The following is a 72089-nucleotide window of genomic DNA, read 5'->3' as shown; positions in this document are numbered from 1 at the left end:
ATATCAATTGGTGGGTAAAAGAAGATGGTATATATCGTAGCTATAACAACTTGTATTGGGACAGAAAAGCTAATTGGACGACTAACTAAAATGATCTTGATACAATAATTTGTTTGGTGGTATACATGAATTGCTTAAACACTTGAATTTGGGCTTGATTATGATTATGATCCTAAATGTACTAGTAGCATTGGTCATGATGATCAATTGCATTATACAATAATATTTATATATCTATTGTGTTGTTTGTCCATGTGTGTGTTTTATTTGAATGATGCAATTTACCCTTTTATGTTTGGAATTTTTTTGCCTATTATTTAGTTAAACTCGATTGCTCTAGGGATTGAGAAATTTATAGGTGTTTAAATTCTATTTTATATTTCATTTTCCCCCATCAAAGATCAAAATGTCTTAACTGAGATGAACTTTGAAGGCTTGTGATTACACATTTTTATTCCTTACCATCGTTAGTCTGCTAGAATTTCATCATATGTGGATTTTTTTAGCACACTTTTTCTGACAGGGGATAAACAAGATTCAATCTGGTAAAAATAAAAAAGAAAGAAATTGCCTAACCTAAACATTTATGACTATTCTTATAACATCTGATATGTTTATCATATGGAAACCAAATACTAATTTATACAGATTAAAACCAATAATAAGTCAATCTTGAAAATTGGAGTTTTTATTTTTCCACTTCAAAATATCAAGTTAAATGATTTGCTATTGATGTGATTATGGCAAATTTCAAGTAAAAAATGAAATGAAAAGAAATGGTGTATCATACATGAGGATTGATGGTCAATTACTAAGTAAAAAAAAAAAAAAACTGCAAATGGGAACACTGTCAATACACAAAATAGAATATGGATTTGGTTTGTTGAATAGAAATTATTAAAATTGAATGAAGAAAAAAATTGCTTTTGGGAATTTAATTTGGTTATTTAACCAGTATTTGATTCACTAAAATAATCAACTTAATTCCATGGGTAGATAACCTTATCCCTAATTAAAATCCTATTCCCTTCTGTGAATTCAAAAAGGGATGAACATTAAGAATCCTAAAACGATTGCAAATGTTGAATGATTATTCCTAGACTAGAGAATTCCAAGGTTCAAATTCTAAGTCATATTCATATATAAAACTTTCATTGGATATACAAATCTAAAATGATCCCGAGTGTAATCGATTCTCAAAAAAGCATGAAGAACAAAAATTGTAAACATGAAGATTAAATAAAACAACTCAAGGATCCAAAAAGTTCATAGAATTTCGCTCAACTCTAACAAATGGGGATTCGGTTATACATAAAAATAACAGAAGAAAATAAAGTAAAAGAAACAAAAAAAAATCCATATATAGATGTGATAATATAAGTTTCTACCTTTATTGTCTTATCGTATTCTCATAGCTCGAAGAGTAGAAACGAGAGCTCCACGATATGTCTCTTGGAAAGTGATCTCAGAAAATCATAAAAACAATTAAAGGACGCAATAATGCTCAACGTTGAATCGAGTGTACAATGCTCAAGATATGAAAATTGCAACGTCACGTTGGAGCTTGACACTCCATTTTGAGCATCCAACACTTGTTGGAAATGGCTTTTCGGCAATTTTTATTTTTTATATTGATGAATAGAAACAATCAAAGAAAATGACATGAAATCTAAATCAACTTTTTGCAAAATGAAATTTGGAAGACTCTCTCATTTAATAAACTTCTAACTAAATTTTACTCTCTATCCGACTAACCCATGAGCAATAACATTGTTTTTTCTAGGAATACTTTTGCAAAACAATTGTCAAAGTGTTTGCAACCTTCTTCACATAGTAATGAACCCAATGTTCTTTCTCAACAACTTCACCACTCAACATTATTTCCATGGTTCGTACAATTTTACAAAATTTGATTCAGGTGAGAAGGAGACGATTACCTTCATACTCCAAGGACATAACACCCTTTTTGCGGAGATCACGTATCAAAGAGGATATCGAGGGTCTCCCCATAACCTTTTTTCAAAAAAAAATATAAAAACAAAAAATAATTTTCAACATAGAGAGTAGAAATTAAAAATTACATTATTTAAGTTTCATTTGAAATAAATTTGAAATAGAGGAAGAATTACATAAATGTCAATAAATTGGGTATTACATGTGTTGAAGTTCAAGCATGAAGTGAGTCGCAAATTGATTAAAGTGGACATGTTGAGTAATATATAAATGAGAAAGACTCATCTACCTAATGCTTTAAGGTTTTAGCGTATGTTATAATGTCAAGTTCACTTATATAATTTACTCACTACCCATTGTACGGAGTGCTCCCCGGTGTAAAATCCTCTAACAGTGATATTAGAGCCAATGGTTCAACCAAGTGATTGGTGACCGACTCAGACGCCTATTGGCCAATAAAATTGGTAATGGATGGATCAAAGAATGGGATCCTAAATAATGGAATTAGTAAGAAATCTAAGAGTTAAATCAACCTAAGTATTGAAAGTCCAAATAATGGAATTGACAAGAGATCAAAAAATGAGATTATCTCTTGTACTGAAAGTCTCCCTAGAGGTGTGGAGGAAGTGTGTCCTTGATGTGCAATGATAGTGCAAGTAAGACGATCATTGAATACTCGACGACCATGTGAAAGAGATTCACACTTGAGGGAAGTGTTGGAGGTCAAGTGTGAAGTGAGTCCTACATTGGTTAGAGTTAGGCATATTGAATAGCTAGTATATAAGTGAGAAAGACCTGCCTACGTACCAACCTAATGCCTTAAGATTTTAGATTATGTGGTTTACTCATTATGTATTGTGCATAGTGTTTCCCGGTGTAAAACTCCCCCAACAACTCATACTTATACCAATGTCCAGTCAAACTAGATATTCCTTGTCAAAGTTAGGGCGAATTTGAACATTATCCACTCGTACAACTTGTCATCCATACTTGAGACAAATTGATGGGAAGAATGTATTTAAAAGTGGGGGCACCAATGCTAAGTCAAACCAAATATTCCCTATCAAAGTTGAGGTGGGTTCATATATTATCCACGGGTACAAGTTTACCTGTCATCCCTACTTGAGAGAGATTGATGGGATGAATGTATAGTAATGAATGTTTATAAGAAATAATAGATTTATAGAGAATGAGTTTCTATACAAATTTATCTATGTAAAATTAGCATCTTTGTCTATCTTATGCTTTGAAACTTCTTATATAATAACTTAGAGAAGATGATTATTGCAACACTTTAAGTCTAGCTCACAATTTTTTTTGGTTTGTCTTCATTATCTTTCCTTGTGATGGTAGGCGATCGTTTGGCTCATTTAATGCGAGCATTAAATATATTTCACCAAATGGTACTTTTTATCTAATCAAAGAGACTACTTATCAACTTTTCATACCAAACAGAGCTTGCAAAAGCAATGTCAACACAAAGCAACTTATTTATTTTTCTCCATGATTCTAGGGATTTGGTTCTAATGGAAAGCATGGTTCTTTTCTTTAACAGATTTGTAAGTTCCAAGATTGTATTTTGATTTAATCTATTAAGAAATGAAGCATTCGAAGCAAACTTTTTTTGTTAATCTCAATAAATAATAAATATTTAATGTATATGAGACAAACTGTATGCTTCGTCTGACTAACAATGTCTTACAAATGATTTGCTTCTTACACTTCATTTGATAAGTTTTTCAAAGATATGTTCAAAGATGTTTTTGTAAACATTTCTTCTTTATAAATTTTTTTTTTTGTTAGCATTAAAACTTTGAGTTTAGGAGATCATCTTTTAACTTAATAATATATCCCTTTCTCATGGTGACAAAACATGTTTTTGTATTTTTGAAATGTTCATTTTTCTTTGTTCTTGAAAAGCATTTTAATTTAGTAAGATGAAGGAATTTCTGAAATCTTTCCATTTTTTTAGAAGATTTGTCATCTTTCAAAAATGAATTTTTCTTAAAATTTCTAGCCTTTTCAACCTTGAAAGAAAGTAAGGCTTTTTCAGTATTTTTTAAGACATTTTTCTCAAAAATCGTATAAGTGATTTAAAGAAGTTTTTATCAAATTGATGTAAGGCACTTATCAAGGACATTGAATAGCAACTTGATGTTTCATGAGTATAATCTTTTTAAAGACGTGTTTCATCTCACATTAACTTAGATCTATCATCATTCAAAAAAACGTATGACATAAACTAAGCCATTATATCATATGCAGTAAGCATACATATTCTATGAGACCTAGTCTTCACATTTAGAGCTAAATCAAAGCATATAAATTCTATGTGAAATGAGCTTCATATTTCAAAGCTAAAACAGAGAATATAAGATAGATATAGCATGACATGCTTGTTTTTCATCTCTTTCTTGTTAAGCATATCAAAGTGAATCAGAGCATAATATATTGAATTATATCAGAGCATATTAAAATATATCATAGCATATATATTGGATCATTATAACATAGCATGCTTCTTTTATCTCTTTATTAAACATACAAATATGTTGAGATGTATCATAGCAATGTTACAAATTAGAGCATGTATTTCTACTCTAGTTGTCATAGCATATATGATCAAATTATAATAAATATATTCTAGATGCTTTATACAATGTATAGGAGACTCCCCCTAAAAACATGCATGATCTAATGAATATAGCTTGTATAATATAGAGAAAATGTAAATTATTCAAAGAATGTTGTTTAGAACAAAATAGAATCAATTAGAGCAAAACAATTGTTTGAAACTACAAAAAATAAAACTTCAAAAATAAATCAAAGCAAAAGTTTTATTTTCAAATCGTTGTTTTTGCTCAGGTCAAGGTTGAGGCGAGACAATAACTTGTCGAACTTCCTTTCAATATGCAGTGCAAAGCTCATTAGAGGCCAACAATCACCTTGTCCCAGTCCTCTTCAATTGTGAGTGGAGGGAGAGGTGGAGTGGATGGTGGTGAAGAAGCTGATGAAGCAAAGGGTTCTGAGAGGTTTGATAGCCTAAACATTTTTTTGTACAGAAAGATTATATTCCCAAGCAAAAATATATGAAAAAAGACATTATAACAGGATAATATTTGTATATGCGTTCTCTAACAGAAAGAGTATTGAGTGGCGTAGGCTCAACCCTGGAAGGAAGAGGATAAATAGTGAAACATCGACCCAAGGTAGGAGATAATTGTTCAGGCTTGTCACCAGTGTAACACCCCCATTTTTTGTAAAATATAAAATAAATATTTTATTAATAATTTTGGTATTTTTGTTAATAAGGGTCGTTAAATATTTATTTAATTATTTAATATATTTTACGATATTATTAAAGGATATTATAATATTTTTGTTAAATAAAGAAGAGATTTTTAGGGTAACCATGATTAATATGTTTAACTAGAGTGTTAAAGGGATTGGCTCCCAATCCTACGTGTTTTCCCCTAATGCTTTTATTTTGCCCCCTATTAGTCTTACTCATAATTAATGGCATGCATTGTAGGTTCAATCTTCATTGCGACCATCTTTGTAATCTTTCCTATCTTTACCAAAACAAAAAAAAATGGCATGCATTGTCTGAATGTATGATTAATTTTATGTTTTAGATGATAATCATATGATTTGAGGTCCCATAGAGTTTCCATGGAAATCCTAATTAAGGGAACTTATTATGATGATAGTGAAGGAATACTTGTTGTATTCGTAAATTAAGGGATATTGAATGTTAATTGCATGATATAGAATTCTTTTACTATAAACTCTTTTACCTTCAATCCTAAACTCTTTTATCGATTAAGACAATATTGATTAAATTAAATATGAGTATGAGATATCTGAAGAGACTTATCAACATTACTCTTATAATCACTTGTTATTTAGTCCATTTCATAAGAACTTGTTACTCTAAGAATAATGTCCTGACCACCTCTAACTTTCTTATTTATATACTACCACAACTTCTTGAAGGTGATGACGATGGTTGTAGAAAGCAGTCTCTGTTGCATCTCCAAAGCCTTTACTTTTATTTACTCCTAGACCGATAGACAGGTTTTTGTGCACTTCTTGATTAGGGTTCATTACCATAGTTCTTGTAATAAGAGTAATGAAACAATGATGAAAGGTACATGTTTCAATATCTCATCATTATCTCCTATATGCATCCATGTCTCTAATCTCCTATATCTATCCATATTTTCATAGCCAACAGATATGAAATTTGTGTCTCATCTCCATCTCCATCTTCATCCCATTTAAAAATAAATTAAATTATTATTAAAAAAATGTAAATTAAAATAAATATTCATCATATAGTAGTAATTAAAAAAATATATTAATTAAATTTCATTTGAAATAAATTTAAAATATAGTAAAAAATTATATAAATTTAAAAAAATTCAAACAAAAAACTAAGTTTTTAGAAGTTTATAGCAGGATATGATTATCAGGCGGGCGAGTATGTATTTACACACTTTGTCTCTGTCCTTGATTCACAAAATCAGATATTATACTTACTTGATCAAATTAAATATTGTCTTTGATCAAATAAAATATTGTCCGTCAAAGTTTGGGTAAGTTTGAACATTATTTGTGGATACAGACAAATTTATTTAAAAGTGGGACCATTATTGTCCGTCAAGAAGAATTAAAGAATTACCATAACATCATTCTTAAATCTTTAAGGGTAGAAAAAAGGAACATATCACTCAAATACAGATTATCAACTTTATTTTGCTAATTCTTCATTGTACTGAATAATGTATTCACCACCTCTAACCTTTCTTATTTCAGTACTGTTAGCATGGCATCTTGAAGGTGATGAAGATGGTTGTAGAAAGTTAGTCTCGACTACATTTCTACCACTTTTACTTTTATTTATAGCTTTCCAACTCAGACAATTTTTGTGCACGATTTCACTAGGGTTCAGCTCTTATTTTTCTTAAAGTGTCTTTTTGGTCTCAAATGAGAAATTGAGAATGGATGATGGCTCGAAAGTAGGGATGAAAACGGTATTGTGGGGGTAAGTACGTGTTTCTATATATGGTCGTTATCAATTATACTCAACTTGTGAGTCCCGTCTCCATTAGGTATCATAATATCATGTATACTCGTATCTGTCTAAAAATAGAATAAAAATTACATAAATATTAAGTTAAGTCAAAAAAATAAATTAAGTTTTTAAAAATTTATAATAAATATGGGTATGAGATATTTTTCCATTAACAAATTGGATATTAACTCCAACAAACTAAATATTGTCCGACAAATTTATATGTTATCTACGGTATAGATTTATTTGTCATTCATATTAAAGAAAGACTGCAATGACCCTACCATTTTTATTAATCATTTGTTAAAATGATACCACATGTATTTTCTTAAACTTTTCAAGAGAAAATTACCTTGTGTTGTAAATAAGTATGTATTTTCACTCATTTTTCAAATTGTTATAATGTTCTTATAGTTAAATTTAATAACTAAGGATTGTTAAAAAAACATGGATTAAAAGAACTAACATAACATAATTTTAAATTTTAAGAGTAAAAAATAGAAATAAGAAATTAAAAAATACTTTATAAAATTATTTATAAAATAATTACAAATGTAAAATGTTATTTTTTTTTATCTATAAGATTCTTGTAATTAAACCCTAAACATGGATTAAAAGAACTAACATAACATAATTTTAAATTTTAAGAGTAAAAAATAGAAATAAGAAATTAAAAAATACTTTATAAATTTATTTATAAAATAATTACAAATGTAAAATGTTATTTTTTTTTATGTATAAGATTCTTGTAATTAAACTAATATTGGTGACAATAAATAGGAGTAAGAGATTGAAAAAATTTATCAATATTACTTTTATAATCACTTCTTATATCTTTCATAGGAATTTTTGCTCCGATATTTTTTCAATGGATGACCAACTTTTTTCCACTGCTTCGTTACAACAAATAATGTATCCATCACTTCTGACCTTTCTTATTTCAATGCTATCATGACTTTTTGAAGGTGATGATAATGATTGTATAAAACTAGTCTAAATTACATCTCTAATCAAATATTGTCCGTCAAAATCTAGACAAGTTTAAACATTATTCACAAAACAAATTTACTTGTCATTCATATTCAAGAAAGGCTAATAGGATGGAATAATTTAGAAGTGGTGACAATTGCCCTATTATTTTTATTAATCATTTGTTGGAATAATATCACATGTATTTTCTCAAAATTTTCAAGTGAAAATTAACTTGTGTTGTAACTAAATCTGTATTTTCACTCATTTTTCAAGTTATTATAAATAAAGTTGCTATAATTAAATTTAATAACAATGCATTGTAAAAAAAACATGGGTTAAAAGAACTACCATAACATCATTCTTAAATGTTAAAGACAGAAAAGAAAAATAAGATATTAAGAAGTACTTTATAAAATTTATAATGTAATTATAAATGAAAAATGTTATTTTTTTTTTGTGCGGACAAATCTTGAGATTAAGCTAATATGTTGATGATAATAAATATGAGTGTGAAAGATATGAAGAGGCTTATCAACATTCCTCTTATAATCACTTCTTTTGTCCATTTCATAAGAAATTGTTAGTCAAATATCTTCTCTAAGAATGACTTTTTTGCACTACTTCTTAGTTGCAGTTAATAATGGATGCATCACCTCTAATCTTTCTTATTTTAGTAATACCATGGCTTCTTGAAAGTCATGACGATGGTTGCACAAAGCTAGTCTCGACTATATCTTAACTACTTTTACTTTTTTTTTACGGTTTAAAAACTTGTAGATAGTTTATGTGCATTGCTTGACTGAGGTTCATCACCACTGCTCTAGTTTCTATTATACTAATTTTTTGTTCCAATTTTCACTATTTTGAACCATTACTCTTGCAATGCAAAGTTTTTGCACACACCTAACAATGACAGTAATAAAATAATGAAAATGTTCTTTCTCCTGTGTTTAAATAGAATCATGATTGTTTCTTTGGTGTTTAGACGATGTAACAAAATTAGTAGTTGATAATGGAAGGTGGCTCAGGAGTCAAGATGACAACAGAGGCGGGACAAGTACATGTTTCAATATTCTCATCTTTATCCCTTATACCTATCCATGTCTCCACACTTGGAGAATGAAATTTGTTTTTCATCCGTTCTTATCAGATATTAGGTATACTCATAACTATCTAAAAATTAAATAAATTATTTTAAAAAAAATATAAATTAAAACAAAATATTTAACATATAGTAACAATTAAAAATTTACATTAATTAAGTTTCATTTAAAATAAATTTGAAATAGGCACACTCTATTATATATCATCCTCAATTCAACAAATTGGGTATTACCGCTTGATCAAATCAAATATTGTCCGCCAAAATTCATACAAGTTTAAATATTATTCACAATACAGATTTTCGTGTCATTCATACTCAAGAAAGGTTGATAGGATGGATTCATTTAGAAGTGTGGCAATTTTCCTACTACTTTTATTAATCATTTGTTGAAATAATATCACATATATATTCTCAAATTTTTCAAGAGGAAATTAACTTGTGTCGTAAATAAATATGTATTTTTACTCATTTTTCAAGTTGCTATAATTCAATTTAACAACACTGAATTATCAAAAAAGAACATGGGTTAAAAATTACCATAACATCATTCTTAAATCTTAAGGACAAAAAAGAAAAATAAGACATTAAGAAGTACTATATAAAATTATTTATAAAGTAATTATAAATGTAAAATGATACTTGTTTGTGTGGACAAATCTTGGGATTAAACTAATATTGATGATAATAAATATGAGTGTCAAAGATGTGAAGAGACTTATTAACATTACTCTTATAATCACTTCTTTTGTCCATTTCATAGGAGCTTGTTGCTCAAATATCTTCTCTATGGATGACCAACTTTCTTGCACTACTTCTTCATTGCACTCGATAATGTATGCATCACCTCTAACCTTTCTTATTTCAGTGCTATCATGACTTCTTGAATGTGATGATGATGGTTGTACAAAGATAGTCTCAACTACATCTAAACAACTTTTACTTTTATTTATAGCTTCTAGACTTTTAGATAATTTATGTGCATTGTTTGAGGTTCATAACCACCACTCTTATTTTTGTTGTGTCAAATTTTTTGTTCCATTTTCACTATTTTGAACCACTTCTCTTTTGTAATGCAAAGTTTCTACCCATCCATCAAACAACCTTAATGAAAAGATGATGAAAGGTAGCATTCTTTCTCCTGATATTTAGACATGTAATAAAATGAGGAGTTGAAAATGGAAGGTGGATAAGCATAGGGATGACAACGGGACAAGAAAGTTTGCATCTCAATATCCTTGTCCCCATTTGCTATACTTATCCATGTCTTAATGGGTATGAAATTTGTATCTTATCCTTGTCCCCGGATATGAGGTATACTCGTATCCATCCAAAAACTAATTAATTTTTTTTCAAAAAAATATAAATAATAACAAAATATTTGAAATAAATTTAAAATAGAGTAAAAATTATATAAATGTTAAATAAATTCTAAAAAAATATATAGAAAATTATAGTTGGCATGGGGATTAGACAAGTATGTATATATATACCCCATCCTCAATTCCTCATCCTCTATTCAACAAATTGAGTATTATTGTACTTATACTCGTGCTCAATCAAACTAGATATTTCTCGTCAAAGTTTAGACGGGTTCGAATACTATTTAGTGTTCACTATTTTTATGAATCATTTGTAAAAATAATACCATATGTATTTCCTCAAATTTTTCAAGAGAAAATTTCTTATGTTATAAATAAATTTGTATTTTCACTCATCTTTCAAGTTGTTATAACTAGTGTTGGTCTAATTCAATTTAATAACTAAGGATCATCTAAAAATCATGAGTTAAAAAATTACCATAACATCATTCTTAAATTAAGGGTAGAAAAGAGAAATAAGAAATTAAGGAATATTTTATAAAATTATTTATAAAATAATTATAAATGTAAAATGTTACTTTTTTTTGTGTGGACAGTTTTTGTGATTAAGTTAATATTGATCACAATAAATATTGGTGTAAGAGATGTGAAAAGACTTATTAACATTACTCTTATAAACACTTTCTTTGTCTATTTCAAAGGAGTTTGTCCCTCAAATATTTTCTCTAGGAATGATCGACTTTCTTTCACTACTTTCTTGCTACACTAAATAATGTATTCACCACCTCCAATCTTTCCTATTTTAGTGTTATCATGGCTTGTGATGATAATGGTTGTAGAAAGCTGGTCTCGTTGTATCTCCACCACTTTTACTTTTATTTATAGTTCCTAGATGCATAGACAATTTTTGTGCAATGTTGAGCGAGGTTCATCACCATCGCTCTTATTTCTTTTGTAGCATTTTTTTGTCCCATTTTTTATTTTGAACGCAGTTGTTTTGCAATGTACTCTATATTGTATATTTTGAGATATTTTAAAAGGTTAATTAATTTATAAAATTATTTTGAATTTAAATTTAAATTGAAAATAATCATTTTATTAATTACTAGCATTAAAATCTAATTAATATCAATTTTAATAAGATATAATAATCTGATCATTATAATTTTAATTAATTTTAATGATCAAATATTTTAAAACTAATTGGTTTTAATTATCAGTGGACCTCCTATAAATATTGAGATTAATAGGAGTCAGATGCAATGAGCACTATTCTCTTTCTTTCTTTTTTGGGTTATAAATTTGTTAATACTGCTTTCTTAGTTTAGTACTAGGAAGATCTTGTTGTATCCTAGAAAATTTCCATGGAAGTTTATGGACATTGTTTCTCCGATGTTTAGATTTTACGCATTGTAATAAAATGAGTAGTGGGTGATTAATAACTAATGTATTTAATTAGAAGTGGGTGCAACTCCCCCACTATTTTTTTAATCATTTATAAAAATAATATCATATGTATTTTCACTCATTTTTTAAGAGGAAATTACCTTTGTTATAAATAAAGTTGTTCTCATCCAATTTTAATAACTTCATATTATTTGAAGAAAAAAAAGATTAAAAAACAAAATGACTATAACATCATTCTTAAATCTTAAGGATGGAAATAAGGAATAGGAAATTAAGAAGTATTTTATAAAATTATTTATAAATGTGAAATGATATTATTTTGGTGGATAGTTCCTATGATTACTCTAATCTTGGTGACCATAAACATGAGTTAAAGAGTCGTGAAAAGACTTATTAATGGAAACCTTTGGAGTAATCGGATTGATATGGCTTCTACTTCAAATTTCTTCCTAGGTCTTTTACTTCTTGACACTCCTCAAGCTTCTTCAAGATCTCTAATGGAGGTAGAGACCTCTGGTATCATCTTAGAAGGTGAAGAACTCTCTTCAAGTAATGTCACTCCAAGGTAGAAGATAAATCATTTCAACTCTCGCCACACTCTTAGGAAGATGATAAGAGAATTGGAAGCAAATTAAATAGAGAATTTAGACTTTTGAGAGAGAGAAATCAAAGTATAAAACTCGGTCAAATCTCAATTATTACCCAAAAGTGGGTTTTACAAGTGAAACAACCTATATATAGTGGTGGAGAACCTTGTAGTGCAAGCTAGAAAAGGTAGAGACAAGGTAGGGACACTTAGATCTAGTCAATCATAGAGTGTCAAGTGTCACCTTGTCCCTTTAGCAAGCCAAGAGACAATGTGTTGGAGAAGCTAGACAAGTAACTCGGCCATGGAGGAGTATGGGCAACCAAGGCTTGTTTTCCTTCATCTAATCCAATCCAAAATCTTGGAATTGGTTTACTTAGATTCACCAAATGATGGTTAGACCTAGCTAAATCAATTCCTTGGATTAAATGGAGAAAAACAAATCTTATATGTAAAATTTGGTCTAGGGCCACTAAAGGCCCAACTGCTAGCTTCACCTACACATTTTCTATTTGTTATCCCACTACTAAAACTAAAAATAAGAAAATCTATGACCCTTAATACAAGGTCAAATAAAGTAAAAGTCTCCAAGTAACATACCCTAAAATCCTAAGGATATGACCTACAAAGAAAGATAAAGGTGTCTTATAAATACAAAGGTAAAAATAATGTTATACAAGTATCTACTATATACAAGGTACTATACAATGTATATACAATAGAGACTATGAGATTAAAAAGAGAAATCATGCTCAATGCTCATATAGAGCATGGGTCTAAGAAGCACCTCCTTTGTAGAAACTTTCTCTAACCTCCTAACAATAAACCTAGTTAAAGGTCTAATGATCTTCAAGTGTGAACTCTCTGTGGATAGTCCTCCATCACTTATCAACATTATCCTTTTGTCCATTTCATAGGAGCTTGCCTCTCAAATATCTTATCTACATATAACCAACTTTCTTTAACTATTTACTCACACTGAATAATGTACTCACCACCTCTGAACTTTCTTATTTCAGTGCTAACATGACTTCTTAAAGGTGATGACGATGGTTGTAGAAAGGTTGTCCCAGCTTCATCTCCACTTTTACTTTTCTTTAAAGCTCCCAGACTTGTAGACAATTTTTGTGCACATTGACTGAAGTTCATGACCATCGCTCTTGTATCTCTTGTAGCACCTTTTTTGTCCCATTTTCACTATTTTGAACCATTACTCTTTTGCACTTCAAGCTTCTTAAACACCCGACAAAAGAAAGCAATGAAATGATGACGGAAGGTATCATTGTTTCTCTAATATTTAGACAGAAAAATAGTTGTTTCTTTGACATTTAATAAAATGAGGAGTTGAGAGTAGATGGAGGCTTGAGAGTAGGGATGGTAATGGGGCGGGGCATGTACAATTTTTAATATCCCCGTCCTGGTTCTGATACCTTATACCCATTCTTTTCCCCATATCCAACATATATGAAATTCGCATCTCATCCTCATTCCTATCACGTACTTGCAAAAAAATTAATTAAATCTTTTTTCAAAAAAATATTAAAAAATTCAACATAGAATATCAATTAAAAAATTGTATTAATTAAAATTTATTTTAAATAAATTTAAAAATAGAGTAAGAATAACATAAATGATAAGTAAGTTCTAAAAAACATAAATTAAGTTTTTAAAAATTTAAAGTGAGAATGAATATGGGATGGATATGTATATATCCATCATCGTCCCCGATTCAATTAATTGAGTATTACATGTACTTATGTCAATCAAACCGAATATTACTTGTCAACCTTGAGATGGGTTTGGACATTATTCACAAGTACAAATTTATTTGTCATCCCTAATTGTCAATTTTGCAGATCCAAAAATCATATTAATTTGATTCAAGAGTGATAATATATATATATATATATATATATATATATGAGGAAGGATTCGTTTATTCCACCATACTTACTTCATCAAATAACTCATGTTTTACATCAAATTTTAATTATTCAATCGTTAATTTAAATGTTTTTAATGTATAGATAAGTCTGCAAATTTTAAAAAAAATGAAAATTGTTTGATACTTTATTGAATGGTTGGATTGCTAATATTTGATATATACATTAAGAACTTTAAATTTGATCCTTAAAATTAGATTAACATATAAAATACTTCTATGATTATATGTCAATTTGAATTAATGAAACAAAATATCAAATAATTTTAAAAAATTTTAAAACTTTACCAACTTGATCTATACATTAAAAACTTTAAATCAAATGGTTCAATTGATAAAATTTGATGTACAATATATGTTATTGAATAAAATAAGTCTAAGTGGACTTATTCCTAAAATAAGCAAATATCTCCCGTCTTATATATATATATATATATATATATATATATATATATATATATATATATATATATATATATATATATATATATATATATCAACCTTTTAATACTTATTTTATTTTTTCTACAAATATTTAATTTTATAGTAATGAAAAGTAAGAATATTCCATAATTTAAATAACTACTTATATATTTTATTCAAAATATTTAATTTTATTGTGAAGTGGGAGCAATTGTCCCACTATTTTTATTAATCATTTGTAAAATTAATATTATATGTATTTTCACAAATCTTTCAAGAGGAAATTACATTGTTTTATAAATAAATCCTTATTTCCACTAATTTTTCAAGTTGTTATAGATAAAGTTGTTTTAATTCAATTTAATAACTAAAGATTGTCTCAAAAAAAAAGTTAAAAAAAACTACCATGCCATCATTATTAAATCTAAGGATAGAAAAGATAAATGAGAAATTAAGAAATATTTTATTATATATATATATATATATTAATGTAATTTTTTTTTTACAAATACTTAATTTTACTGTGAAGTATTATGTATTATTAGTTTCTTCAAATAAAACAAAAAAAAACATAATCAACATGACTAATATAATACATCAGATTTCATAAGCTCATAAAATTAAAATAAAGGAAAATACAAAAATTGAACAAAAACTAAGCTTCTAAAATATTTAAATCTATATGTTAAGAAATAATTGTTTCCATAAATTCAATTACCAATCCAATTATAATTGATTTGATTCATATTTAAAATATTAAAAAAAATAAAATAAAATGCTCAAACTAATCTGAACTAATTTAATTGATTTAATTTAAATTGTCAAGTTCCTGAGAAATCTTTTCCAGAGCACACTACTCAAAACTGGCAAATTTGCAAAAATAATAATGTCAAATATGCGCTCTCCCAATCAGTTATCTTACAGGCTATACTTGTAATAGGAAAACAAGATACTTCCATCTACCTAAAAGATTCAAAATTGGAAAATTTAGGAAAGATAATGTACAGCTAATCAACAATATCAGCTCTTGAATCTGATGCTTCTGCTGATAGCTGCATTAATTCCAGAGGATTCCCCACCATAAGGAGCAGTGGGCCTCTTGATACTCTGAACCTGCCCCTTCCGATTCTTAACAGCTTTTTGATGCTTGAGCTGCACATTGTGATAGCGAGAAAAAGACAAATGTCAGACAAGAAACACACCAGTTAACCAATAAAATTTGAGGAGTTTGTAACCTTAAAGAATAAATGCTTCCAGTCAAACAAAGTACCTTGTAATTCTTTCTGGGATTCTTTTTTGCCTTATTGCGATTTCGAGTTAGTCCCCTGTTCTTCTCCATCTACAGTATATTGGTAACAAAGTCAAAACTTGCAATTTTGTAAGAAATGAACAATTCAATTAATAAACATAGTAGATTGAGTAAGAACCTGAGAAGAAATTAGGCGCTTTCCTTCTACAGTCTCTGGCAATGAGGAGACTGATGTATTCCTGTAAAAGCAAAACAATCTTTATTACAAAATTGAAGACGGTGGCAGCAATAAAATTGAAATAGCTAAGGAAAATTACAACATAATATATCCTGAAACAGTTACAGAAGAGCCAAAAGGGTAAAAAACTTCACCTCGAGTAAGTCTCAGCTTTTGCTGCAAGTTTTGCAGCTCGCAGTTGTTCCACTTGTTTGTAAAATTCATTTTCTGAGTCCCCACTTCCAGCACCATCTTCATTGGTAACCTCATTAGGTCCAAGATCACCCATTTGATCATCATTACCATTATTATCACCATCATCATCATCATCATCCTCGGTCGTAATTCCAGCACCAGCCAACACCCGAAGCTCATGTTTCCTTCTTCTTTCACCAATATCATCTCTCTTTGGTAAATCATCGTCACCAGAAACCACCTTAATCCAAAATAGGGACCAGTTAGATGTTTCAAAAGCAGATGATGTAAAAAGTGAAAAAAATTTAATCCTACAAACAATGGAAATATTTCCTTTTTACATCATGAATAGCACAAACTGCAGATACTGTACAACCTTCAACACAAACAATGAACTAAATTTGGCAGTAGGATAGGTTATAGTTCAGTGATCAATCTAATTTATTATGATATTCTAATTAATAGTTATTAGCTAAAATAACACAAAATAGTCACGATGTAAATATACGTAATATCTCTGAATATGAAAGAAGACTTTTGGGCTTGCTGTAGTATTATTAATTATGAATATAGCAAACAGATTAATTCAAAACAGAACTTTTTGATCTTGTTCAGATTGTAGATATAACTTTATTTCCATGCTAATATATGGAGAGAACTTTAAAATGACTCTTTTTGGCTTCCCAAAATATACCTCCACCTAGTGTAGTAGAGAGAATATCCAGAGGTATGGTTAGAGGTGCTAAAGGTGGGGGGATCCATCCTGATTATATTTTTTCCGTAATCCATACAAAAAGTCAGGGGTTTAACCCAAACATGGTTAAACCAACATACATTGTAGCTTACAATTTGCACGTCACTGAATATGAATTGCAAATGAAATTAAAAATCAGAATTCATCATGCAAAACTCTCATGTTTAGTACCTTGGGTTTCTTCAAGTTAGCACTAAGGAACTGTGAAACTTTTTTGGAGCCAGAACCATTACTCAATCTAACTTCCCCGTTGGCATCCAGAGTATCATCATTAAAATCATCATATGTTTCAAGCTGTCTGTAAAATTTGCAAGTGGCTAATAAGCTCCAACATGCTTGAAACAAGTAATGTAAATGATATATGAATATAGCTATACCCATTAACTGGTCTTGTACGCTTTACTGCATTACTAGGCTTTGGAGCAATGGAGCTGTAAAGACCCTTTTTTTTCAGTTTTTCCTCAAGGGAAGCTCTAACTTTTAGCATTTCCAGACTCTGTGCACCAATGTGATCCTTCTGCAATGTTAAGGTTTATTTCGATCAAATTAATAGCATTTTGCAGAAACAAAAATAAATAAAATAAAAAGGCAACACTTATTATATTAATAATATTATAATTAAAGAAAAATACAAAACATCATATGCCATTATCTATAATTCACCTGATGTTTAACTTTTCTCGTTTTCTGTACACCATCCTTTGAGGATTCCAATTTTTGCATCTCAACTTCCTTGTTAAGCTGCAGCAATACATAAAGAATGTTGACCGTTGAGGACAATTTTTTAAGGTTATCATTTGGAAGACGGATAAATAAAGGCCAAGATTAAGGAGTGATGATTACCACTGTTTCTTCCGTTGATTTGGAGGAGACAAAAGGCTGCTCTTGGTTTTTAGTGATAGAATCAGTTGTCATTGGAGCACTCTCATTATCTGACTTCACTATTGTTTCTAACTCATTACTTCCTTTAAGAATGTCCTCAAGTTGAACAGGAAGTTTTGTGTCAAGTTGTTTTATCTGTTGAGAGGCACCCATTAGAAAATTGGAAACTAGATCCTCATGTTAGCTAGTTTGAAAATAACAAGACCTGATCCAATAATTTCTTTATCTCTTCAAGGCGGGCTATTACGGGATGATCATGGACTGGCTGACCTTCAGACTTGAGGAGAAAGTAGAACGTTATAGCTTGGCAATAGGACAACAAAATAAGCTGCTTCAACTCAAAATAACGCACTTCTCCTTCCATAACTATTTCTCCCTTTTTAACCTTCACACAAAAGATAAAAATAATTATAAGGCAATATACTGCATTCATACATGGGGGGAGGCGGGATAATTACCAAAAACAAGAAAAAGATAGTCTATACTAAGAAAAGAAGAGTGTATACCACAGATATTATATTAATGCCATAACATAATACCAAGAGGCAGATCTAAAAACATTTCAAACAAAAAAGTAGTTACATTATAATGATACAGCAGTATAATTCCTAAAACAGCGGCCCAGTATCTCAATAAAAAGAATAAAATCAAAAGAACCCAAGGCTAAAAATTAAAAATGAAACAGAAAATGAAAGAAATGAATGACATATGCAACCACAGAAAAGCCTCTCTAGATATATTATTGATAGATATAAATTGACTGACTCTTCTAAAGAAAATAAGTATTTTCTATTTATACAAGTCAAACTCTTTTTACATGGTTTTCATGGCTATGGATCCAGGGGGAAAGAAAGGCCACAAGAGGAAAAACCTTGCTTAAAAATGGATTAATTTCACATTCGAGATGTCTGTGTGTCTCATTAAGTTCTGACAACCAACCAACTAATTCTGGAGCAGACCTGCAAGGAGAAGATAGCCACTGGTCAAGAAGCATAGAAAAATGGTAATATTCACATAGATATGTTTAATACAAATATATCAGAATATCTTATACTGTTTTAATTAATTGGTATATGGAAGAAATTAAGTAAAAGAGAACTATGGGTTGAAAAGGAAGAGTGTAGGTTAGGCCAATAACTTCAATAAAGGGGATTGACTGCTGATCCAATTCTGTTAGGATTCTGAATCCTACTTTAAAACATGCCCTTAGCATTAGGATCACCTTGCAAAATGGTTTCTTTTTTACAACATTTCAAAACTTCCACTCCAAGGGAAAAACTCATGCTAACTGGTTATACATCAGAATCATATTATAAAAACAAAAATCCTACCATTCAAATTTCAAAAGTAATTTTCCTCAAAGCAATGGCACTGAAGATTAAAAAATTGTTTTGCTGAATACTTAAATGTACTTTTAAGAGTGACATTAACTAAATTTGACTGTGGGAACTACAAGTGTAAGATCATCAAAGCAATAGCTCATATTCCTATTGATTTCCTCAAGTTTCCCTTTTTCAATTATTACCCTCAACTTGCAAGACTTTTTTCCAATAAAGCATGACCAACACTAGATTTCCTTTCTTTCCTTCTTTTTCTTTCTCAGGCAATTTCATTTGTTAATTTTTCTTTACCAATGCTGTTTTGGGTTAGCATACTTTTCTACTGAGGTCCTCAATCTTTTGAGTATATTGATACTTTCTTTTCTATTCTCCAAAGTTTTCAGAAGGTAATTTTGACTTGTCACCCTAGACTAAAGACTTCTCCAACAGAGCACAAACAAACACTGGATTCCCTCCCTTTCTTTTTTTGAAATGAAATTTACTTCAGTGCATTCTGTTTTTTTTAGTTGTGGATTAGCAATCCATAATTTCCACTCTTCAAATAATTTTTTTTATCTCAAGTTTACTTATAGTTAGGAAACATCAATTAATTTGTCAGATGTCATAGGTTCAATGCCTGAAAGGGTAACATCATAATCTATAACTCAAATCATAATCAATAGGCTGAAAGACAAAGCAACATCCTGACCTGTATAAAACATTCATTTGCTCCTCCTTTGACAAAGCATTCAGTTCATCAACACTAAAAATTACATCTCTATCAAGTGACTTTATTGCTTTGTTTCCTTTATCTGACGTATCCTGTAAAGATATAAAAGCTTATTACTGCAAGTTTTTTTGACAGATACAATACCTCTACACCTCAATCATATGCCTTCACAATATGTTGAATTTCCCTATCCTTCCTCTGTTATACTTTTCCTCTAGTGACATGGAAATTGACTAATGTTAGGTAACAAAACAATCAGATAATCAGCAGCACTCACCTTCAAAGTCAATTTCTCATTATCTTTGTCTTCACTTATATCCACAAGGTCATAGTCTTCCATTGTTAAAGACTTTGCTTTCTCCCGTTGTATTTGTAATGCCAATTCTTCCTCTTCTTTTGGGGCCTCATCATCACTTGATTGTATCTTAAACCAAAGGTTCACAGTTACTCAACAGAAACAATGCATCAGAAAACAAAGTATAAAAGTTAGATCACGGATCTACCAGGAGAACATCTACATAACAATGGTTTAAATGTTACATATGGCAACAACTTTTTTGTTTGTACATGCATTGCTCAAATACTCACCTCAAAATTACGATTCTCAGCACCATGTGAGAATTTTTTCCCACCCAAAGTAAGTCTATAATCTTCCTCATCTTCATCATCATCATCATCATGCATTTCATCATCACCTCCACCAAACTTTGCACGTAAATATTTCTTTTGCCTAATCACTAAGCACATCATACACAGATTTAGTGAAATTAGACCTCTTAAATAAATTACACTACAAAACTTGCACAAGTAACAAAGGGATATAGCAAGAACTTTTTTCATAAGCCCAAACTATAAATACATACTTAATAACCAAGAATTATAACAAACACAGCAAAAATGCAGAATGTCAAATATGAATTGACTAAAATTGAGCACCAAGATAACATAATTGTGCCTTTTATTTTATAAGTTATCCTCAAAATTCAAATTTTCTCTGATTTAACCATGTTTCAAACTGACCATAAGACTATATAAAAACATTTAATAAAAACTGTGGTATGTACAATAATAATACATATATACACACACTTGCAAATTTGTAATATTCTAGTTTATATTTCAAAAACAAGTTAAAGATTAATAATAACCTTGAATATGTTTAATGTCAATTGCAAAAAGTTGAATAACCTCTAAATTAATGGAACATTGTGACATGATGGAACATTTGACATTCAAGGTTAAAAAATACCACTATACATATCCTTTCAAGAAGGGGAGCAAAGTACAGAGAAGAGGCATGCATTGTGACTCAGTATCATGGCCCAGCTGCAGTTTCTTTAGCTACAGCACTAGAGTAGAAATGACATATTTGCATAAAAATGATATATGAACTTTGTCTCGAGTATAAGCCCGAACATCCATCACTATCAAATTTAATGGAGTACTTTGAAGATTGAAAAATATATGTATATCAAACATAAAACATCATACTTACTCTTTGCCAAATCGTCATTCCCATCATCATCTTCATCATAGTCGTCATCCTCATCATCCTCGTCTTCATCATCATCATCATCATCATCTTCATCTTCATCAACATCCTTTGACCAATATTTGAAAGAACAATAAATGAGACAAAAACATACAAATGAAATACAATTTGTCATCAGCTGTCCTATTCTAATTATTAACCAGACAAATTAAACATAAAAAATTCGATATGCCATGCTTCATTGAGTCTAATATAAAAAGGTTTCATATAATTTAAGAAAAACAGTTTATAGTGCCCAAACCTTAACATCGAAAATAGGGAGCTCCTCATCTTCATCTGATACTTCAGCATCATCATTTATGTCAAGGGGGACAATGTCCCTCTGCTTATGAACTGCCAAGCCAAATCATCATGCATAAGATTCAGCAACAAGCATGCCAGAATCACGAGAATTAGAACAATAACAAATAAAAGTGCTGGTCACAGTAAAATAAATAATAAGAAGAAGAAGAAGAAAATAAGTAATACTCGAAAAAAATAAATAAAATAAAAAAAAGTTACAGGTATCAATCTCGTCGTCCATGTCGTCACTCGAATAGGCATCACGGTCGTATCGAGAACTTGTTTTAGAGTTTTTGACATCTTTCTTCTGATAGCTTCTACTACCTCCTTTCTTCCCCATCCTATGAGTTCGTTCTGTTCTTCACCGCCAAACCCTAGAACTACACTTTCGTCTTTTCGGTCACAACAGAGCGCCAAAAGTGAAAAGCTCTACAAACCTGAGGTTGAAGAAGACGAAGTACAATAGAGGCCAGGCCCAAAAGAAGAAGCCCAAGAGAAGAACCGCCAAGTAGTATACAATCTCTACCTACAATGGGCCAACTATTGTCTCAGAGATTGGGCTTCACGTACAATAAAAAAAAAATTATTAAAAAAATATTTATTTTTTATTATTATTATTTTTCTTTTTCTTTATCACATTTCCAAATATATTTTTATTTTCAATAATTAGTATTTTAACATATGTATTATACATACTAAGTATTATCATATATAAACAAGAGTTATAATAAATTTTATATATATATATATATATATATATATATATATTATGTTTCAGTATAATATTATATTAATTTAAAGTTTATATAAAAAAATATTTTTAAATATGTAAAATTATATTTTAAATTTATGATAATTAATTTATATTATAAGATAATTTTAATTATTAACAATTTATTTTAAAATATCATAAATTATTTTAAACATAAATATAATTAATATAAATTGAAATAAATAAAAAAGTTAAAAAAATTTCAAAAACCTTTTTTCACTAAGAAAAAATACTTAAAAATGTTATCGTTAAAAATAAATTTCTAATAATATTTTCATGCAAGATAAACGTTTGTATTTAATGTATAAAAGAGTGGATGATGTATTTATCATTTTGTAGCATTCTTGAGTGAGATTATACTCATGTAATCTTTATTAAAAAAAAGTGTCCTCAAATTTGAATTCTAAAAATCTATTTACATATTTTGGGATTTAAGTTTCTAAAAGTGTACTTGGTAATAATATTTATGATAGATAAACTCTTTTTGAAAATATTTTTTTATGTTCCAAGGAAAACTCAAATTAAAATTGTTGCATACAATATTTTATGGGTCAAGTACATATCTATAATAATATAATTTTATATTTATACAATATTTAATAGATAATTTCTTCGATACTCCGTCATATTTAACATGTTTTGGTACAATCAGTTCAATTTATGTCATGTCATATTTTACATTTAAATACTAATATTATCAATTCAAACTCTATTATTATTATTTTTGCAAGTTTATGGAGGGTGACACGAGGAGGTAGAGAATGGAGTGTTTGAAGATGATGAACAATGGACATGAGAATGAGTTGAGCGGTGGGTTAGGGGCCACACTCAGGAATTACCAACAAGAGTTTGAGTGTGACTCGAAAGCGAAGCGTGTGGGATTTGTCAAAAAGGTAGAAGGTGAGAAAATTTTGTGTTTACTTAAATAAAATAAATATATTAAAAAGGTTTACACAACATCATTAATTGACATAAATTTACTTTATTGATCTATGTAAGAGAAGATACTAAAACCATTTAGTTTTTAAAAGTACCATAGTAACTATGTTTAATATTAATATTATGTTTTTCATATTACGACATGGATGACTTGCTAAAACTTATAATATTTGCATCATAAAATGCGTTAATGAATTTTTCTTCTTCAATATATTTCTTTGTAGTGATCTATTTTATTTTATAATAATATATAACACATTATATACTATGGAAAATGAAAAATAAACCATTATTTTTTTTTATGTACATGGTCTACTTGTATCCCAAAATTAAAATAACCATTAGTTTAAGTTGTATTTCTTTTCAATTTTTAGTATTATGTTTTTCTAACAGTGACAAAAATCTTCAAACATTAAGAAAAAAAATAACTTTTGTTTAAAGAATATTTTTTAAGTTATAAAATCCAATATTTTGTTAAAATTTTCTCACACATTATCCTTTAAAATTCATTTATTTAATTTATTTTTTTCTTTCCTTTGTATGGGTCTCAATAAATCTAGTTTGGACATTTTTGTTCAATTTGATGCAAACTTTACAAACATCTAATTGCTCAAAATAGTAAAAATCTTCTTATATCTTTCAATTCTAAATAACTCAAATATGGAATTTTTCCCCAATTTTTATTCTTTAGTTTCTTTTCACTAAATAAGTCATATTTGAGTAATACATTTCTAATGGTGGGGCAAAGTGGATCATTTTTTTATTATCAACAACTAGGTCGATAATGTTTAGTGTGCCTTAAACAATGAGTAGTTATGGAGATTGCTTCGGTCAACAACAACAAACATTATTGACGTTCATGTCAAAGTATCGAGCTCTTCCATTTTTTTTCTAAATTATCTTGGAAAATATTGCAATCAAAAATAATAAAATCTCAAGTTGTCATGCAAAGTTTATAATGAAATATGATATACTAGTCATTTAGTAATGGTTAAATTATAGGGATTGACCATGAGACAAGTGGTCTTTGGTAAAGGATTAAAGACAATTATAATGAACATTGTTATCATTAACGAGAGAGGGAAGTGGTGTACTACAAGATTGGTGACAAAAGATAAATTTTGCAATTCAAAAGTCCTTGAATACTACACACTAACTATTTGAAAGAAGAAAAGCAAAAGCTTTTATGATGATACTGTGAATGATGCATTTATCATTTTTATTAATATGAGGGAGAAATATTCATATTTGAGTATGCATGACATTTATTAAAAAAACAATCTCAAATGGAATTCAAAGTGGGGTGGGTGTTCTTTAAAAAGAACAAAGAAATTTGTTTCAAAGGCATACACCTCATCATCTGCATCGGACATGTCAACAAATTGTGAATTTGACCTAGCATCATCTCTTTTCTAGCATTCAATGGAAAAAATGGCAAAAAGGAAGACTAAAGAAAAACATAAGGAAAAATATTTTGACTTTGCAAAGATTAAGGTAACACAAGAGTCATTGAATCAAAGATTGATAGTTGCAGAAGATTACAAATGTTTTGAGGAGAAAAAGGTAACTTTGTAGGAGTTTGATATTATCATGAAAAAGAAAGACACAACTATGAAGGCAAAGACAAAACTTCACTATCATAACTATTTGTAGGGGTGGAGATACAGGAGTGACATATTCACTCCCACTTTTTTGGAACATTAATTGTGTTCTAATAAAAAATAATAATTTTGCCTCCCTTATAATGTACTATTCGATCAAAAAAATAATAAACTAGTTTCTTCTCTTATATGTTATCTCATATCTTTAGTATCCTTTATTTTTCCACTTTTTTTTTCTTTTTATCATTTTTCTTCTACATTCGTTCAAACTTTCTCTACTCCATTCAGCACTCATTATAATTTTGCCTATATTAGTGCATATGGGTTTACTATTATTGGTTGTTGTTCGTTGGCATTATGGATACCATTCCTAGTTTCCCTTTATTTATTTGACATTTATTACAAGGGATAAAGGTAACAACATAATGTATTTTAATTTTATTATGCATTTATGTTGGTTTAAGAATAAGAGTGATATGTACCACCTATTTTTGTAATTTTATTTACCATTTACTTTTTTATGATGCATTTGAATAGTGTTATTTTAATTTATTTTAACTTGTTTTAATTGTGTTACAAAAAATTCATTTCAATTGTAATTCTATTGACCACCTCTTGATGATTTCTAATTTTTCAACAACAACATGTGAGTTTTCCAAGCATAACTCAAAATGGCACCTGATTTTTTGAAATGAAAAGAAACACAAAGAAAGGAGATTTTTTGAACAACACAAAGAAAGGAAATTTATTTCTATTGTAATTTTATTTACCACCTCTTGATTTCTAATTTTTCAACATGTGAGTTTTCCAAGCAAAACTCAAAATAACACTTGGTTTTTTGAAACGAAAAAGAAACACAAAGAAAAGAGATTAAATATGTGCAATATAATTTTAAAATCATTTTTGCAATTAACACATAGGCATAAGTTTAAAAACATTGTTTCATAAAAAGTGTGAAAGAAAGCGCAAAGAACACACTCGTTGTATAATGGTTTACTCAACTTGAATTTCTTCTAGTTATCTTCAAACTAAAATGGTTTTATTAACCAAGTTTATATAGGGGTATTTTCAATGTGTCTTTTGGCTACACAAATATTAACCCAAGTTTTCTACCCAAGTATTATTTGTTCATGAAGTCTTTTAAGACTTTCAAAACCAACAAAGTTTGTTACAAATAATTAATGCAAAAGATGAAGATATAGAAGTTTAAGCACAATAAATACTAACCTTGCAAAGCAAAGAATATAACTACAAAACTTTTACACACTAGCGTTTAGTGGACAAATAATAATAAGTCAAAATGAGGGAAAAAAACATTTTGGTATAGTTTTTGCATTTAGATTCATTCACTTATTCACTGAGAGCAACTATTCTAGACTTTCATTTTTAGGATCCTTTTAGGTAATTATTGGGATGCTTTATGATTCCAATTTTGACTTTCCACTAAAAGGTTTGGGAAGATGTTCACATTGCAACAATGTAGATTTGTTTCTAAGCATTAGATACTTATCAAAAACGTCCTACCAGTTTTTGATGTTGACACTATTATACTGAACATTTTTTTTGTTTTCTACCCAGAACAATTTTTCCTATCTATAACAATGGTTTTTTTTCCTATTGAAAGAAAATTATAAATATGCAAAATAGGTTGTCAACATAAAATCCATTATAAACATGTAAAAACTGTAAAAATAAAATAAAATAATCCATTAATAACAACCATGTGAGCTAATTATGAAATTTATAAAGTAACTGACCTAATGGTAACATCCAAGTATTGTTGGAATGTATATAAGTCACAAACTTAAAATATACAAAATACATGAAAAAGTTAGAAAGTTAACTTACAACAATCAATCAAATTAATTAAAATCAAGAAGTTATGGGAAAAAAAATTACATCAAGAAATGTGTTGAAATATAAGCCACCTTTTTTTTCTCAATTGGAGGGGTTTTACAATAACTAAGTGCCAAAATAATCATTTAGTAGCTTTGGCCCATTGATGTTGATTAAGGTTTGATATTAAAGTTATCTTAGCTAACACTTCTTGAATAAAAACATTTTCATCAACGACAATATCAAATGCTTAAACAAGTTGCTTTAAATATCCAACCACTTCTTTCAACGAATTAGCTATTGCATCTTTTTCTTTGACCATTCTCATTTGAGATTATGTGTTAGTAGAAGTTGAAAATTGACCCCCTTTTTTGTGTAGTAGAACTTTATTCATTTAAATTTTTGGTATCACTATCACTCCCTAAACCAAAATTCCCTTCATTTATTTATTTGTTTATGACCTCATCAGTTTCCATAGTAGTCTCAACTCCATGTCCAATGATTTTATCTTTAGCACACAAGTCCACTACATTAGCCCAACTTACAATCACTTTGAATCAAAAATGTCTTGCTTCTTTATGCACCTTGAAAACAAAAGAAATTAGTCGATAAGAGGAAAAACAATTTACATTTGATTCAAATAATGATAATATAAGATTATTTACATTGACATACACATTCCAAGCATTTTCATTGTCAATTGTAATATAAGTTTATTTTGACAATGTAAAGCATCTTATAATACTCGAGAATCTCATATTAACCCTTCCCACCTTGGTAAAACCAGACAATGCAATTATGGTAAATAATTTGTAGGAAATCGAGGTTTAAGCTCAGCAGAAAATTAAAATTTAAACTCATAAGCAAGCATGAGGTAAGGGAATATGCAATTCACAACTAAGATCACAAGGGTTACAAGCAAATAACTACAGACCATACAAAGAAAGTTTATGGAATTGACATGCTTATTTTGAAGTCCCTAGTAGAAATGAAATAATACCAAAGAGTCAAAGGATTTTTTTTTTAAATGGAGAATAATTGCTTTGCAAATATTGAGAAAATGTTTTCAAAATCTGATATGTTGTTTACCTTTCATGGTCTTAAAGATTATAGCACCAAGACTAATGTTAAATAACCATTTTTTGAAGAAAAAAAGGAAGAAAAAATAATTATTATTTGATAACTATCAAGTTACAAACTACTTGAACATGTATATTATAAGCTTGCAAGACATATACCATTTTTTGTCAACATTTTTTTCTCCTTACCTCTCAAAAGAAACAATGAAACAAGGATCTTATTTACGTACGTTATAAGTACAGAATGAATGAAAAAGGCAGACAATGCATGAAAGTTAATAGTTGTAACACTAGTGGGTATGCAAAGTGTTATATGACTTGTGTTGTATGGTGGGGCAATTAAGAAGAAAAGAGCAGTAACCTCAACATTTGTATCAATCTATGCTTTTGCTTGTGTTTTTTTTTTGTTAGGTAGTGTGGGATATAGAATATCCTTCGGTTTAATTTTTGTTGGATTAACAAAAATTGACAAAATATTTCATACTTTGCTAATGCATCAACAACTTGATTAGATTCTTTGTACACAAGTCTAGCCTATCTCCCCTCATAGTTATGAATTCTATGAATATCTGACACCAAATTGTAACATGTATACATATTGCAACATTTATGATTTATCAAATCAATTATATGAATAAAATTTTAATAAATCATTACTTTTTGAAATCTATGATGAAGGAAATATTTTATTTAAAGTTGATAAATATATAAAAATCACATCAAATAACTAGCTAAAAGAAATTAATCAATAAACAAACCTACAAATTAAAACTAATTGAAAAACTCTGACATGAGACAAGGTGATTGGCCAACCTCTACACACATGAAACAAATGACTCAATATACATAGTCAATAAAATCAACATGAAATTAAAAATGAAACCCTAGATAAAAAACGAATTCAATAAAAAATCAAATGGGACCTTAAATTTAAAAGAGAAGAAAAATGAACTTGAGTAAAAGGAGATTGCAAGGATTGTGAGCAAGAGAGAAAATGAGGATTACAAGCGAGAGAGAAAATGAGATTATGAGTGAGAAAGATAATGAAATCATAAGTGAGAATTGCAAGAGAGTAAACATCACAAGAGAGCTAGAATTGCGAGAGAGCGACACCCCGAGTGTGAAAGGGTGTGTGTTGAGGAATGAGTAATTTCAAATTCCTCACTTTTGGGTGAAATTTCAAATTTTATGGGTTTAGTTAATTAAAATGCTCCATGAAAATGACAAGATTTAAAATTCTTTTAAAATAATTTGTCCAAACAATAAATTTTAAAGTAGAGTATTTCAATTTCTTTAAAAAAATGAATTACTTCATTAAAATGTTTTATCCAAACACACTGTATTTATATCATTCATGTCATTTTTATAAACCCTTTTCATAAACATGTTGGACATTCATTATAAAAACCAATTTTGGATGTGCATTTTAAAAACTTATATGGATGCTAGAAGACTTATTTTGTTATTAAGTTTAGTTTTCATTTTCTCTTAAAATTACGAAATCTGATACCCTTCCTTCCTTATTAGATGTACAAAGTAATGCACATCTAAATAACTTGGTTAGATTATCAAGATACAACAATGTTTGTTATCATTAAAACTTAATGATTTTTAGGAGCGAGATGTTTCACAAGTCTTTGGTTTAATAATATCCTATTTCTAATAATTACACATAATATTGTATTTTGACAAAACAAGGTATAAAACTCTAAGCTGATATGTTCATCTTCATATTAGAGCAATAAAATGAAAAATAAACAATATGAAAATTAAACCCCCCAAAAAAGATTAAATCAAAGCATGCAAAACATATATTATTTCACATATAAGTATAAGTGACATGGCACATGCATTCATTCACATAAAAATGTTAAAAACACGGTCAAAATAACAATATATCTTTCGTCCCATTTGTCATCATCAAAGACTATGATAAGAAGGAGACCATCATCATTTGTCAACAACATGACAAGATTTATGTATTTGAGGCTAACTATTGAAGTAAGGCAATGAGATTAAGCTTCTCGTCTGTTTTAGCTTCAAACTTGTGAAACTTGACATTCATTATTATTATGACAAATTTCAAAGTGGACTACTTTTATAGGTAATCCACTATCTACGACAAATTTTAGCCATTAAATCAATCTAAGTTTTACAATGTTATAATACATCACCTATATCGAATCTTTTTCCTCTTCACCCAAGACCAACAAAGGACTTCCCACCACCATTAATTGTAGCCAAAGGCAAAATTAAATGATTATGCGTGCTCAGAGCTTCGCACGAGGCACCTTATCGAGACACGCTTCGACATTAATTTCATAGCAACATGCTAGGCTCCATGACTCCATTTTCAACAAGGTCAACGACAACTAGAAAGACATCATCAACTTCCATGAGTTTCAACATAAGATGAAAAAGATCATACTCGTTATCACTAACAATTTAGGATCCTTCTCCATCCGGATAGTCCTTGAAGACAACTCCAATAGTTTCTTGTAGAAGGGTGTAAATTTTGAAGCATCCAAGGCCTAAAAATGACAACATTTTTTGTTTTGGTTGTTGTGCCTATCACTCTTGGTATTGTTAAGTCAGATGAAGCACATTTGCAAATTCCCATCGAGGTTTTGAATATGACAAATATAATACATATTGTTATTGCTAACATGTGTATTAGTGTTTCAGATAAATAACAATAAGTTCAGGAAAAATGAAGGACAAATATGATCAAGCATAATCAAGTTGAACAAAGACATCAGACGATGGCAAAAGCTAGTATCAAATCTAAAGTTGATCCAAGTATAAATCAAATACAACATAAGACGAATCTATCAGCTGAAGCCTGAGAAATCAGTTGTAAGACCGAAACAAGCGTTGTATGAAACTAAGTCAAGCACGGGACGAAAGTTGGTCAAACATCAACATGAAGTGTTGAAATCATCAGATAAAGCCTAAAGAACTAGAAGACGAAGTTATCACTCGCATGATCAGACATAAAGGATAGTCAAGATCAGACGAAGTATCATATATACAAGCGCAGTTAAAAATGATGAAGCGCGTCTGATGTCCACTAATCACAATTGAGTGAAATCATACAAGAAACACCAAAGTACATCAAACTGGAATACAAAAAAGAAGAAAAATAGGCAAGCGTGGAGTTACAAGTCAAAGCTGCGTATATTAGAGAAAGGACACCTACTTTTCAGAGATAAATAGCGCCGCAACAGCTAAACTGATGAGACAAGTACAAATATGCCTAGATTATGATTAAAGTCAGACATTGGAGTAATCAACTACACAAAAGGACTTCACATATACTAGTAAACATTTAATGCAAGATCAAATGCATTAAATGAAGAGATTCACATAGCCATGAACAAGCCTCCACCTGCAACGACATGAAGCTACGCTCCAATGGAAAAATTTGAATTCAAACAACAGACAAATTTACTAAATGTCTATAAGTATCAAGGCAAAGGAGAAGAAGAGGAAGAACAAAGAAGTAGAGAAAACATGCAATAAGAAAAAGAAAGCGAAAGAGTATAAGCTGCAATTCTTCTCAAAAGCATTTCCTATATATCTGTGTAAAAATTAAGATAGTCCATCTTAGTGAGTGTTGTTAATATTCTATCATCCTTACGAGAGTAAACACAACACTTAGACACTTATTCCTGTAAAACTATGGTTACGCACCTTAGTGAGTGTAGAAACTACATTATCCTCTCTGTGAGAGTTGCAAACACACTCAACACCTTTATTTGCGATCGAGCCTGAAGAGACTGGTAGAAAAAATACTTGTAAACCAGAAGTGGTTTGAGAATACTAATGCTAGCGGGCCAGAAGTGGTCAAGAATACTTGAAGAACCAGAAGTGGTTAAGAATACTAGCGTCAAGTTGACGAGCCAGAAGTGGTTGAGAATACTTGTAATCCATTGTGATTAGTGGAACCTTTCGATTGAAGGAGACTGGACGTAGCTCAAATTGAGTGAACCAGTATAAACATCTGTGCATACTCTTTATTTTTCAAACACTACTTACTTCGTCTTTCATCTACTTTCTTTTCAACAAACTATTAGACGAAAACACACTTGATCATTGAATTTGAGAAACAGTTTTTTTTGGACGATAAAACCTTTCAAACGGAAAATAAATTTACTCAACTTATTTCTTGAAACAGAAGTTTTGTTAGACGAAAAAAAAAACTTTATAGACAGAAAAGCTTGCACAAGTTTTCACCGTGATTAAACACTCAACAAAAATATTCTTGCGAAGCAACTTTAAAAAAAATCTTCCTTCGAACACGAACACACACATTCAACCCCCTTTCTGTATGTATTTCTGCTAACTTCAAGTATCCATATGTAAAAGAAGAAGAGGGGAATGGAAAGAAGAAAAAGGGAAAAAAAAGAAAAAAAAAGTGTCAATGTTGTTAAAAATTATCCTAAACAACAGTGAGTGGTGGTCAAAAGTACTTTGTACACAATAATTTTGAATGAAGAGGGAAAAGATCTAGCGTGAGTGATGCATTGTTATATTATGAAATCTAGATTAATCTAATGAATATAAATTTAGGTGCATTATGAACCACTTATGAAGGTCCACCTCATAATTCATATATATATATATTTATATATATATATTATTAGTATTAATAATGATAATTCATGACGATTTAAATTTTTTTGTAAACTCAATTAAAAAAATAACATAACGAATATCTAATTAAAAAATTCTCAAATAATTAAAGAAGTGTAAGGAGAAAGAAATGAGGTAAAAAGAAAGGGACACGGTGCAAACAGCCGAAACCAATGGGCTACCCCTGGCCCAGCCCAAAATTGATATCTTTGCTTCCCGAACCTCATCAAGGCAGCAACCTGCAACGCTCGTTGTTTTTTTTCTCTGCCATTTCTTTCGCAGTCTCGCTTTCCTCACGTCATCGCTTGCTTCAACTCCAATGCCGCTACCACCATAGCAACAGATTTTACAAATGGCGTGCTGCTATAAGTACCACTATTTATTCCTCCACTCTCACTCCATGTGGAGGAAGCTTCCACTCCCGCGCCATGGCTTACGCAGAACCGTCACCACCAGGACTTTTTATCACTCTCGCAATCTCCAAACCCCGACGCTGCTTCATTCATCGCGCGCGCTAGTCAAAAAGGTACCGCACTCACAATCTCGTATTATTACACGCTGTGCTGCGTTGTGCTCTTCTCGCTCTTGAAATTTCTCTCTCTTTTTTCGCGTTTCCTCGTTAGGGCTATTGCAGTGCTACTTCGGATTCGCCACGGGTTACCGCGACGTTGGTTCCCGACGCTGGATTTGGAACCGTTCAATCTCTGCAGCAGCTTGATTCTGCCGCCAATGCGGAACGTGCCGCGAACGCCGATCCTTTGAATGGCAGAGTTATGATCGTTGACGGTACTTCGATTATTCACCGGGCATACTACAAGCTTTTAGGCACGTTTCGTTATCTTTGCTTGTTTTGGTTTGTTCGGAGTTGTGTTGTTCACTCTTCTAGGGTGTGGTGAATGTTATTCTATGCACCACCAGCTACTTTGTTATCTCGAGCCTCTTTGGATAAGTTTCTAAGTACTTTGAGTAGAGAAATTAAGGTGAAAAATTAAAATAAGTTTTTCTTTTAAGCTAAAACTGGTTTTTATAGATAGTTTATTTCATTTTTACTTCCTATTTTTCTCTCTTCTGAGATAAGTTTACCTACATATGCTTCTTATCTGATGAGTTTCTAAACTTACTGACTTCGTTTCCTCTGATTTTTTTTTCCTTCCTGCTTGGAGATGTGTATTTGTGGTAATGCTATAGGTTTCGAACAAGAGGATTTTAGATTTGTCGCGTGTTGGATAAAACTTGTGTGTTTTTGGTTATGTTTTGCTGTTGATAAAAAAGCGGTTTTGGCTTCCTATTATTCGCTCTGCGTTTCGTTTTTTAATTTTTAGTTTGGGGTTTTGTTTGAGGATTGCGGGTGTAATTGATTGTTGTTAATTTTTTTGGTGGTATGATAGCAAAGTTGCACCATGGTCATCTAACACATGCTGATGGAAATGGAGATTGGGTTTTAACGATATTTACAGCACTATCACTTGTAAGTTATCTGTGTATCTCTGTGTGTGTTTATATATATAAATATAGATATAGATATAGATATAGATATAGATATAGAATTCATAAACTTTGTATGCGCCTTGCCTCATTTTTTTTCTCCATCTTGTTGCTGTGTTTCTTTTATGTTGCTTTATTGGTTTCTGAATAAAGCTACAGATGAAGTGCATTTTGCGTCTCATCATTCAAATTGAGCCAGAAATTGAGCTATAGATTTCTTGGAAATCATTCAAATTGAGCCACAAAATTGTTTTTCAGTTTTAATTGACAGTGCAGCATGTATATAATTATTTTAACTGAGGTTGAATACAAAAATAAGTTTCATTTTGTTTAATTGGCATGTGTTGTTTTTGTCTTATAGTTATTCTTGGTAATCTTTCTTGCAGATAATTGATGTTCTGGAATTTATCCCTTCCCATGTGGTGGTAAGTTTTGTCCATCATGTATTTATGTATGTGAAAAAACATGTTTTTCCATAATTTTTTTTCATTGTCACTATTTGTTTCTATTATTTCAATCTTATTATTTTTCTCATGTTTACAATCAGTTAATCTTACTGATACAGTTTTGATTTCTTTTGCATGCAGGTGGTGTTTGACCATGATGGTGAGTTATAAAATTCTGCCTCTATATTTGCCACTGTGTTTTCCTCTTATACCCTTCATTCTAATAGAATATTAGTTTTTTATTTTATTTTTAAAATCATTGTTGTACTTCTTTTCTGTACTGTTTTATTTTTTTGGAGTGTACGCATGCATTAATGATAAATTATGAATTATAGTTTCCATGTAGCATGTGCTGTGCTCCTTATGTTTTGATTGGGATAGTGTTGGTTTCCTTGACTGAATTTGAATTGCTCTATTTACAAAATAATATAAAAAGATATTTTATTGACTCCAATGACAATAAAGATGCTCGGAGGCAAAACATGGAATATAAGAATGGAGACCCACATGGTTCTGGTACAGTTTGTGTGGTCTTGACTTTTCCAGAGATCTGTTCAATTAGGTCTGCGTTTTCAACTGATTCCTCCATAAAAGAAATTGAATTCAAACAACTCCAACATCATATGAAGTCAATGAACAGTTTAAAAGAAGAGAGAGAATGTGTTGAACTGGTTATACAAATAAAATAATTTCACATGGTTAAGTTTGATTAAACATGGGCATATCTTTTCAATCTGAATTCCATTTTAGCCTTAAAAGATTCATTTTGTAATAATATTCAGCCTTAAAACATCCTCTGTTAGTAATATTGGTCTAATATAAACTTTCCTTTTATATGAAGATATAGAATTTCCTGTTGAGCGTAAGGCTACAAGATCCTTGTGCTACAAGCCTTGGTAAAACTTGGAGTGTAGATTTATGCCATTGCTCTATTTCTGCTGGACTATGTTTGCAGTTCCTTCCGAAGTATTAGGCATTTGTTTTAAATGACAATAGGAAATATGTAGTGAAAAATTATTGGAGTTAAATGTTTTTATATGCTATTCTTGCAATCATTTTGGGTTCTTTCTGTTTTGGCATCTCATCTTGTACTAAAGAATTCATATCAGGCTTACCTTAATCACAAATAAAAGACAAATACAACAGGAAATAAAAGTAATTTGATGTCTAATCCTTAGCATTTTAGGAGATTGCATCCTTTAGTTTGGTTAGAAATTGAAGAGAAAGGAAGCTTTTTGCACCTGGAAATTATAAATAGATAAATTACAATAAAGAACTATTCTCTGCATGATTTCCCACCAAATTCTTGCGCTGATAATCTAGGATGTTCATGTTGTATTTACTATTCAGACGGAACTTATTATGATCTGTGAAGACAGTAGCATAGGAGGAATATTATGTTTAGTCAAGTGTAAATTGCTTCTAGAAGCTGTTGATCTACTAGTGGTATTTGGGCATATTAAGGATTTGAAACACATCATTTTGCATCTCTTTCTTCCTAGCAGCTAACTTGTATTTCTCAGGTTCTTTGGCTTGTACAGCCACTCTCAAGTCTCAAATACAATTTTAATAGAGAAAACCCTTCTTATTTCAGGATTTCCTTTTGGTCATACTTATAATTCCTCAAAAGAAAGTTTTACTGCAAAAGGTATGTTTGTTTCTGAGTTTCAGTATTTGCATAATGAAATTGGATTATGAGAATAATATCAGAATTTGAACCTTATATATGGGCAAGAGTGGAGTGCATTTTTTTTAAAAATCTTTCTATGCCTTTTTCTTAAATTATTTTTGTGTCCTCAAATAAGGTGTTCTTTTACATTTCCCACCCACCCCAAGTAAAACTCTTCCAGTTCCTAAACTCTATATATAGAGATACTATTTGATATTCATATGTCTGGGTTTCATTTAGATAATGTACTTTGGTCATCATAAGGTTCGAAGTAATCCAGATAATGATCTCAACTGTTTTGAGGAATTGTAAAGAAAGTTAGGTTATAGATTTTGGAGAATACAATGCTTTTTAAATACTCCTAAGCCAAATTACAAAAACAACCTAGTTTTTTCCCTCTAGGTTGGGTTGGTTAAATGGATCAAATGACACCATAGTGTTCTTTTGTGAATCATGTCCATAGACAAACTATTGAGTACATTCTTTTGTTGGCCTTTTACTGTTCAGCAGTTAGTTCTATATAACACTGCAGGTCTTATAGATGTGGTAAAAAAATATCTTTAGCCTGCTTGAGTAGTACATACCTTTTTGTTTCAAATACTATAACAATCAAGGCACTCCTCTGTTCATTCGCCCTGCTTGAATCCTATGGTTTACATTTCCCTCTATTTTCTCTATCTTTTATTTAATGGATTCAGGATACTTAAACCATGAGACTTATGGTGAGATATGTGGTATATCTAATTTTTATCTCAAACCCAGGTTTGATGTGCCTTTGCTAAATTTACATTACATGTACTCTATGTTGCTTCTACTTAAACAAGAGCCTTGTGCATCCAGAACCTAGTTCCACACCATGAACTTCCCATTTATCTCCTCTCTCATCTCTCCAACTAGGACTATATCATTGGCTGAAAGGAATGCATCAAGGCACTGCTCTTGAATATGCTCTGTACAAAGATAGGGACTCAAAGTTGATCCTTGATGCAGTCCTATAGTTATTGGAAAATCGTTACATGTGATTGAACATTATATACTGATGCTAGTTGTGATCCCCTCATACATATCCTTGATTGCTTGAATTAGGCAATATGAAGTCCTTTTTTCTCTAGGGCCCTCAACATTACATCTCTTGGCACCCTCTCATATACACCTTTACCATATCAATGAAGATCATGTGTAAGTCTTCATGGGCTGTTGTAAGCCAAATTAAATATAAATACATGCTTCTACTTCCTAGACTGTTCTGTCACATCTTTATATTCCTTTCTCAAGCTTCATTTGAGGACCACAATATCTATCTGCTTTTAATTGTAGGCTGTAATAATGTGGTTTTGCATGGCCTTGATCTTTTACGCTGTTCATAATTTCATATTTGTCTCACTTTGATTTTGATGGAGCTTCAATTCAGATTTGGCCAAGGTAGTCAATATTATGTCTTGGTTTGTTTTTGGAATGATTTATTGTTTAATCTACCTTTTCAATTTAGCTCTACCATTATTCTTTGACCATGTCTGCTACATTTTGTTTTAAAGTTTCATAATGTTATATATCTTAATCTTCTGTGCACTTTGTTTGAAGGCCAGAATTTTCGGCACAATCTATACCCTGCGTACAAGAGCAACCGTCCTCCAACTCCTGATACCATCGTTCAGGGACTTCAATACTTCAAAGCATCCATCAAGGCTATGTCCATAAAAGTCATTGAGGCAAGTATAGGTTGTTGGATTAAATTGCTTATAGATTATAAGGGTGTATCATCGATAATAGAAATTCATTCAATGATAGGTTCCAGGTGTAGAGGCAGATGATGTGATCGGAACATTAGCCTTGAGGAGTGTGGATGCTGGGTACAAGGTGATCTCCTTAATGATTTTTAACTCTTACTCTGATGTAACTTTTCAAATTTTGTGAGAAAATACTGTTCTCTTGACCAAATAAAAGTGTACAATTTTAGTTTTAAGTGTGCATTCATATTCTCGTAAAAACAAATTTGTGGATTCATATTAACAAATAAGACCAATCCTTAAGATACATAACTACCTGTTATTATGAGTATTAAATTATTTAGTACTGGCACAGACGAAAAACTAAAGCTGCACACATTGTAAAATGCTAAAACGGGTGCTATTCCTAATCAGAAATAGATAATAATAATAATAATAATAATAATAACAACAAGAATGATAATAATAATAGTCATAATAATAATTAAGCTTAAATATGTTATTAATCCTTCAAAAATGAGTTTTGTTTTTTCTTCCTATAAAAATATTTATTTGTTTTTCATCTCTCTGAAATTAAAAATCATTGTTTTTGGTCCTTTCTATTATATGTCACTCGTTAATTGCTTATATGTTGAATGGTAGGGCGAGTGATCAATATTTGCTTATATGTTGAATGGTAGGGCGAGTGATCAATATTGGCGACACTCACTAATGTCTTTGGTAATATATCAACATGTGACACCTTTTATTTTTTTTTCAATATGCCTAAAATAAATATCATTTATCCATCTTAAAATAAACATTTTGAACAAGAATTAGTGATTTTCAGATTTTGTAGGGATGAAAATCAAAGAAAAATATTTTACAAGGACCAAAATCAAAATTTTTTTATTTTACAAAGGCTAAAAACAATGGTTTCAAATTTTAGATGGATGAAAAATAAAGAAAAAAAGTTATAAGGACCAAAATCAAAACTCACTTACTTTATGGAGACTTAAAACATATTTAAGCCTAATAATAATAAAATATTTTCTTAATTTATAATTTTATATTTAATTCTTTTATTTCTCATGATATATTTGAATTTCATTAGGAAAGTTCTACATGCAAAACCTCTTTCTGTTCTGTAAGAATTTTTATTTAGGTAATTGTCAATGTTGTGTTAATCAGTTTAATAACGGTGCTTTTGTTGAGATATTGCATCAGCTAGGTATATGGTCAAAATATTCCTTATAATGGACTTAAGAAATCCTCATCCCTTAAGCTAGCTTTTTGGGTTGAGTTAAAGCCCAATCCATTATGAATTCTAACATGGTATCATTGCCTCATGTACAAACTTGCAAACTTCACACACTAGATATCTTGTCCGATGTGCTAGTTATATGGCAATAAAGACATAATTGCTTAGCCAATTCTCCCCCCATAAGCTAACTTTTAATATTTAGTATTAGTTACGCACAATCTGTTCTTAATTATAATAATTTTGTAAATGTTTTTTTGTGGCATGTTTTATGTTTATTAATTAGTTGAATTTGGAAATGTTAAATTGTGTTTTAAACAAGATTATTGCATTATTCATAAGTATTAATTTCATTTCTGTTAAATTGAATGGGTGTAGAAAGAAAAAGCAGTGATATGCTAGCTTTGATGAGGAAAATTAAATTTTGCATAGCTGTATAATAAAATTACTTTGGGTTACCTTCCTGTGTTTTGACATTTGAAGATTTTCCTTGTCATATGTTGTCAATTGCCTCTCCTTGGTAGTAATTATCATTTAGTATTGATGGAAATACCATTGGTTCCTGCTTTGTTTGATATGTATATTTAGTTTTTAATATCATTTAGTGTTGTTTGATATTTAATGTTTGCTTTGGAGGAAGTCCTCAAGGGAGATTGCGTGATAAATAATAGGCTTAAATAACCTTTTCTTGTAAAATAAATTCGGGGGGGGGGGGGGGGTTGCTTTTAGTCCTTTAATTTTTTTTTTTTGTTCCTATAAATTTTTTTGTTTCATTTTCGTCCTTTCTGTCAAATTGACAGTTAAATCTAATGGAGAAAAGCTAGAAAATTATAGGGACCAAAATTTGAGAGAACCAAAATGAAAACAACTAAAATTTGAGAGGAACAAAATGAAAAAAAAACTAAAATTAAGAGAATTAAATTGAAAACAACCTTATTTTGTAGGGCCAAACATCTATTTGAGCCAAATTTATATCTGTCTTATTTTATATATTGTTTTTTCTGCTTCTCATTTGTTATGTTTCCTTCATAACAAGAAGGTTTTTGCATCATTACACGGCTTTTATGAAGTTCTATGTTTGAGGTTTAAATTTAATTTTAAATTGGTCACTAAAAATTAAGGATTTACACTATTAATATAAATTAAGGTTTAAGTTAGTTGTTTTTGTTTTAGTCCTCCCAACTTTTAATTGTTTTCGTTTTGATCCACCCAGATTCTAGTTGTTTGCATTTTGGTCCTCTCAAATTTTTGTCCCAATAATTTTTTTTTTCCATTAGATTTAACGGTCAACTGGTCAATTTGATGACAATGAGACAGAATTATTTTACATGGTGACATTCAGTTTTGTATAAAAGGACTAAAAGTTTAAAAGCAAAAACCTTCTAATTTACGGGGACGAAAAAATGATTTAAATAATATTTCTGAAGCTTTGGTTTTTAATCAAGTTGAATGGTGTTGTGTGATCCATCATCCATGTAGCCGTATTCACCAAGTTGGATAAAACTTTGTTGTTATATTTTGGTGTTATATGCTGATTACTAGTATGATTTGTGAGACTAGATGGAATTTTTGTTTTCTACTATTATTGGATGGGTAATAGCATTTTGATCTTTATTTTTAGAGTAAAGACAAGGGGAAACGGGAAATTTACAAGGGGACTATTCTGTTTGAATAAAATAGATTAATATTTATGCTTTTGTTATGGAAATGCCCTCAATGACATTGCTAAGTCACCACCACTAATGATTATCTTATCTTGATGATAGGTACGAGTTGTCTCCCCTGACAAAGACTTTTTTCAGATTTTATCTCCTTCATTACGTCTCCTTCGAATAGCTCCACGTGGTGATCAGTTAGTATCAGACATAGTTTTTGCTTATCCGTTTTGTGCTGGCCGATGATTTAGTGCAATAATTGATAGCATTTCATATTTGATTTTAATATAACGAGAAATCATATAATAAAGAGTTTATTTTTATCTCCCACATACCCTTTTACACATAAATCACATTACCATAGGAAAACAATTTAAAAGGAAAGGGACCCATTTTACATTTAATCTCCATAGCTGTGCTCTTTAACAGAGTGTGGACAATTATACATAATTGACAATGTAAATATTATGCTATACAAACATTGCTGTCTCTTACTGTTCCTCATTGAGTGCTGCATGAACTTTCTTCTTAAAGTAATAATGAAAAACCTGTATAACATTGAAAAATACAAGTGCTGCATGCTTGATAACAATTCAATAATCTGATTCCTCATAAATCAAATTAAAACAAATTGCAACAAGGCTACCACAGAAAGGTTTTCAAAATTTAATAGCCTTACCATTTCTACAATTTTTATTTTCAGTTGCAATTTAGAAAGCAGTTTACTCATGTTTTTGGTCTGCTTCTATTTTTTTCTACAGGATGGTTTCGTTTGGAGTTGAGGATTTTGCAAATCGATACGGGGGTCTGAAACCATCCCAATTTGTGGATATGATCGCTCTTTCTGGTGATAGATCTGATAATATTCCAGGTTATTTGTGCTTCTCTATTTCAAACATCATTTGCTGAAACATGAGAAACAAAATAGGGGTTACTGAGAGTCTCAGAAGCTTTTCAAATTTGAGTATATGCATAATTTCTTGTTAGGCACCTTTGAAAGCAATGGGTATTAAGACCTGTTAGGATTAGGATTACCATTTTAGCATTATTATTGTTCTTATGTCAGTAGTGTTAGTACATGTGTTGATCTATATTATTGGTATAAATAATTATATCAGGTCAGCGATTTATTGCCTCATCGTCATAATATCACAATCCCATCAGTTAAATATGTCCTCCCTTTTATCTTTCCAATTTTCCCCCTTAATTTCAAGTTTTCAACAAGACCAATGTCTTATAACATTGTAGAAAAGGTAAAAGGGGGAAAATCACTTATTAAACATGAATATGTGATAGACTTGCAAGTATTGTGCAACTCTTTTATCAACATGAAATTTATTGTTTTTATCCTCATCGTTGACGTAATTTAATTCTTCTAAACTGAAATTGCATAAAAAATGTTAGAGGGTATTATTTCACTGTTCTCCTTCACCATGTCTTGGGCATCTTTGAAGTATATCTTACTCAGACGTTTCTCACTATTTTTGCTGTGTATCTTATAAAAAATATCGGATGTTACTCTCCCATATTGAGCGGATCATCTCTCAATATACTCCTTTAACATCTTATCTCTCAATATCGTTCAAAAAGTGATTATTTAAAATAAAAATTGATTAACAATTGTATATCATTCATAAAGTGATTATTTAAAATAAGTATTGATTGCTCCTAGCATGACTTACAAATGGACATGATATGGTTAAAATAGAATATATAAATCACAATGACGTTATTTAAATTATATACATCTTGAATCTTGAATTATAATAAAGACATTAATATTTATAAATTAATTTTAATCATTATAAGCATTAAAAGTATATGTCCGTGTCATTTACCAATATGACATACAATTCTATGTTTATATGATGCATCTTTTCTCTTTCTAAACTTTTTTTAATGTTACGTTATTTAAAAAATCCATCTCTTGTAATATGTAATAAAGTTTTGACGTGAAATCAGTCATGTTTGACTACTGATTAATGTGCACAAGGAAGAAAAGAAAAGTAAAAAAGTACATGAATAACTGGTTAAAACTTGACGGAAGTTAAAGAGGTGCACTGAACTGGTTTTAAATGCCTTTATAAATGCAGGAGTAAATGGGATTGGAGACGTTCATGCTGTGCAATTAATCAGTAAATTCGGTGAGGTTTTATTACTTTATCTTTCTTTTCCAAAAGGTTACATTGTGTTGAGTTTAGGATTCTCATCAGTGTTGGATTAATTGGTAAAGCATGTTTGTTCTGGCAATGGCATCATGGGAAGCCAGTGTTTACCCAGTACCATGGTCTGTGGTTTAATTTTTGCAAACTCAAATATTACACGCCTGTCTTCCTATCTAATAAAGCGAGCATTTTCACTTGCTTATGCCAGAAATTAGAATCTAAGGTGTCTTGGTAAGGGAAACAAAAATCAGTGAGTTAATAAATTTGTTTGGCACCCCCTATGCTGGACCATGGGAGGAAGGTGAGCAAGGGAAGATGGGGTTTTCAGTATGCTTATATTGTAAGCAGAGAAAGTAGACATGGAAACAGTGGGGTCTCTCTGAGGTAGATTAACAAGGAAAGTAAGGTGATGTTTGGGTTGGGGGTTGCTGCCAAGCCCTTCTAAGTGTTGCTCTGTCTGTATATTTTCTTTTCTTTTTCTGAGAGAGTCAGAGGTTCTGTGCTGTGTTTTCTGCATCTGTTGTTGAAATTACTTCTCCTTTCTGTAATCAAATACTTGGGTTCTTATCATAATTCATTTGCTGTATCCTTTTTGGAGTATTTGGTTCGGATGGAAAATTACAAATTAATGATACCTTTACTGCTGTCCAGAAAAAAACAATGTTAATTTATTAACTTGTATATAATTGTCTATTGTTGCTGCAGGTGTTACAGACTTACAGTGCCTTCTTCCGATTCTTTTTCCTTTTCAATTTGGTTCTAATTATTGAATGTTAAAAAACTATTTGAATTACCTTTGCTTTGCACGGATTAGTGAAAATAAAAATATAGAAAACAAAAAGGAGAGAGGATGTAGGTTATGTAATAAAATACTGACGCAAAAGTGTGTGAGCCTGAGCTGTAAAAATGCACTCAAATTCAACACGTGGATAGTGAATGGTGTCTGGACAGTTTTTGTGGTAATATTTGAATTACTTAGAATTTTATTGGTTGGGTTCTTGGTTGGCATTTGATAATTTAGTCATCCAAATAATTTAACTTTCTAGAACACTCATTAGTCATTTCTAAAAGATTTTTGTTTATGGTTACCTGGACTTGTACCTTGTATACTATATGGTTGTAAGCCATATCTCTTGTATGAACAGGCACATTGGAGACGTTGTTGAAATCTGTTGATCAAGTCAAAGAGGGTCGCATTAGAAAGGTATTCCTGATCAATATCATGCTTCTTTTGCACGTTTACTTGCGTGACAATTGAAATGTTCTCGTTGGAACTTTATGTCAGGTTCAACATGAGTAGTGAGGTTTGTTGTTGCATTTAGAATCTGAAAGTAATTGCTTCCCTTCTGTGAAACTATACCCTAAATGATTGTAGAAATTTCACCTTATAAAATGAATGTAGCTCACCTTCATATTCACCAAAACATTAATATTGTGCTGTCATTTGCCATTTTCCTTCTAGGCCTTGATTGAAAATGCTGAGCAGGCTCTCTTAAGCAAGGAACTGGCAAGCATCTCAATCTGATATTCTCTTTCTCTCTTGCACTTTTTTCTCAGCATCTTTTTGTCATGCTATCTACAATATTATCTTTATGTGTCAGTACTTTAAATTATGACAGGCATTGTTGCGTTCTGATCTTCCATCCTACATGGTACCGTTTTCTGTGAGGGATCTCTCATTTAATAAACCAGAGGTTTGTGGCATTGAAATCAGTTTAAATTTTCACCTTGTATTTTTTAGTTGGTTTTTGGCATGGCCTTTTAAGTCCAATTATCATTTTTTTTTCTGCCATCAGCTAATAAGCATAACTGATGTTACAGCTTATGTGGGTAAACTTCTCCAAAATCACTCAAAAAGAAAATATGAAGAAAAAATGAAATAAATTTATTCATAAGTTAAAAATAAATTATTAGAAAAACTAATAAGAGAAAACTTTTATAAATTAACTTTTGTATAAGTTAATTTTAGTACAAAAGTTAATTTTAGCTTATAGACAAACTGATTTCATTTTTCTTTCCTACAAGAATCATGGGAAAGTTTATTTAATCAAGTCCTTAGTCATAAACTGCTCGATCATTGTCATTAATACTGTAGTGGTTTTGAGATTAAGAATAGAAGCAGCAGCAAAAAAGTATGTGAACAATTATTTGATTTTTTTTTTTGGCGGGGAGGGGTGGGGGGGGGTCTAAAATCATCATTCCAATATTGTTATTAAATACAATAATGTAACAGTACTAAAAATATTTGGAGGTACCTATTATACTTGAAGTTGTACAATGTATGTATTTTCACATTGTAAAAGAAAATTGTTTACAGGACAATGGCAGCAGATTCAACAGCCTTTTAACAGCTATCAGTGCTTACGCAGAAGGGTTTTCCGCTGATCCTATCATTAGGAGAGCTGTTCATTTGTGGAGAAAGTTGGATTCAAGATGAAATTCATCGAATCATCGGGTTTTTTTTTTTTTTTTTTTTTTGTATAGAGGGGGGATTCTTTGAATAGAACATTTCAATTCTTGAACGACGGTACACAACATGAGGGAATTCAAGTGTATATAGTAAGCAGAGTGAGTTGTTCTTGTGCAGATATCTATGCATTCCACTGATGGCTCTGCGATCTTCATTGTCATTATTCGTAGTTTGACCCGATTGTACATTTTTGTTTAAGGTAAAAAAAAATACAGAGTAGGCCACAAGGCAGAACACAAAATAGTATGACTATGAGTAAATGAGTCGTAGTATTTGCTTAAATGGCTGTAGATTTTAGGAAACATGTTGCATAAGGTTTGAGGAGTCGAAGTCTAAAGCGCACCCGTACTAATGCGTCCCTTGGGTAAATATTAGGGATGACGATGAGGTTCCACGGGCGGGTAATAGTAAATCCGTTCCCGTCTCGCTAGATGAAAATTAGTTTCATACTCACTCCATATCCGCGCAGGTATTTATTAAGTGGGTATTCATGAATTTCTTGAATATTTATGGATATTTATGGGTATTCATAGATATTTATAAATTTTTTAAGAAATTAAAAAATTATATTACAAATAATTTTAAATTTATATTTAATGTCAATAAAATATTAAAAAAATTAAATATTAATTTTGAATTTGTATTTAACGTTAATTTTGTTAAGATAATAATAAAAATCAAGATAATTAATAACTTAAAATACATCAATCTCATGAGTAAGTAAAAGTCTCATGTTACATAGTTACAATTATTCAATCTCATAATTCCAAACGAAAGTAAACAACTAAAAATACATAAATCTTATTAGCTCAATCAAAGATAGAAAATTAATCAAATTACATCCAACATAATTCTATAACATGTTTAACACATGTTGATAACTTCATCAACCTCACTTTTGTATGAAAATAAAATGAGAGAGTATTTTTAGGGTTATGTAGTACAAGAATAATTAAGATATTTAAGAAATATTATTAAACGGGTATCCGCGAGTATGAATATTATCATACCCGCCCCCGTCCCGTTTATAAACGGGTAAAAAATTATTTGTCCCCTTTATCTGCGAATACTTAATTAACCTATCCATTTATTATCCGTAGTGAGTTTTATCCGCAGGGGTGAGTTTTATCCGCAGATACCTGCGAGTGCGAGTATTTTTGCCATCCCTATCCCTAGTAAATATAATATATTATAGAACGAGAAACGTGATGGAAAGGCTTAGGCTTTTGTGTACATCCAGATTCTTAAAGTTCGAAATAATAGAACGATTATAGAGCCAATAACATCCTACAATTTGATATCCTCATCCATATACACTCGTGCCAGCTAGATAACTGGCTTTAGACCGCACTACACAATGTAGTTGACGGTAAATTAATTTTATAGCTCCTGCATTGATGCTATCGCTCCTTGATTAGAATACTAATGCCTAGCATCCATAATCAATTAATGCTTCTACTAAGACAGTAATTTAGCTCATGGATTGTTTTGGGGTGGGTGGGTGCTTCAGTTTTTATTTTAAAATGTAAACTTTTTATCCCAAAATTGGTGCTACCATACTAGTCTTTCATGACTACATATAGATATCGTTTCACACAATCATTCACTTTTATTTTTTAAAAATAAGGCTAATATAGATAATAACATTTCAATTTCAATAAAGGATCAAGAAACAGAGTTGGATAATTTGTATAGAAGTTTTAATAACCCATAAAGGTGCTTATGAATCACCCCACAATAACGTTGTCAAAAGCCACGGCTAAGGGCTCCATATAAACTTGCTTCGTTAAAAGGCTAAGCTTATATGTTTCTCCAACAAAAAATAGTAAAAACTATCTCCATACTCAAAACATGATGTTATGATGTCCTATTCTTTCATGTCCTGTGGCTTCCTCGTGCGAGTTGATCGTCTATTCAGTGTCGTATCTGCAGATGGCTCTGATATTTCTTCAGCCACATCACTTTCAGCACCTGAGCCGCGAGTTTTAATCAGATAATGGGCCACAGATTTGAAACCCAGTTTTAACACCTTGCAAAGACACAAATTAAAATGGAATGATCAGTTTCAGCATATTCCTTAACTGAATCACATCAAACATACCTCAACCCTTCATTAACTGAGTATGTCGTATAATAAATAACTAACCTTACTGTATATGTTGCCGGTAGGCATCCAACCTTTACCCCTGCGACAACGACTACAGTTGCAAATTCCTCGGCAAGGAGGGCATGCCCAGTTGGCGTTCTGGTTCGCTTCCATCACATTTTCGCCATACCTATAAAATATCAGTACAAAATTCAAACTTGTTAGTTTCATCGCAGTTGGGTCTCATGATAATATATGCCAGCATTTTTTAAAATTCTGAATTTTCTCAGCTTAAATAATGTTACCTTGTGTACAAGCAATCTCCACAAAATTGCCCTTGGGGTAATTCACATTTGTTGCATTGAGTATGCTCACCGACAGTTTTCTGCCTGCAAGAAAACAATAATTTATGAAAATCTTTGCCCTGAAACTGGAACCGGAGAGCATAGTGAATTAATCAAATACAATGAATGGTACCTGCATTGATGGCATGTCTCTCCTTTGATTGGATCATATATTCGGTTCCCATCCACATCATATCCATCCACATATAATTCCCAAGCAGTTTCACAGTCTCCCAGAAGCTTCTCCTGCTCTTCTGTGTAAACTTCTGGGTTTGTACCTTCTGGTATAATAATCTCTCCTTTGTTTTCCTTACTTAATGAGTCACTAACACGTCTCTCAGAATAGTTAATTGGTGCCAGAGTCATTATTCTGCAAACCCATGAAATATTTGTGTGAAAAAAATACGTGCCAAAGTTCAAACAACATAAGAATCAACCATGGCAAGAATGCAAAACCAAATCACAGAATAGTTAATTTTCATCTTGGTATTATACTTGAGAGCTGAGCAACAGCGAGTAGAAGCACCGACACTTACAAAATAGTTGCGCTATCAATGTGCCAATTGCATTTCAGACACTTAAGACATTTCTAAAGTATTTTTTGAATATTCATGTCAATGTAAGTGAAATGTGATTGATAATGAGCATATCAATAATGCTATTTAATTTTTAGACAAAACATGGACACAGTTCCACTACGTTGTTATTCGATTAGAACTAGAATTTCACCTTTGCATAATAAAAGTTTGCATTGAAGACCAATGAAACTCCAATTCTGGTAGCATATAAACACCAAATTTACTTACAAAAAATAAAGAGTTTCTTAGTTTCCATAAAATGCCTAATATTGATAATATTTATATTTTATGTACCATATCTTAGCCCAGCCATGTTCATATTCAGGCCTCGTTTTCTCTTCACCAAAATGGAAATGAGTTTCCACAGATAAAAAAGGGCAAAGATAACATTTTTGGGGTTAAAAGAACAAACCCATTAAGAAAGGTTGCTCCTTTTGACGTTTCATTGCTACCAAAACACGTAAAAACGAAGAAATGAAGAGAAAACCTGGAAGAGCGTCTCTGGGGTGAAAGGTTGGGTTGTGGGGTGGTTTTTTTCTTCTTGAGGGGTGGGTTTTTCTTTGGGGGTTTGAGTTTAAGAGACAAGTCCAATAAGCCAAGCTTGTTCATTCTCTCCATATTCTCTTTGATCCTTTGCTCCCTAGCCTGCTCATAACGTGAAGAGCCATCATCATCATCATCATCATCACCTTCTGCTTCGGACCCTTCACTTTGGGAGTCGCTACCATCATCTCCAGAATGAGAAAGAGAAGGTTCTTTTTCTTGTTCTTCTTCTTCGATCTTCTTTCTGCGAATGCCCATTCCCATTCTCTGAGTGTGCGTTTTGGTTGGGAGGGGGTTTCGTTTTGGAGAGGTGAAATGGCGGGATTCCCAAACTCGTGGGAAAAATAGCTTTCCCAATTCACTAATTAACACTAATTTTTTATTATTAGGTTTTATGTATTTTTCCATCTCACATTTTTTTCCCTTAAAATAATGTAAATGCATGAGTTTTTTTAATCGAAAGTTGTCCTGTCTCTTGGAGCGTCATCAGATTATTTTTTAATTTTGATAACTTAGTAACAAAAATTGGGTTTAAAAGTCGATATCAATTGTTATAATGAAAATATTAATTTTAATTAAAAAATAATATTAAAAGTACTTAATTTTTTTTATTAAATATGTTTTTAATATGAGTAAATTTTATTTTAGTTCCTCTAAAATTTTTTGTTTTTTATTCCTCCAAAATTTGGAGCTATTATGTGTTGTCTCTACATATTATTATAAGTGTGTGATGTTTTTTAATTATTTATGTGTTTTTTTAGAAAGTTAAGTGAGTAATCAGAATGATATCCAAAATTATTTATATATTAGTGTGTGACACATATAAAACTTTTAAATAAACTAAAAATAAAACATATTCAAGTTTTTTTAAAAAAAAATAAGTGACATTCCAATGGAAACATGAGAGTTCATTTAACGTTAGGATTAAAACTCATGATCATCATTGTTTAATTCATTAATTAAATCATTAAATCAAGTAAATTATTTAAATTATAAGATAAATTATACTTTTGATCACTTTTTTATTTCTGAGATTTAATTATTTTTACTATTTTTAAATGGTTTAATTTAGAAATATTTAAGATTGTCCTTCCGTTTAATCATTTAAAAATGAACCTTTAAAAAATTTGAGAACCATTTAAAAATGTTGTTCAACCTTAATTTTTTTTTTAAAAATTAGAGAACTAAATTAAATCATTTAACAAGTAAATTGAACAATAATTTATTTAATATTATTTTTGTTTAGATAAATTAAAATTTTTATTTACCTATTTTGTTAATAATTATTCAATTTAGTCGCTCTATTTTTAAAATATTTAATTTTATTTTTCTATTTTAGAAATTTTAATTTGATTTTTTAATTTTTAGAAAATGTTCAATGTCTCTTTCTGCCTAATTTTATTAACACAATTAGTGCCAATTTAGATAGAAAGTTAACATCGGACAATCTTATAAAAATTAGAGGATCAAGTTGAAAATTTTAAAAATAATGAAATCAAATTGAATATAAAAAATAAACAGAGAAACCAACAAATACTAACAATAAATTCTTTAACATACTCATCTTAACATGCTTATTTTTATTGACTAAAATTTATTAAAAACTGTAAAATTAAGAGAATTATTAAATAAAACATGGAACCCATCAAATTTTATATTTTTTAATAAATTTTAACCAATTAGCGAACGTGTTACTAACATTTTTATAACATGAATACAATATAATATAATGCAGTGAATATCTTACAATAAAAAATTCACTTGTTCTATGATAATCATTAAATTGAGATTCTCCTAAAGTTCGACATTATTGGATATATTTATATTTATAAAATTTTAAATCTATGTAACATTTAGAATTACTTTCTAAATTAAAGTTGCGACGAGACAAAATTATCTATGAGAATATGTTAAAAAAACTATTTTTCACTTTCCATGCATCCGATAAGTTCCTGTTGGAGCAATATTGAGAAAAAAAGCTTAAAATATATTGTGAATTAATTTCTTATTTTCTCATTGTTTAGCAAAATAATGAACTTACATTGTAATGGATCGAAACCACCGTGAACCTCTATATTGTAATCACCACAATATGTATATTAAACTAAATATATTTTCTTAAGTTTTATATTTTAATTTTTATTTAAAATATAAAGATTCAAAGTGTCTCAATTCCACTAATAGATAATAATAAAAGCATCAACCCAAGACACTTACTCTTATGAACGCAAAAATTTCAAACAAAGAAAAAATGCCCATTTATTTAATGTCTGTTAAACCCTTCAAAGAATTTATTCTTGTGTTCGACATGGGAATATCTCTTGAGGGATACTCCTTGATAATGAAAAATAAATAATAATAATAATAATAATAATAATAATAATAATAATGAGTAACAGATAATAGTAGAAAAATAAATCCTCGTATCCCAAGCCCCAAGGATGAAGAATAAAGAATATTCACTAGATGGATTTCTCGAGTCTGTAGCAATACAAAATCCCCATGAAACTGGGGCATGCCTTGACAAAGCATCATGAATCCCACAAAACAATTGTTTCTGTACACGCCCTAAACCTATCTATGTTTTATACAATTGGACATAGATACAAAACCAAATGCCGAGTTCCCAAATCAATCATCTTGCAGGTTACATGGCACCACACCACCAAAACGTGTTCTTCCCAATTTCAAGTTCCACATATGCTGCCCATATACCTCATGTCATATAGAACTCTATACGGGTTGGTGAATACTCAACACAACATTCCGCATCTCAGGGAAGATGGTGACAAGTGCTAGTTCCAAAATTGCATAAGCAAGTTGCTTCACACATGTGTTAGACTAAAACACAAGTAAATGATAGAACTGTTAGTTTAGCAGAAAATTTTTCAAGCAGACAAAGTAAAAAATCAAGGCAAACACAAGAAAGAAGCTTGCACCAAGTGAATACAGCAATGGTCTGGGATAGGATTTAACCTGACTAAAGTAATATATATCCCTGGCGCAATGTCTGTACTGCTTATGGCCGATTAAGCTGACTAAAGTTGATGGAGCACTATCTGGTAAAAAAGGAAACTCGTCGTGTCAAAGTCTGGGGATGTAAATTCTGACAATGGCTCGCTATTCACTTAAACCAACACAAGATTCTAAAGACTGTATTAAGAACATGGAAGTACCATAACATTCAAAGACCTTCTTTGGCAACTATGTCATTATAAGTGTTTGTTTGAGTAAACTTTACAAAAAAACACTTATATGAGAGAAAAATAAGAAAGAAAAATAAAATAAAATTTTCTATCAGCTAATCTGTAAAACCCCTCGTATTAGTATTATATTACGTTTTTGTATTTCAATGTGTGAAAATAGTATCTTAAAAGAATCTATTTACCAAATAACAAAACATGTATTGAGACTATATAACAAACAAACTTTAGGTGTCGGTACAAATTAGTGAAAGAGGGTGTTTGTGCACTAACCTTCGAAGAAAGATGAAATATACACAAAAGGAGATTAATATTATAAAATGATGGGAAAACACTTGATTGTTGATGGTATAAATACTAGATTCATACCAAGCATATTCTGAAACGTGATTGGTGATAAGTTTTCTCACTCTTACAGTTAATTTGAAGCATGATTAGTTAGTTTTAGTTCCACCAAAATCCGTACTAAATACCAATGCTGTTAAATAAAACTTCAAAGTGGAGAATATCTAACAACCGATCTCAAATAAATCAACATGGGATTCTACATGAAATAAAACTAACCAAACAGCAGTTTCTTGATGTCACTTGCTCTACGAGCAGCCTCAAGCTCTTGCTCAAAAGACCCGGACTCAGATTTTGTGATGTTGCTTCCACCAGATCTGCTCATTGTTTGAAAAGGCTTTTGATCACTGTCACTACTTATTATCCGGGGAGTCTCTACTCTTAAGAAAAACGTACCATCAGGCCAGAGGACCTGAAAGCATGAGCACCCAACATGAAACATTTACACAATCCAGTGTAAATTATTTTATAACTTTTGTCTCTTTCCTTATTGGCAGGAGATAACTCCATCCAAATTCAAGTGGTAACTGTAAATTCGTATAAAGAAATTTCAGTACAAGAGTTTAGCCCTTTATCAGAGAAATGGTTATTTAATCAGGCCACAGACAATCAAGTAAGCCTAGTTTTAATACTTTTACTTCGTATTAGAAGGTTCATTTCTGTGAGTTGGTATACAATGTCCCCGTAAAAGATGTTTAAAGTTTTGGCTCAATCCTTACATTTTGGACCCACCGAATCCCTTGGGCAACAGTTTCCTCTCTCCGGAGCCAATGAATCTGTCTCAGGAGCCAATCATCAATTGCATCTTCCATCACCAACTGTAAAATCTGTTTTGATATCCAATAGACTTGTCTTCTGCATCAACATAAATGATGACACTAGCAACTTGTAAGTCCTATAAATTAAACAAATTGACAGTGTCACAATACCAAGTATTTTGGAGTTTGGACAGTCAGAATCCATTTAGCCTAAGAAACAAATTGTGAGGCATGTAATAAATGCTGATGGTTATCATCCATGTATAATAAAAAAGAAGCTCATATGAGCAGCTCAATTGGTAAATTATTCTTTTCAAATCAGGGGGATAAAGGAATGAAAGTGGTAAAGGGTAGCACTCTAGGATTCTATCAATAAATAGAGAAGGTCTGAGAGAAGATAGAGTGGAAGCAAAGGGGCTCGTTCATCTGGTGTAACAAAACAGGTAAAAAAAAAAAGTCCTTGATAATTATAGGTATATTATTCAAGTATAAGTTTGAGAGAACTGGTGAAGGCCAAAAGTCTAGATAGGTTTATAAAAAAAACAGAACCTACGTCTATAGCAAAAGTCTTCCTTCTTTACCATGCAGAACCTTAACTTGAATATTAAACAAAGAATTATCAAGAAGAATTTTATTTGTTCCTGGTTTCTTATACCAGAAGAACCTGCCCATTTGTGGTCTTTGACTCATTCTTCTCTCAATCAATTTCCACTCCTTGATAGAAACCCTAACTAGACTCTTGCCCTACGCCAGTTAGACCTATCTCTTTCCTTACACCAAAAGAGAGAGAGAGAAGGGGCAGGGGGGGAGGGGCATGAACAAAACATAAGTAGAACGAACAATTATCACTATGCTGGGCACTAAATATTAATAATGAGAATGTGCAAGGATCAGACTCACTTTACCGTTAAAGTTTCATATCAAATCAAGGAACCTAACATTCTAAAATCATGAGCAGTTAGGTGCAATGCAAGCCTACGAATGATTCTTGTCTCTAACATGCAAAATCACATAGTATATTAAGATAACTTGTAATCAAGAACAAAAAATTAAATAAACATCTAAAGGAGCTTCTGCAAATTGGTATAAGATTAAAACTTTTTGGACGATATTAAGAGTTAAAGTCATTATATCTAGTAGTTAAAAACTTGAAAATTACAGAACCAGATAGAGTAATATACCTTATCCAGCCTCTTTTCTTAAGCTGAAATATCTTGTCAACTAAATTCAAAATGGGGACACTAACATTTGGTGGGGCCCACTGCAAAAAGAAAAATATCAAACTTATGAATGTTCGCTAAATGTGTTTAAATAAATAAAAAAAAGGTTATCATCAATGAATGACGAGAGAAGGAAAGAATTTTGACAACATACTGAGTTAAATTTCATGTAAAAAACCAACCCTGCTTTTTTCTGGTTTTCCAAACTTTGTTGTTTCTCCTTGAAGGAGAGAAGGGAAAACGAGGGAGGTGCTACAGTAGACCACCAAGCATGTTTCCAAAATGTTTTTAAACACCAATATGTTTGTTTCATGAAAAACCAATGTGTTTTTGAACACCAAAATGTTTTCCAAAGAAAAGGTTACCATAAACAATTTCTTTCCAAAGGATTTGGTAAATATTTGAGGCTATAGGGTCTTGAAGGCCTGAACAAATCTATGAAAGCTAGGATGCCTGATAATAACTTAGCTTCTTAAACTATTTGGTGGATATCCCTAATGGCCCAAACAAAACCTCAAGAAAGTAAAACTATCTTCAGCCAAACTAATTAATAAAATCGGTAAAAGTACAAATTCTTTTTCCTTACTTCTAAAGGAATGAATTTTTTTCTTGTTTTTTCAAAAAGAAAGATACGAGAGAAACAAAAGTATTATGTTCTATTCTATGGTTTTCATCGTATCTCAGTAATAAATGTTATTTCCGGCTAGTAGGCAGTATTCTAATCAGCATCTTAGTTCCAAATTCAATAACCAGCTAATAAATAAATTATACACAAAACAGTAAGTACCAGGGAAGAGAACCAAGTTTCTCAATCAACTGAAGTGCAATTTGTAAACCAGAAAAAAAAAAAGCAAACTCAGCTAACTACACAAACCTCTGGTGGCACTCCGACTGGATCTTCCAAATTATCATTAATCAGAATGAAATTTGTAGAAGGAACATCATTGCCAACCCTAGCTTCCACCACCATATCATGCTTTCTATCAAAATTCAAGTTGCTGGACTCTTCATCACGTTTGTTTATTGGTGATGGGTAACTCTTTGAGATCAATGCATTGTCAGAATACAATCCACTAACTTGTGCTACATCGCTATGAATGTTCTCTTGGTCAAAATTGCTGTTCTTTTCACCTTCCTCGTTATCAGAGCTTAACACACTTTCTGAGGTACCTTTCGTGGTAAAGCTTTTGTCAATTTCATCTGCATTCCAGGACAAATTCCAAGTGGTAGATGTAGCAGATCCCTCGTTGATGAGTGATGATGAACCAACAACTCTTCGCCTTAAACCATCTGATACCCCTTTAAACTGACGTACAATATCATCCATAGCATCATCTACATTGACTGTTAGTATAAAAAATTCAAACAATGAACTGGGATCAATACACAAAAAATAAATTAAAATCAAATTAAATCTACATTTAAAAGAATTTTATGAAATGAAGATCGAGTTAAAAACATAAATACTAAATAACATCGGAAAAAAATAAAGGACTGGATTTTAGAATAAGAAAATGACCTTTTTTTCTGTACCACAATCATCTTATAACTAGCCACATAGAAATCCAGTCCATATTACAAAAAATATTAAAAAACTCTTCATGATAAATATTATAAATCAATATTAAATACTAAATACCATCAAATAAAAAGTGAAGGACTAGTTTTTAGAATAAGAAAATGACATTTTTGTTTTCTGTAACATAATCATCTTATAAGTTGCTATATAGCAATCCAGTCCATATTACAAAAAATCTTAAAACAAAATCGCCCAATCGATATTGAACTCGCACTTGTATGTGATTCTATACAATTTTCTCAAGTTAGCTCGAGCCCACCCAAAAACGATTTTGCAATCAACTTAGCTCGTTTTGGTGGAGTAGAAACGTATACTCATACAGGTTTACGAGTGAATCATGATTTTGATAAACATGCATAGTACCCTTAAAAATAACAAAGCAGGGGATGGGCAAGGGAGGTATGTGTAATTTATGAAACAAGAAGCCTATGTGTATTTGCTGCTAAACTCAGGAGAGATCAGTCTAAATAATCCTTCCTTTTATTGTTTTTTAATGTGACCAGAATTTCAAGAGTTTAAGGACTTCAAAAATTTTAAAAAACAGTCAGCCTGAGCATTTAACAGCAGCATTATAACATAAAACTAAAATGTTAAACTTAGAACCAGATACCTGCCAAGGTCTTCATCACTGAAGGAGATTTCCCGAATGAGTAGTTCTTCATGGGTAAAACAGAACAAAAATAGTTTGTTAGATCTTAGATTGTTATTTTTCACATCCAAAAGTACCAAGAGAAAAATATGTAAAGGTCCCTCATCAGAAAATGTGATAAGAAATACCAAGCAGATGCACACCTTTGAGGAAACGCTAAAGAAATCCCATACTTCATGTTGTTCGGCAACATTAGCTATTGACAGGAGATCCTGAAGCAAGATGGTATAATATAATCAAAGACATAATTTTCAAGAGTACAAAGGAAAACTTAAGAATTTGTTTTATACAAGGAATAAGATACCTGGAGATATTTATCAAGTTGAATGCAACGTTGATGTACAAAGGCATCATCTGTGTTTGAGGAAAATATCCTTTTAGGAGGAAGATGCAATGTGTAATTTGGAATATCTTTAAGATGCCGATGCAATCGCTCAAAGTTCCTGTATCTGATGATCACCAAAAGAAATTATGGTAAAGTCAAGGCACAGATAAAAGATGGAATCAAAAAATTGAGACATGAACATATTATTCTCAATAGTCTATAATGGAGAAGTTTAAACTCAATAGGGGAAAGAGAAATATTAGACAAAATATATATAATTTTGTGATCCTTGCATTTATTTTATGGTTACAACTTAGAACTTAAAAGTAAAAAATTACACCTTGTATAAAGCCATGTTAAATTTCAAACAAAGATAAATTGTTTACAACTGCTATTATAAAAATGTATGAAAGAAGTAAACCTTCTTTTTACAAACCAAGTTTTATTTTGTGCATCAGTCACTGCAATTGAATAAACAGCAAAACATGTGGACCCAAGTTTCTCAAAATATGCTCCCACAACCTGCAATGTTTAAGTAGACAAAAACAACAATCAACAAGTACCAACAGAACTCAAATCCATTTTGATTTGATTTATAAAAGGCTATACCAACATACTAAAGAGATTCTATATCAATATACTAATACTACATCTGAAAACTATTACAACCAAAAGTGCATACCCGGCACCGGAGCTTTGGAACTAATGGCCCTTCTTTCCTAACAATCATGTCAGAAGAACTCTTTCCTCGAAATCCATCACTGTGCCTCTCAAATTCAGGGTTGTAAAACTCAGAAATTATGGAGCCTCCTTCTTTATTAAGTAGGATTCCTAATGAAGAAGCACTATTTGACCTCTTTAACGGACTTTTATAACCATCAGAAGCAAGATCCTTAATACTTTTCATTTTATCAACTCCAAGGTCTCCCGCAAAAGCTAATTCCTTGTCAGGGTTTTGAGAAGACTCTGAAATTTTTGCACTTCCAACATTTTGTAGGGGATCTGAACCCATGGCCTGCATTGGCGGTAGAGAAGATTTCCCCTCTGCAACTTCATACTTTCCTCGATTACTTGCTGATGTTTCTTGAGTCAATTTTCTCTGAGGCAGTGAACTGTCTGTAGAGGGATTCTTTGCAGGAAGATCCTGAAAGCCAGTTTTGATAATTTTGTTCTCTTTCCTTTTGTAATTCCTTCCCTTTGTCCACATGTTCTCAAGGTTCTCAGGCATAAGAATTTCAGTTCTCCTCTGAGTTGCAACCTCCAACATTTGTGCCCAATCAGCAGGCCTAACCTGTGAAGATTCTTGATTAAGAGAGTTATATTGCAATGGTTTCCCACCCTGATCACTCATTTTGGCCAATACCATATCCGTTCCTTGATTTAAAGATGAATGCTTATTAGAGGCTGTGAGATTGTGGTGTCCACCCTCACTGGCAACAGAATGTCTATGATAGTGACTTGCTACATTAGTTGACTGATCACTGCCCATCCCTTTCGTGCCATCATCATTAAAGAGAAGCAGAAGAGATTCAATCAGTTCATTAATATACCTGATCATCAAGATAAACATAATATTAATGGGAATTGCAAAAATTATAAAGAATTGCAGTTATAATGCTACTCCAATTTTTCCAGTCATGTAGATGACCGACAATAAATATGTTTATTTAAGAAAAATTCTCTACAATATTTGTGCATAGAATGTTTTAAATTGTCTCAATTAAACAGTATGCTTCACCATTTTAACTCCACATATAACAAACAAAAACAATATTCTTATCCTATAAGGAGAGGTCGACTACACAAGTCACACAATGCCATTTAGCTCGGTTAGAAACCAATTTCTCAAGGATACTCTTCACCATCATATCTCTTTTAATAATTTTCTCCAATATCTTTCTTGATATTTCTCTACCACTTTTTTACAAGGTCAAAAGTCATGTGAATTACTATCTACCAGTGCATCCAATGACCTTTGCACGTATCTGAACCACCTAAACTAATTTCTATCATATTTTTCTTAATAGGTATCACCACAATGTCTTCCCATATACAATCATTCTATATCTTGTGCCTTCTTGTGTAGTCACATATAAACATACTAATTTTTGCTACTCGCACTTTTTCCCTCTTTTTTTCCTTTTAAAGCTCAATATATACTTCCATAGAGATAGTTGGTCATATCAAAGTATGATAAAACTTCTCTTTGAACTTGGTTGGTACTTTGCGATCACAATCAATCTTTGATGCCTTTTTCCATTTTAACCACCGTAAAATCTTCATTTATTTCCACATCATTTTGTAACATTAATCCCAAATACTTAAACATAGAAACATGTGGTATAACATCTTCTCCAAATTTTACCTCCAAGTCATTTGCATCTTATTTCTTGCTAAATTTACTGTTAGATATGTGCATTTAATCATTTTTTATATGTAAATATGTAAAGATGAAAAGATAGTTCATATGTAAATACATAAAGATGGAAACATTCCATTACTAGAAATACGGATTTATTTAATTCTCGGTACTCTTGTTACCTTATTTAATTGAGACAATTTAAATCAGGCTAAGATCAATTTAAATTTAGTATATTTAGTTGTAAATTTGGGTAGTTAAGATCAAAATCAGGCTTACTTTGATTTGATTTCATTTTCTTTTGTTATAGGAGTTTTAGTTAGATGGGATCTATATCAGATTATTCAAATCTGACTTGACTCTCCATTATTTTCTCCTTATCTTATCTTTACATTTATTTTGTAATCAGGGTGATTAGGATTTCTTCTAATTATCTTTGTCTATAAAATTCCCTCATGTAATTCTGATCAATGTACAAAAATAAAGATCTTTTTCTTCTCCAAAATTACATACTCTTCTATAGTTATAATGCATATAATTTGTTTTACTCTCAAGGGAAAACTCTTTGATTCCAACTCCAAAGCTCAAGTATAATGTTAACTTCGTCCCTTGATTCTTTAACCAAAACTATATCATCAGTAAAAAAATATGCATTTAGGAATAATCTTTTGTCTGTCCCTGGAAAGCACATCCAAGGCTAGATTAAACAAGTAAGGACTTGAGGCTGAATCCTGATGTAAATCTACCCTTATAGGAAGTCCTTAGTCTCATCTCCAAAAGTTTTCATAATAGTTGTTATCCCATTATACATATTATAAAAGATCAAATATAAGTCATGCGAGCACCTTTTTTTACCAATGTCTTCCACAACATTTCTCTTGGCGGTTGATCATAGGTTTTTTCTGAGCCAATAAAAATCATATGCAAGTCTCTTCCTATGCTTCAATACCTTTCCATCGCCCTCCATAGAATAAAGATCTTATGTTGTAAACCTTCCTAACACAAATCCAAATTGGTTCTTCGCAATCCTAGTCTCTTTTCTTAATCTATGTTCAATCATTGTTTCTTACAATTTCAGTGTGATTCACAGGTTTATCCCTCTGTAATTTACACAATTTAGAAATCTCCCTTGTTCTTATATATAGAAACCAAAGTGTGTCTCTTCCGCTCATTTAATATTTCTTATATCTCAAAATCTCATTAAAATAACTTAGTGAGCCAAATGATGTTCTCCTACACATCGAAACATCATTAGGAATACCATCAAAGCGAATAACTTGCCATTATTCATCCTCTTAAGACCTTTCCAAATCGAATTCATTGATAGTAAGCTTTTTAACTCTACATACAAACCTTTAAATTTAGAAACTACTCTTTGATAAAACAAAAGTGTATATGAACGATGTGGAAATCACCAAACCATTGTTTTAAAATGGAAACCCAATAATTATGACTAGTACATCTTAGACTTATTTCATAAATACCTAATCCCAAGAGGTGCTAACTCATGTCCTTATATTATTTTTCATTTTCTTGCATGGTCAAAGGCTTGTCACTCAGCCTGTTGACACCCTAAATCCGATAACATTTTTCCCTTGACTTATGCATATTGCATATACGTTCAGAATATATTAAACTTGACCTATGCTTAGACATCCCAATAGCTACCCTTTCACTTCTCAGTCTTCAACCTTATGATCCATAACTTCAATTTTTTTTCAAGTCTAATAATAGTTTTAAATCTACAACTTCAAATACACAAAGCCAGAACAGAACAAAACCACTTTACACATGCCCAGTATAACATCAATATGAGAAGCTGGACAATGTAATTACTCTGGGCCATACACTGTTTGAAAAATCATCATACCGTCCTATATTTTGCACACTCCCACTTTCTCAACCTACTCAACTATGAACTAACAAAGTGTAACATGATTAATAAATAACATTGTTCCTTAAGCATGTGGTCAAAAATTCAATCCCCAATCTGTGTATGGAAAAACATTTGTTGGGAGGGATCTATCCTTTAAATGGATCTCAATATCTCAAGGGATTAGACCTTAGTTTTAGGTTAGGGGATACCTTGGTTTACAAAAAAAACTACTTAACTAAGCAAGCCCTAAATATGATTTGAACAAAGACTAGAAAAAAAATAATTCTAAAAAAAAGGCAACTTTTAAATCTTGAATGGAGTAGCCCTTCCATAGAGTAGATATTATTGCTACAATTCACCTCTCCAAAAATGAATAATCACAAAAATAAATATACGACAAAATATTAAACAACATACCCAGGGCTTGCCAAATTCATAATAGGCTGCATTACCAAGCAAGTTAAAAGTTCCCGAGCTATAGAACGAATCACAGGACACTGAGCTTCTCGTTGTCTTAGTACTGTAGCTATAACAGCACTCATTAGCCGCTGAAGAACCTGAGAAAGCTCGCATTAGATAAGATACAAGACATAATTCTTAAAAGAAACATATACAACATCAGAACACTCCACTCACACCTTGTACTCACTCTCAGGAGATATTAGTGCTGGATGAAGCTCCTTAGAATTCAACAGATTGAATTTTAATCTATCATCCCTCTCCTTAGAAGATAATGTTTTCATAACATCAACGCCTATATCAGCTTGATTTCTTCTGAATAATTCTAAGTGATCACCTACTAAATCTACTAAATCCCTGAAAGTAAATGAAATGTAAGACAATTAGTAGTTTTCACAATACTTTCTCTCTGGTAGCAAATACAGGAGATGGAAAACCAGATACCTCGTCAGCAAGTCAACCAAGTTTATCTCTTTAACCCTCCCGGATATTTCAGCTAGAACATCCATAATTATTGCATGTATCTGCTCTGGAAACTCCCTATCTGGAGTAATTTCTGAGTACCACAAATCAACCACAAAATCCTTCAAAATCTTATCAATGAAATCGCTCATTGCAGCCTCCACAGGAGCAGAATCAATTTTCCTCTTCCATTTCGCAGGGGGAGGCAAACTAGAAAGACGTGGATCATTCAGAGACAATTGCTTTTTCTCCAAATGAGATAGATAGGTCTGCTTTCTAGGTTGTTGAACCTTCCAACGGAACTCCACCTTATTAAATAGAAAGCGCAAGCCGGAAACAAAAAGGATAGACATGGGTACATTCATCCACATTGATTTACTTGTATCTACAACACAATCACCATTAAGAAAAATGAAAAGCAGGTCAATTGAAAGACAATCATAATATACTACTCCCTTCTTTCCTTTTAACAAAGACAAGATCACAGGAACTCACAAGTAGAAGTCACAACTAAAGCCATTAACAGCCACACTAAATTGAGCACAACCACTTAAACACTTGCAAACAATCATAGTGAGTTCAGTTCAACTACGAAATTCCACACTCATAAATAAGCATTACCAATAAGCTCAATCAGCATTAATAAAGACCAAGGAAGCAAAATTGGTAAAGCTGGAGCCACTAATTCAAAAACTAAATCGGAACAGGGAGTGGAAACACGAGATTCCTTCACTAATTCACTAATTTCACGCATACTATTATTCTAAAGCTAACAGATAGTGAATAATCAAAGAAAAAGAGGAAAGAACAAAAACTTACGAGTTAGAAAATAGGAAACGGCGAATATACAGAGGGCCCACCAGAGAGTGCGGAGCTTGGCCTCTTGGATCAGATCATTCACACTCTCCATGGCCACGACAACAGCGATTGGAACAAATCACGGTCTATGTTCTGTTCCGCTTTAGTTTCAATTTCGATTCCTTCGGGGGTTTTCGATAAAACAACAATAACAGCTGGAATTTGATCTCCACTACCTCCTAAATGTTAATAATATTCTTTGTATGTGACTTTATGAGTTGGAATTTGATCTTCTTAAAGGCTTAAACAATTAATTGGACAAACGCAGGATCAAAGACAGGGTATAACGTGCGAGACGTATAATAGGGTGAATATTCGGCGTCAGTAACTGTGTAGTCAATTTTCAAATTACAAATTGCAGTTTTCCTTCTCTTCATGATATTGTTATCTATTGCTATCATATTGTTTTTCTTTCTTTGTTTTCATGTGTTTTGATTTGATATAGTTAGTTTTTAATTTCAATTAATAATAGTAACTAATAACTTTTAATTTGGCGTCTTCTAATAATATGTTTTTAATACACATAATTAAGAAAAGAGTTAGTTTGCATGTATTATTATTGTAAATATTTGTATATTATAAATTAAATAGATCAAAACAAATTTATTCTTAGATTATATATAAATTTTTTTTATTAATTTAAGATAATTTGATATTTTATTTTTATAAAATAAAATTAATATAATATATATATTTCAAAATATATTAAAATATAAATACTTTAATTATTTTTAAATTATTATTTAATTTTAACAAAATTTAATATAATCATATAAAGTAATATGAACTTTCAATCTAATGATTGATTTACAAAATTCACATTTAATATAAAGTTATTAAATATATAATACTTAATAAAAATTATATTGATGTTATTATAATCTTCCATATATATATATATATATATATATATATATATATATATATATTCTAATTTTTAATAAATTTAACTTTAAATTAAGAAATTTTGTGAGATTTATTTTAGGTAAATAATCACCAACTTTATATTTTTAAAATATAAAGAATTTTCATTTTAATTCATAAAAATATTTAATTATATTAATTAAGGTAATACAAATATTCATTTTGATAAGGAATTATATTCATTTTGATAATACAAATATTATCTTATTCAAACAAATTGATAATACAGATATATTCTGATAAGTTAACTAATACAGTTGTATACACTCTTATTAAAATTCATAGCATAATCAAATTAAAATCATAACTGATAATACAAATGTATATTTTTATATGAAACCTTGCTAAAAATTTATTTTAGGCAAATATTTCTTACTTTTGGAAATATAAATATATATATATATATATATATCTTATTTTTAGTTTATTAAAATATTTACTAGTATTTTAACTTGTCAAATACACAAGTTAATATTTATTATATAAAGCTAAAATTTAAAATAAATTATGTACATAAATAAATATTATATTTAAATATATAAATTATATTTAAAATATTTGTGATTGCAAAATTAATCAATCAAAAGGCAATATATCTTCTCACAATTCAAACAAAAGATTGAAAAAAGAATTTAAGAAAATGATAAAATGTAAATAAAAAAATATTTGTCTAAATCACATTATATGGTCCAATGCAACTATTAGTCTTAAAAAATAATTAATTTTTATCTTTTTATTTTAGTTTTCTTCATCTTATCTAGAATTATTCTAGGGAAAATCTATTTTAGTGCTACCTTTAAAATCTACTTTAATTTTAGATTGTCTAATTGTTTGAAATTCATTGAAGTTTGTCAAGTTAAATTCATTTGAGTTTAACAATTTAAATTTTGTGCTTTTATTACTGTTTGTATTCCAAACTTCCAAGCACTTCTTTGGTGCGTTCATTTCTTTCTTTTGATGGTTAAACAAGGCCTAATTCACAAGGTAATATCTTAAGTTGTTGTGTGAAAAGCCTAGGAGGTATGATTCCTTTGGTGACCTTGGCTTTGGAGAAGAATTGTACCAAACCGAGAGCAATACACCTAAATTACTTGGTTACAAGAGAGATTCTAGCACCTCAAAAGTGGAGTGAAACATTGGAGAGGCTAACCTTTCATTACTGATTTGAGCAGGAATTCAATTAAAGAGGAAGATTTAGTAACAAATTTAAACACGAGATTTTCTATCACAAAGCTTTTCTGTCACAAAATCTATCTCTAATTTTATCACTAACAGTGGTAGATTTGTTGTTTTTGTAATATAAATTTATTTGTTTTCTTTTCTTGTAATCTGGTCTTTGGGGTGCCTTGGGAAGCCTTTAGTGTTATCCCATCTCCCCCAATTTAGTTTTAGTGATATATGCGTTTTGGACTTGTGAAAGTGACTTGAAAATTTCATATATTCTTCAGTTTTTCACATTTGAAAATTCGACTAGCATATGCTTTATTATTTTTATATTTAAGATTATTTGATAAGTTTCAAAGGCTTATTCAAATACTTAGAGTCACGGTTAGTTAGTGTAGTGTTCAATCTTTTATTTAAATTACCTTAGTTCTTAGTTTTTTTTAGCTTACTTCACCATGAGTGATCAATATTCCCAACATAATGGAAGTGATTGAAATTCTCCAAGAAGATTTTCTTAACTTGCTCGAGAACTTTAATCACTTAAACTAAGGAGAAAACAAGAAGCTATTGCAAAAGAAAAATAAAAAAATTGAAAGAGGAATTATTGCAAAAGAAAAATTAAAAAATTTGAAAGAGAAGCTAATCTTGTTATTCTTGAGGAGGAGATAAGATTGGTGAAGCAAGAAGAATAAAAAATTAGGACAAAAATAAATAGAAACAAAAATAGAAGTAGCACTTCACAAGGTTCTACCATGGACTTAATTAACCCATCAAGAAGGTAGTTTCCACATGGGTGGATTCTACTAACCACCACTTAGGAGGATAAAAAAAGAAACCAAATTTAGGGAATCTATAATAGATCTCCCTCATTTTTATGGTAAAGATGATGTAGAGTCTTACTTAAACTAGGAGATGAAGGTAAAACAAGTCTTCATTTGCCACCAACTAAGTGAGGACATGAAAGTGCCTTTGACTACCCTAAGCTTTCAAGGGTACGTTATGTGTTGGTGGACCTCCCTAGAGTGTGAAAGATACCTTTATAATGATTCTCCAATTCAATATTAGAATGAATTGAGGAGTGCATTAAGAAGAGTAACATTCCCTCTTATTATGGTAGGGAGCTCATGCATAAGCTCCAAAGTGTCAAACAAAAAAAAATATAATTATAGAAGGATATAGACAAAAAATGGAATTATACATGATGAGGGGAGGAATTAAGGAGGAAGATATGTCCACAATCTCAAGGTTTTTATGTGGTCTAAGCCTTGAAGTAAGGGATAAAATGGAGCTTCTACCTTATAGGGACTTAAATGATCTAATCCAACTTTGTATAAAGGTAGAACAACAAAATTTGAGAAAAACTTCTTATAAGAAAGAACCATCTCACTTTACTCCATATTACAAGAAAGATCATAAGAAGGAAGTAAGTTCTTCCAACAATCATTCTAAAGTAGATTCCTCTAAGAATCAAGAGAAAGAAAAAAGGAAGTACAATCCACACACTAGCAATATGACTAGTGATATAAAATGCTTTAAATGTCTAGGGAGATGCCACATTATTTCTTAGTGCCCTAATAAGAAGACTATAATTTTGAGGGGTAAGGACATTTATAGTAGCCAAGATGAGGCTACTACTTCCTTTTCTTCAAGTGAGAGTGAGGAAGAAGAAAGTGAACAAGAATCTAATGTAGAAGTTACTTATCTCTATGATGGAGATCTTCTTATGATAAAAAGACTCCTAGGAATTCAGCCTAGTAAAAAAAACTTATTGCAAAGGGAGAACATTTTTCATACAAGATGCAAAATTTTAGAAAATTCATATTCTCTCATTATTGATAATGGATCTTGTTACAATTGTTGTAGCATTAGGCTGGTGGAAAAGTTGAATCTCACTACCATTCCACATCCCAAACCTTATAGACTTCATTGGCTTAATGAAGGTGGAGATATGATAATAGATCAACAAGTGAAAGTCAAGTTCTTTATAGGAAACTATGAAGATGAAGTTTTATGTGATATAGTGCCTATGGAAGCTTGTCACATTTTGTTAAGAAGACCTTGGTAATTTTACAAGAAATATATGCATAATGGCCTTACTAATGAAATCATTGCTACACATAAGGATAAAAAGCTTGTACTTCATCCTCTATCACCATCTCAAGTGGTGGAGAATCAATTCCAAATGAAACAATTAACAGAAGAGAAGAAAAAAAATAGAAAAAAGAAAAGAAAAGAAAAGGTCCTTAAAACTTAAGGGTAAAGAGGATGTCAGGGAGAGTAGTGTTTCCTTTTTAGAGGTCGATCACAAGGAGAGTATTTTGGTAACAAAACACAAATTTAAAAGATTCCTTCTTGATGAAAAACCTTTATACATTCTCTTTAAAAGGGTACTAACTTGCATTGCTACAACTTTAGAACCTAGTCCTCTACCTAAAGAGGTTTAAGAACTTTTAAAGGAATTTGGTGATATATTGCCTAGTAAAGGTCCTAAAGGACTTCCTCCTTTTAGGGATATAAAATATCAAATTGATCTTGTTCTAAAATCTAACCTATTTGGTAGGCTAGCTTATAAAAAAAGCCCTCAATAGACAAAAGGAAATTGAGTTCCAAGTTCAAGAATTGTTGGATAAGGGTTGGATTCAAAAGAGTCTTAGTCCTTGTGTAATTCTTGTGTTATTGGTGGCCAAAAAAGATGGGAAATGGAGGATGTGTTGTGACTGTAGAGTGTTAAGTCTCAATTATACTTGTTTTTGGACAAGACTTATTGAACAATTCCACTCATCCTTTGAACCATTGCAATATAATTGTTCTCTTTTTGGTTCATTTTGTGTGTAGATATAACTAACCCAAATTTAGCTAACAATACCTTAATACACCTCATTTTTGTGCAGGTATTGAGCTAGAGAATTGAGGATTGAAGATCCTTTGGATTGGAAACTTAAGGAGCTAAGGAGCATAGAAGAGTAACTGTGCCGGGCGCAAGATGACCCGCGCCGTGCTTGAGCGGAACAGAGTGCCTTATCTCTGCAAGTCATAAAGGCGTCGGGCGCAAGACTACTCGTGCCAGGCGTGATCGAGGTAGAGAGTAACTCAAACTCTCTGGAAGACATTGCGCCGGGTGTAAAAGGAAATTGCGCCGGGCGTGTCCTGAGGCAGATATTGCTCAACTTCTCTGGAAGGCCCTGCGCCGGGTGCAAAGACTTATGCGTCGGTCGCGAAACCCTAATCTGACTCCCCAAGCTCGTATTTGAAGACATTTTCGAGGGCTTCTTCCTCATTCACACATTGGGCGCGTTTTAGGAGCTGTGGAAGGGATTCCCGGAGCTTGGAGTCGTTCGTGTATGGGTCTTTCCTTCGGTTCTTCATTCTCTCTTCATCTCTATTTTGTGTTTACCCTCATTGTTTTGAGTGGTTCTACCCATTATTTTGTGGGGTTAGATGTAACCAACGAATTCTATTGTAATCCTTACGTTTTCAATGATATATATATACATGTTGTTCATTCATTGTTGTGTATGTTTCTATTCTTAATGCTTGCTTTGGATTGAATCTCCTTTGCATGATATAGGTTCCATTGGTGTTGGAAAATAACCATTGAAACTAGCTCTGAAACAAATGCCTAGTGGGAAATGTATCTAGGAATGGAGCTTGGCCCATTAGTAGTCTTAAACCCTAGCTCGTAATGTGGGTATAGATATTGGGTACTCAAGGAATTGATATTCAATATCCGCACCTAGGCTCTTGCTCTAAGGGATTAGGTTTGAGTAAACTTATGGGTTGACTAAGCAATGTATGTAACAAGAGATTAAGGATTCATTAGTCTGACGTTTGGTGAAATCTGACCCCACAATCTCACAAAAATCATAATACCATTTCTACCCTTTTCCACTCACAACCAAATATTTTTATAGTTAACATTCCAGTAGTTATACTCTTCAATTAATCTTCACATGACAAACTACAAATTGGAATTATTCTTTAGTCACGAATAGTTAATAAATGATTATTTTACCTACTAATCCCTGTGGATACGATAATTTTACTACTTGAACGGCCGGTATACTTGCCGTGTTTGAGACCGTTGATAGAATTAAAAGTGATTTAAAGTGATAACAAAAATAGTCCAACGGAAAAACTCAACAAGTTTTTGTCTGTAGAGCCATTAACAACATATCCATTAAATATATGCACTTAATCTCTAGACTTGATGATATGTTGGATGAACTACATGGATCAACCATATTCTTCAAAATAGATCTAAAAAGCGGATATCACCAAATAAGAATTAAGGAATGTGATGAGTGGAAGACTACATTTAAGACTAAGTTTGAATTATATGAGTGGTTAGTCATACTACCTTCATGAGACTCATGAATCATGTTATAAGGGATTGCATAGGAAAGTTTGTAGCATTTTATTTTGATGATATTTTAGTTTTTACTAGGAGCCTAAGTGATCACCTAGGACACTTAAGGCAAGTTTTGTTAGTTCTTAAGAATAACCATCTTTTTGCTAATGTAGACAAATGCACTTTCTATGTATATCATGTTATCTTACTAGGGTTTTTAGTTAACAAAGAAGGGGTCCATGTGGATCTCATAAAATAAAGGTCATCCAAGAGTGTCCAACCCCCAAGAGTGTTAGAGAAGTTAAGAGTTTTCATGGTCTAGAAAAATTCTATAGAAGATTTGTACTTTACTTCTTTACACTTGCTTCACCACTTAATGAGTGGGTGACGAAGGATATTCCATTCCTATGGGGGAATGGACAAGAAAAAGCTTTCCAACCCATTAAAGATAAGCTCACCCATGCTCTCATACTAGTTTTACCTTATTTTTCAAAATCTTTTGAGCTAGAATGTGATGCTTCCATGGTTGGCATAGGTGCTATGTTGTTGCAAGGAGAATACCCTATTACTTATTTTAGTAAAAAATTACATGATGTCTCCCTCAACTATCTTACATATGACAATGAGCTCTATGCCTTAGTGAGGACCCTTCAAACTTGGGAACATTATCTTGTTTCAAAATAGTTTATAATACATAGTGATCATGAATCACTCAAGTATTTGAGGGGCCAAGTAAAATTAAATAAAAAATATGCAAAATGGGCTGAATTCCTTGAACAATTCCCTTATGTGATCAAATACATGAAAGGTAAAGCTAATATCATGGCTGATGCCTTGTCACGAAGGCATGTCGTGCATATATCCCTTGGATCTCAAATATTAAGGTTTGATAACATAAAGGAATTGTATGATCAAGATAAAGATTTTACATCTATTTTTGCTAAATGTAACTTAAAGGCTCAAAATGGCTTCTATATTTCTAAAGGGTATTTATATAAAAAAGGTAGATTGTGTATATCCCAAGGATTTATTAGAAAGATATTAGTTAAAGAAATCCATTAAGGTGGACTCATGAGGCACTTTGGAGTTGATAAAACTCTTGTTATACTTAAAGAAAAATTCTTCTGGCCCCATATGAGGAAATATGTCCAAAGGTTTTATTCGAGATATATAACTTGTTTTCAAGCTAAATCTAAAATAATGCCTCATGGAACATATACACCTTTACTTGTTGCTACCTCTCCTTGGGTTAATATTAGTATAGATTTTGTCCTGAGTTTATCCAAAATCTAAAGAGGCATGTATTCTATCTTTGTGGTGGTGGGTTAGTTTAGTAAAATGGAATTTTATACCATGTCACAAAGTAGATGATTCTAGCAACATAACAAGATTCTTCTTTAAAGATGTGGTTAGGTTACATGGATTACCCAAAAGCATAGTTTTTGATAGAAACACAAAGTTCTTTGGTCACCCATAGATTGATGGGCAAACAGAAATAGTTAATAGATTTTTATCTACTATGTTAATGGCAATACTAAAAGGAAATCACAAATCTTGGGATGAGTACTTGCCTTATATTGAGTTTGCATACAATAAAGTGGTTCATAAGACTGCTAAAATCTCTCCCTTTGAGGCTCTTTATGGTTTCAATTCTCTCACTCCTTTAGACTTGATACCCTTACTTGATGTTAATCATTTTATTCAAAAAGAGGGGGTATCAAGAATTGATTTTATAAAGAAACTACATGAGAGGGATAGAAAAAAAATTCATCAACAATCAGAAAGATATACAAAATATAATAATAAAGGAAAGAAAATAATCATCTTTAAGGAAGGTGATTGGGTATGACTTCACTTGAAGAATGAGAAATTTCCTACTCAAAGGAAGTTCAAACTTAATCCCCAAGGAGATGGTCCCTTCCAAGTCCTACAAAAAGTAAATGAAAATGCATATAGGCTAGACCTCCTTGAAGAATATGGTGTTTGCCCCACATTTAATATATGTGATCTTATTCCTTTTGTAAGGACTACAAATGATGAAGAGGAGAAACCTACAGTTTTGAGGACAAATCTTTTTCAAGAAGAAGGGGATGATGGAAAAGCATGAGACAAGGGACCTACTACAAGGGCTATGACAAGGAGAGCTCAAGAGGGATGAACTAGTTTAGAGGGAGGTAGGCCTATATTGGTTTTTAGTTGGGCTATTACTTGATTCTAAGCCCAAACCTTTCTAATAGTAATTTTATTTGTGCCTTATATTTTCCTTAAGCCTTGTATTTTGGGCTAGTTTAGTTAGGATTTTTTTTAGTTGTGTATTTGGGACATT

The 72089-nt window shown here is 31.0% G+C and overlaps 4 protein-coding genes across 13 annotated transcripts; 1 reads left to right on the top strand and 3 right to left on the bottom strand.

Annotated features, from left to right (window-relative positions):
* Positions 1 to 15560: 15560 nt before the first annotated feature.
* On the bottom strand, positions 15561 to 22397 carry EMB2777 (Sas10/U3 ribonucleoprotein (Utp) family protein). Its single transcript, XM_020377222.3, has 16 exons — positions 22184 to 22397; positions 21924 to 22015; positions 21626 to 21731; positions 20719 to 20867; positions 20408 to 20554; positions 20110 to 20222; positions 18953 to 19040; positions 18287 to 18466; positions 18043 to 18216; positions 17863 to 17940; positions 17577 to 17716; positions 17371 to 17497; positions 16406 to 16686; positions 16212 to 16272; positions 16055 to 16123; positions 15561 to 15936 (listed from the first exon to the last, which is right to left on the bottom strand). Exons 1-16 carry the CDS (start codon positions 22302 to 22304, stop codon positions 15805 to 15807), a joined length of 2058 nt encoding a protein of 685 aa, XP_020232811.1. The 5' UTR covers positions 22305 to 22397; the 3' UTR covers positions 15561 to 15804.
* A 10648-nt stretch (positions 22398 to 33045) lies between these two features.
* On the top strand, positions 33046 to 45843 carry LOC109813070 (5'-3' exonuclease family protein). 3 transcript variants are annotated; one of them, XM_020377184.3, is made up of 15 exons: positions 33049 to 33352; positions 33450 to 33651; positions 34215 to 34294; positions 34698 to 34736; positions 34899 to 34917; positions 36352 to 36405; positions 38008 to 38135; positions 38215 to 38283; positions 41160 to 41245; positions 41810 to 41919; positions 43142 to 43192; positions 44359 to 44417; positions 44676 to 44720; positions 44833 to 44907; positions 45531 to 45843. In XM_020377184.3, the coding sequence occupies exons 1-15, from the start codon at positions 33179 to 33181 to the stop codon at positions 45648 to 45650; spliced, it is 1311 nt and encodes a 436-aa protein (XP_020232773.1). In that variant the 5' UTR covers positions 33049 to 33178; the 3' UTR covers positions 45651 to 45843. The 3 variants fall into 3 exon arrangements, with proteins under 3 accessions (XP_082927268.1, XP_020232774.1, XP_020232773.1); XM_020377185.3 differs by lacking the exon at positions 36352 to 36405 and having other exon boundaries at positions 33048 to 33352; XM_083071142.1 differs by lacking the exons at positions 44359 to 44417; positions 44676 to 44720; positions 44833 to 44907; positions 45531 to 45843 and adding an exon at positions 43919 to 44340 and having other exon boundaries at positions 33046 to 33352.
* Positions 45844 to 47317: 1474 nt separating this feature from the next.
* Positions 47318 to 49581, bottom strand: LOC109813096 (uncharacterized). 2 transcript variants are annotated; one of them, XM_083071143.1, is made up of 5 exons: positions 49104 to 49581; positions 48247 to 48483; positions 48075 to 48158; positions 47830 to 47959; positions 47318 to 47712 (listed from the first exon to the last, which is right to left on the bottom strand). In XM_083071143.1, the coding sequence occupies exons 1-5, from the start codon at positions 49496 to 49498 to the stop codon at positions 47551 to 47553; spliced, it is 1008 nt and encodes a 335-aa protein (XP_082927269.1). In that variant the 5' UTR covers positions 49499 to 49581; the 3' UTR covers positions 47318 to 47550. The 2 variants fall into 2 exon arrangements, with proteins under 2 accessions (XP_082927269.1, XP_020232806.2); XM_020377217.3 differs by having other exon boundaries at positions 49179 to 49576.
* A 2095-nt stretch (positions 49582 to 51676) lies between these two features.
* On the bottom strand, positions 51677 to 63674 carry LOC109813079 (phox domain-containing protein). Of its 7 annotated transcripts, none has more exons than XM_083071140.1 (15): positions 63289 to 63668; positions 62452 to 62854; positions 62187 to 62364; positions 61966 to 62096; positions 57996 to 58863; positions 57735 to 57835; positions 57293 to 57437; positions 57132 to 57200; positions 56950 to 56995; positions 55635 to 56104; positions 54722 to 54801; positions 53502 to 53637; positions 53002 to 53194; positions 52211 to 52293; positions 51677 to 52075 (listed from the first exon to the last, which is right to left on the bottom strand). In XM_083071140.1, exons 1-15 carry the CDS (start codon positions 63377 to 63379, stop codon positions 51968 to 51970), a joined length of 3102 nt encoding a protein of 1033 aa, XP_082927266.1. In that variant the 5' UTR covers positions 63380 to 63668; the 3' UTR covers positions 51677 to 51967. The 7 variants fall into 7 exon arrangements, 4 of the variants coding, with proteins under 4 accessions (XP_082927266.1, XP_020232783.1, XP_020232784.1 ...); XM_020377194.3 differs by having other exon boundaries at positions 61966 to 62105; positions 63289 to 63667; XM_020377195.3 differs by lacking the exon at positions 63289 to 63668 and adding an exon at positions 62965 to 63188 and having other exon boundaries at positions 61966 to 62105.
* Positions 63675 to 72089: the final 8415 nt, after the last annotated feature.

The sequence above is a fragment of the Cajanus cajan genome, chromosome 3 (assembly GCF_000230855.2).
Source record: "Cajanus cajan strain Asha chromosome 3, NIPB_CcT2T_4, whole genome shotgun sequence".
In the NCBI taxonomy this organism is placed as follows: domain Eukaryota; kingdom Viridiplantae; phylum Streptophyta; class Magnoliopsida; order Fabales; family Fabaceae; genus Cajanus; species Cajanus cajan.
Note: the sequence above shows the minus strand (reverse complement) of the source record. Positions and strands in the feature narration are given on the sequence as shown.

What these genes read in the sequence shown, in the direction of transcription:
- LOC109813070 (XM_020377184.3), top strand. Translation starts at nt 33,179, where the DNA reads ATGGCGTGCTGCTATAAGTACCACTATTTATTCCTCCACTCTCACTCC. An exon ending in ATAGCTCCACGTGGTGATCA is followed by an intron (nt 41,246 to 41,809) that starts GTTAGTATCAGA and finishes TTTTTTCTACAG; the next exon opens with GATGGTTTCGTTTGGAGTTG. An exon ending in TCTCATTTAATAAACCAGAG is followed by an intron (nt 44,908 to 45,530) that starts GTTTGTGGCATT and finishes AATTGTTTACAG; the next exon opens with GACAATGGCAGCAGATTCAA.
- LOC109813096 (XM_083071143.1), bottom strand. Translation starts at nt 49,498, where the DNA reads ATGGGAATGGGCATTCGCAGAAAGAAGATCGAAGAAGAAGAACAAGAA. An exon ending in GAGACATGCCATCAATGCAG is followed by an intron (nt 48,159 to 48,246) that starts GTACCATTCATT and finishes GTTTTCTTGCAG; the next exon opens with GCAGAAAACTGTCGGTGAGC. An exon ending in CCGGCAACATATACAGTAAG is followed by an intron (nt 47,713 to 47,829) that starts GTTAGTTATTTA and finishes TGTCTTTGCAAG; the next exon opens with GTGTTAAAACTGGGTTTCAA.
- EMB2777 (XM_020377222.3), bottom strand. Translation starts at nt 22,304, where the DNA reads ATGGGGAAGAAAGGAGGTAGTAGAAGCTATCAGAAGAAAGATGTCAAA. An exon ending in TCCCTATTTTCGATGTTAAG is followed by an intron (nt 21,732 to 21,923) that starts GTTTGGGCACTA and finishes TATTGGTCAAAG; the next exon opens with GATGTTGATGAAGATGAAGA. An exon ending in ATGAGAAATTGACTTTGAAG is followed by an intron (nt 20,223 to 20,407) that starts GTGAGTGCTGCT and finishes ATATCTTTACAG; the next exon opens with GATACGTCAGATAAAGGAAA.
- LOC109813079 (XM_020377194.3), bottom strand. Translation starts at nt 63,379, where the DNA reads ATGGAGAGTGTGAATGATCTGATCCAAGAGGCCAAGCTCCGCACTCTC. An exon ending in TTGGTTGACTTGCTGACGAG is followed by an intron (nt 62,365 to 62,451) that starts GTATCTGGTTTT and finishes ATTTACTTTCAG; the next exon opens with GGATTTAGTAGATTTAGTAG. An exon ending in CTCCTGAGAGTGAGTACAAG is followed by an intron (nt 62,106 to 62,186) that starts GTGTGAGTGGAG and finishes GAGCTTTCTCAG; the next exon opens with GTTCTTCAGCGGCTAATGAG.